General features: G+C 34.1%; 14 protein-coding genes across 31 annotated transcripts in view; 8 read left to right on the forward strand and 6 right to left on the reverse strand.

The window, feature by feature from the left end:
• The first annotated feature begins 1,427 nt into the window (after positions 1-1,427).
• Positions 1,428-3,553, forward strand: LOC140865355 (transcription factor PCF5-like). Of its 7 annotated transcripts, none has more exons than XM_073269968.1 (4): positions 1,430-1,581; positions 1,738-1,778; positions 1,935-2,947; positions 3,277-3,553. In XM_073269968.1, exon 3 carries the CDS (start codon positions 2,027-2,029, stop codon positions 2,915-2,917), a length of 891 nt encoding a protein of 296 aa, XP_073126069.1. In that variant the 5' UTR covers positions 1,430-1,581; positions 1,738-1,778; positions 1,935-2,026; the 3' UTR covers positions 2,918-2,947; positions 3,277-3,553. The 7 variants fall into 7 exon arrangements, with proteins under 7 accessions (XP_073126068.1, XP_073126065.1, XP_073126064.1 ...); XM_073269969.1 differs by having other exon boundaries at positions 1,434-1,581; positions 1,741-1,778; XM_073269967.1 differs by having other exon boundaries at positions 1,428-1,875.
• Positions 3,554-6,748: 3,195 nt separating this feature from the next.
• On the forward strand, positions 6,749-7,873 carry LOC140866234 (E3 ubiquitin-protein ligase ATL41-like). Its single transcript, XM_073271178.1, has one exon. It carries the CDS (start codon positions 6,898-6,900, stop codon positions 7,609-7,611), a length of 714 nt encoding a protein of 237 aa, XP_073127279.1. The 5' UTR covers positions 6,749-6,897; the 3' UTR covers positions 7,612-7,873.
• A 1,434-nt stretch (positions 7,874-9,307) lies between these two features.
• Positions 9,308-10,660, reverse strand: LOC140866665 (PLASMODESMATA CALLOSE-BINDING PROTEIN 5-like). The gene is made up of 3 exons (XM_073271697.1): positions 10,068-10,660; positions 9,924-9,951; positions 9,308-9,675 (listed from the first exon to the last, which is right to left on the reverse strand). The coding sequence occupies exons 1-3, from the start codon at positions 10,420-10,422 to the stop codon at positions 9,519-9,521; spliced, it is 540 nt and encodes a 179-aa protein (XP_073127798.1). The 5' UTR covers positions 10,423-10,660; the 3' UTR covers positions 9,308-9,518.
• Positions 10,661-12,030: 1,370 nt separating this feature from the next.
• On the forward strand, positions 12,031-13,725 carry LOC140862943 (KDEL-tailed cysteine endopeptidase CEP2). The gene is made up of 2 exons (XM_073265972.1): positions 12,031-12,526; positions 12,941-13,725. The coding sequence occupies exons 1-2, from the start codon at positions 12,079-12,081 to the stop codon at positions 13,525-13,527; spliced, it is 1,035 nt and encodes a 344-aa protein (XP_073122073.1). The 5' UTR covers positions 12,031-12,078; the 3' UTR covers positions 13,528-13,725.
• Positions 13,726-13,869: 144 nt separating this feature from the next.
• On the reverse strand, positions 13,870-15,630 carry LOC140866063 (pentatricopeptide repeat-containing protein At1g06270). Its single transcript, XM_073270932.1, has one exon. It carries the CDS (start codon positions 15,494-15,496, stop codon positions 14,465-14,467), a length of 1,032 nt encoding a protein of 343 aa, XP_073127033.1. The 5' UTR covers positions 15,497-15,630; the 3' UTR covers positions 13,870-14,464.
• An 853-nt stretch (positions 15,631-16,483) lies between these two features.
• LOC140894579 (ras-related protein RABA1f) lies at positions 16,484-18,995 on the forward strand. Its single transcript, XM_073303127.1, has 2 exons — positions 16,484-16,838; positions 18,181-18,995. The coding sequence occupies exons 1-2, from the start codon at positions 16,618-16,620 to the stop codon at positions 18,611-18,613; spliced, it is 654 nt and encodes a 217-aa protein (XP_073159228.1). The 5' UTR covers positions 16,484-16,617; the 3' UTR covers positions 18,614-18,995.
• Positions 18,996-19,785: 790 nt separating this feature from the next.
• Positions 19,786-23,598, reverse strand: LOC140863480 (proteasome subunit alpha type-6). The gene is made up of 9 exons (XM_073266939.1): positions 23,439-23,598; positions 23,226-23,320; positions 23,048-23,129; positions 22,572-22,668; positions 22,056-22,114; positions 21,876-21,958; positions 20,785-20,880; positions 20,284-20,343; positions 19,786-20,039 (listed from the first exon to the last, which is right to left on the reverse strand). The coding sequence occupies exons 1-9, from the start codon at positions 23,512-23,514 to the stop codon at positions 19,947-19,949; spliced, it is 741 nt and encodes a 246-aa protein (XP_073123040.1). The 5' UTR covers positions 23,515-23,598; the 3' UTR covers positions 19,786-19,946.
• A 6,418-nt stretch (positions 23,599-30,016) lies between these two features.
• LOC140864684 (ethylene-responsive transcription factor 4-like) lies at positions 30,017-31,046 on the forward strand. The gene has a single exon (XM_073268983.1). The coding sequence runs from the start codon at positions 30,103-30,105 to the stop codon at positions 30,760-30,762; it is 660 nt and encodes a 219-aa protein (XP_073125084.1). The 5' UTR covers positions 30,017-30,102; the 3' UTR covers positions 30,763-31,046.
• Positions 31,047-41,723: 10,677 nt separating this feature from the next.
• On the forward strand, positions 41,724-46,961 carry LOC140860080 (tyrosine aminotransferase-like). The gene is made up of 7 exons (XM_073262845.1): positions 41,724-42,124; positions 44,220-44,559; positions 44,654-44,872; positions 45,462-45,521; positions 46,011-46,166; positions 46,248-46,341; positions 46,559-46,961. The coding sequence occupies exons 1-7, from the start codon at positions 41,847-41,849 to the stop codon at positions 46,675-46,677; spliced, it is 1,266 nt and encodes a 421-aa protein (XP_073118946.1). The 5' UTR covers positions 41,724-41,846; the 3' UTR covers positions 46,678-46,961.
• A 630-nt stretch (positions 46,962-47,591) lies between these two features.
• On the forward strand, positions 47,592-49,768 carry LOC140866240 (nicotianamine aminotransferase 1-like). Of its 2 annotated transcripts, none has more exons than XM_073271185.1 (7): positions 47,592-47,848; positions 48,059-48,398; positions 48,575-48,793; positions 48,928-48,987; positions 49,127-49,282; positions 49,387-49,480; positions 49,563-49,768. In XM_073271185.1, the coding sequence occupies exons 1-7, from the start codon at positions 47,592-47,594 to the stop codon at positions 49,682-49,684; spliced, it is 1,248 nt and encodes a 415-aa protein (XP_073127286.1). In that variant the 3' UTR covers positions 49,685-49,768. The 2 variants fall into 2 exon arrangements, with proteins under 2 accessions (XP_073127286.1, XP_073127287.1); XM_073271186.1 differs by having other exon boundaries at positions 47,670-47,848; positions 49,387-49,464; positions 49,563-49,726.
• Positions 49,769-50,946: 1,178 nt separating this feature from the next.
• On the forward strand, positions 50,947-52,946 carry LOC140866922 (reticulon-like protein B17). Its single transcript, XM_073271986.1, has 8 exons — positions 50,947-51,466; positions 51,543-51,696; positions 51,787-51,861; positions 51,958-52,099; positions 52,182-52,251; positions 52,349-52,414; positions 52,497-52,619; positions 52,723-52,946. The coding sequence occupies exons 1-8, from the start codon at positions 50,947-50,949 to the stop codon at positions 52,878-52,880; spliced, it is 1,308 nt and encodes a 435-aa protein (XP_073128087.1). The 3' UTR covers positions 52,881-52,946.
• A 282-nt stretch (positions 52,947-53,228) lies between these two features.
• LOC140864065 (protein NUCLEAR FUSION DEFECTIVE 6, mitochondrial-like) lies at positions 53,229-56,305 on the reverse strand. Of its 10 annotated transcripts, XR_012144106.1 has the most exons (5): positions 56,085-56,305; positions 55,876-55,997; positions 55,054-55,113; positions 53,870-53,920; positions 53,229-53,445 (listed from the first exon to the last, which is right to left on the reverse strand). XR_012144106.1 is itself a non-coding variant. In XM_073267968.1 (4 exons), exons 1-3 carry the CDS (start codon positions 56,234-56,236, stop codon positions 53,901-53,903), a joined length of 294 nt encoding a protein of 97 aa, XP_073124069.1. In that variant the 5' UTR covers positions 56,237-56,305; the 3' UTR covers positions 53,230-53,445; positions 53,870-53,900. The 10 variants fall into 10 exon arrangements, 5 of the variants coding, with proteins under 5 accessions (XP_073124069.1, XP_073124072.1, XP_073124068.1 ...); XM_073267968.1 differs by lacking the exon at positions 55,054-55,113 and having other exon boundaries at positions 53,230-53,445; XR_012144103.1 differs by lacking the exon at positions 53,870-53,920 and having other exon boundaries at positions 53,231-53,445.
• Positions 56,306-58,202: 1,897 nt separating this feature from the next.
• Positions 58,203-64,499, reverse strand: LOC140864390 (uncharacterized). Its single transcript, XM_073268547.1, has 17 exons — positions 64,359-64,499; positions 64,159-64,248; positions 63,897-64,008; positions 63,065-63,092; positions 62,733-62,831; positions 62,550-62,619; positions 62,436-62,473; positions 62,216-62,290; positions 62,035-62,130; positions 61,769-61,832; positions 60,854-60,907; positions 60,247-60,332; positions 60,084-60,144; positions 59,843-59,907; positions 59,434-59,539; positions 58,947-59,035; positions 58,203-58,543 (listed from the first exon to the last, which is right to left on the reverse strand). The coding sequence occupies exons 1-17, from the start codon at positions 64,422-64,424 to the stop codon at positions 58,381-58,383; spliced, it is 1,362 nt and encodes a 453-aa protein (XP_073124648.1). The 5' UTR covers positions 64,425-64,499; the 3' UTR covers positions 58,203-58,380.
• A 704-nt stretch (positions 64,500-65,203) lies between these two features.
• LOC140894689 (probable transcription factor GLK1) overlaps positions 65,204-67,415 on the reverse strand; it is a 3,636-nt gene continuing 1,424 nt past the window's right edge. Inside the window, exons 4-8 of one of the 2 annotated variants that reach the window (XM_073303262.1) lie at positions 67,080-67,220; positions 66,399-66,722; positions 66,280-66,327; positions 66,048-66,173; positions 65,204-65,662 (exon numbers count right to left, since the gene is read on the reverse strand). In XM_073303262.1, the coding sequence (XP_073159363.1) occupies positions 65,513-65,662; positions 66,048-66,173; positions 66,280-66,327; positions 66,399-66,722; positions 67,080-67,220 (789 nt within the window). In that variant the 3' untranslated portion in view covers positions 65,204-65,512. The remainder of the gene's footprint in view (positions 65,663-66,047; positions 66,174-66,279; positions 66,328-66,398; positions 66,723-67,079; positions 67,221-67,415) is intronic. The other variant, XM_073303263.1, reaches the window with a different exon arrangement.

Consider the following 67,415-nt stretch of genomic DNA (forward strand, 5'->3'; position numbering starts at 1 on the left):
TATTATAAGGAAAAACTGTATTTTTCATCTTGTAATTTTGTCACTTTGCGATTATTATTTTCAATGTTATCAAATTTTTGCTTTAGTTCTGTATTTTTTTGTCAATTTAGTTTTTTTTTTCATTTGGGAGTGATAATGTGAAATTATCAGCATTATATCAATTCTACGTCAGTGGCAGCCGACAAGTTGGTCTTCACAACTAAAATTGCCAAAAAAAACAAATAAAGGAATTAAAACTATCAAAAACAAAGATAACGAAATAAAATAGAAATTTGCTCAAAATAAATTGTTAAAATTGTAAAAAGACAAATATACAGAACAAAAAAAAAGTTTTTCAGTATTATTATTATTATTATTATTATTATTATTATTATTATTATATTATTATTATTATTATTATTATTATTATTATTATTATTGTTATTAATTATCTCATATTTTCAATGTTTCAATTTAATTAAATTATTTTTGATCTTCTATGTTTGTTTCTTTATGTGTGTTTTTATTTTAAACATTCATCCCTTGAAGTGTTAAAGTGATGTTGTGCACATTAGCATCATATAAACGTCATATAAAAAATGACTAAAATTAAAATAAAAGAAATAAAATAGACTAAGACGAAAATTTGCAATTTTTTCTCTTATAAATAATCCCCTTAATTCTGATGACAAGTTGGGAAAATCCACTTGCAAAAATATCTGATTTGATAAAAGAGAGCACAACATTTGAGTTGACACTTAAAGAACGTCTAAAAAGTTAATAGTAATGCAAAAGGAGAAAAGAGATCGATATATCTAGAAATCTTTATCAAGTTTCAATGTGAGTGGGTGAGAAGTGCAGTTGAGGGCCCTCTAAGAAACACAAATTGACATATGAACCCCCCAAAAGCAAACTAATTGGAAATTAAATATAAAAATGAAAAACAAATAAAAGGGAATGAGCTAGCAGCTAGCTAGAGAAAATTCTGTCAGCAATTGAACTTATAAAATCAAGAACGAAAAAATTGAATAAATTACTATCGATATTCAATATTCTTCATTGTACACCGAGTAAATTAATCATCATGTTGACGCAATCGCCTCCAAATGAATAAACTATCGTCTTAGATATATGATGAATGGATACCTCATGAGATCCATGTTAATTATATAGGCCATAATTTGATTTATTTATTCTAAAAATATGTATATAAAATCTACCCATATATATCAAGAACAGTTTTTAGATGAAATTATATAATGTAAAACATAGAATATAGACCGAATTTAAATGGTTTTCTTTACAGAATGCCATAAATAGAGTTGGCCTCATAATTCTTGCAGAGGTATTTAATTATATGCCTTGATATATATATATATATATATACACACATAGATACATATACATATACATGTATATATATAAAGATAGTGTGTGTATGTAAAAGATCTACTGTTCCATTCATTTCTGTACCATTTAGTTCCAACCTTACCCTTTTTCTTATCTTGGCATAATCTCCTTCTCACAAAACTCAGATCTTTACATTTCTGTCTCCACCATATATATCTTGCCTCGATTTGAATCTGTCTGGAAGCTCCATAAGTACTTATTATTTTTTTATCATATAATTTGTTTCAGAAAAATTAAAAAAAAAATATATAAACTTTATGTTTTGTCTTTACTTTCACCAGCTTGTTTTTGGGATAGGGATTTCTCACTCAGTAGGGTTTTTTTTTTTCTGGGGATCAACATCACCAGCAGGGGAGCTAGCGGCACAGCAGAAAGGACCAGATTCACAGGTTAAGATCAGGGTTGCAGTTGCTGAGTACTCTATATACCCCTATAGCTACCTATAAACTGCAAACCAAAGCTTGAATTGCTAGGTCAAGAAAAAAGGTATAGCTTGTTGATTTTTGAGTTTGTGAAATTTTAAGGAGCTCTCTTTAATCAATCAGGTGGAATATATCATCGGTGCCCGTATAAAAGGAGCTAGAAAAATCAAGAAAAATTTAAAGATCCGATCTTTTATGGAATAATATTATTAATTATGAAAGGGAGCGAGATAGTTCAAGTTGAAGGTGGGCATATCATCCGAGCTACCGGCCGGAAAGATCGACACAGCAAGGTTTTCACGGCGAAAGGGCCCAGGGATCGAAGGGTGAGGCTTTCGGCCCACACCGCCATACAATTTTACGACGTTCAAGACAGGCTGGGCTACGACCGGCCCAGCAAAGCCTTGGATTGGCTGATCCAGAAGGCGAAAAACGCCATCAATCAGCTGAATCATGAGCTGCCTCCTTGGAACCCCGGCACGGATAATAATGCAGTACTACTCGCTCCAAGCTCAGATTCAAATCCCAGCTCCGGCGAGCAAGCAAATGACCAGCTTCCTGAAAATACAAGTAATAGTACAAATCCAAGCTCATTTATTATGCAGGCTGCAGATGTGAACTCGATGAAATCTTTGTTCCCCACGAATTCTGTCAACTTTCCAGCTGATAATTTTTCCAACCAAGGGATTAATATTCTTCCTAGAGCTAATTCGATGTTCCAGGCGGGAGATCTGGGCCTCTCTCTTCAATCTCTACAGGCTGCTGATCATGAAAACAGTACTGAGAATCATCATCCTGCTGGTTCGAATTTAATGGGATTTCATGATCAAAGCAGCAGCTGGAATATGGAGCAGCAGGGATATTTTCCTCAGGGATTTGCATTTTCTCAAAGGGATCTCCTTCAGTCCAACTTATTTGCTCACTCTTGGATTCATAATAATGAGAGGCCATTTACCGTCGCCGCCGAACACAATTATCAACAGCCGGCACGCTCGGCGGCGGCGGCGGCCCGCCAATCTTCGGATTCCGGTAACCATTTCGACTTGGGTTTCCATGTACTTCCAGCTCAATTTTACCCCGAAGATGGTGAAGGAATCAATCGGTGACATGGTGTTCATCTATATATATATCTGCGGGTACGTAGCTTGATTTATCTTTTTATATTTTTTATATTTTTGATGTGATATGGCATGTAATCCTTAATCTGCTGGCAAAAGAATTAGGGTAATGTTACATGTACACGGACAACTACACGTTGGGTTATACATTGCACTTGAAATTACATGATTATCTTACATGCATTTTTGAAAGATTTTTTTCAAATAAAGTGCAGGGATAATCATGTAATTTCAAGTGCAATGCGTAACCCAACGTGTAACCCTAAGTGTACATGTAGCATTACCCAAAGAATAATTATTCATTTGCATCTTTTTTTAATATTTTGATTGATTTGATGGTTTTGCAGTGTGTGTGTGTGTTGTAGCAGTGGCGCAGATATGTTTCACCAATTCCGGCAGCTAAAAGAGAAGATATGTCATTTATGTTCAATTATTGTATCCTCTTCTTATTCTAAATAATGTTCACTCAATTATTTCGCTTTATTTTTTGCTCTATTGGACTAGCAGTATTTATGTGTAATGTCGGGTATTTCCAGCCTTTTTTTCCTTCTTATATTGAACCATTGAATTTTTGTTTTTTTTTTAATACGTTTTTCTATGTGTAGAAAATGTGTTCCATTTTCATTTATGAAATAGCCAATGTCATATACTAATGTTTTAAAAATAGGAAACTATAGTAATTTTTTTCATTTAAGTTTAAAAGGAAGCATATTGCATTATATATGTGTTCCAAATGGTACCAAATGTTTGGAATGAGTTGATTGTTATTATTTGACAATCATTACGGAAAGAAAAAAAGGACAACGACGACAACTACATACTTTCGTTCAAAAGAAGAGAAATCGAAATAGCTTTGACTATGGTAGTGTTTGGGAGAGCTTTTAAAATTTTGTGAAAGAAAAATTGAAAGATGCCTTAATAAAAGCTCTCTCAAACACTACTTATACATGTTAGAACTTAGAACACACACACACATATATTCATTCAATCAGAAGAGCAAATATATATATTTATTTAAAGTTGAACTATAATTAGGTAGTTTAATTAGAAAAATCTCAAGTGCTTTTAATAATTTAGAGTGTTTGGTCCTTAGGGGCAACTGCAACCTCTCCGGCAGTAGATCCTCCCTAGAGATTAAGAAAAGTGCTTGGATAAATTTAAAAATATAACTCTCTAATTGACATAAAAACACACTCATCATTTTTCAGATTAAACAATATATATTAATTTTAAACACAATAATTCCTTTGAGACGGATTAATTTTATCATACTGATCTCACACTCGACTTTTGAAAATATATTATTTTTTATGTCAAAATTATTCGTTTTATATATATATATATATATATATATATATATATATATATATATCAGTTCGATATGTATTACAGAAAACCCAATTATATCTATAGAGTTTTTAATGTGGTCAAAATTAGATAGTAATAATAAATTCTAAATACTTAAATTCCAGAAATTCAAATGGGGATCCAAAATTATACATCCACCCATTACTTATTCGACCCGATCTTTAAAATTCGAAATCACAGGGAAAAAGGAAATTAAATGTGGTGACAACGAGACATCATCCAGTGTCAACATCTCCCAGTTTTCTTGTATTAAATGTTGATTCCCAATTTCCAATCAATTTTTAAATAATTATAAGATTTTTTTTAAGAATATACAAGCACGCTGACGTACATACATTATTATAATTTATATAAATTTATTATACAAAATAGGCAACAAAACATTAAACGAATTAGCACGTCCAAATATAATTTATAAATTTAACACCTTTAAAAAAAATAATGAAAAAAGACAATAGTTTTGGGCCTCGAGCAAACAAGAAAGAACCATAAATTATCTGGGCTTCTGGAATTCGAAGGCCCGCGTAACCCAATAGTTGAGAGCACCAAATTTTAATGGAACTTTAAGGCCTACATTTCAACCATCACACTATAATTGGGCCTGCGCCTCCATGCTGACAGTTTCCACATTAACCTATTCGACAAAATACAGACATCAGTTAAATGCATAATATTTTGGATAAGTGATTATAATGTTAGTTTTTTAATAAAATATCCAAAACATCTTTATTGAAGTATTTGCAATTTACAAAAGATAGGGTTTGATAGTGAATTGTAAATGATAATTTTGGATAAAAGTTTGCATACCAAAATATTGAATCATTTTTAAAGAATCATAATCTATCGGATCTGCTTCTAGATTTGAATTAAACCGAATAGAAAAACTGTACATAAAATATCATCATTTAATTCTATTGCATCAGGATAACTCAATTGGAAATTAAAGAACAAGTGAAGTGAAATTAACAATGATTTATGCTGGACTTTTTTTGACACTGAAGCTTATTAGGTGTTTTTTAAAATAAATAAATAAATAATAATCATGTTATTAGGTGTTTTTTTTTCTTGAAGATCAATTCAACAACTCTTGCGCTATTGCTAAATTAAATTGAGGATTCATATTGGTCAGAAACCCAAACAAAATTATCCAATTCGGGAAGTGTTTTATTTTCTCAATAAATTTTTCTAATTTTATTTTAAGATATTAATTTCATCTCCCAGTTATATACTAGATCGCTTCCCTTTGTTAGCATCGGGACTCTTTTTCTTCTACTTGGTATTAAGACCTCTTAATTGTAGTTGCGACCTTTCAGTCACATTTTTCCTTTGAACATATATAACATTTTCTTTAATATCATTATCATGAATTAGTTTCTTTGAGTGCATCATTGGCTAACAATATATAAATATATATATATATATATATATATATATGAGTTTTGATATGTTGTTCATCCATCATATGCATTTAATGTTTCTCTCATAACATGATTTGTTGCCCTTGGGATTGCGCGCACCTAGAGCTCGTCACGGCCACCGGTCGACCAAGTTTGACTTGATCGTAGTTTGACCAACCTCGAATCGAGCTCGAGTAACTCAAACACTAGTTTAATTATTAAAAAAAATTAGTTGAATTTCTATATATACTACCCTTTTTTATGTTAATTGGTCCTAACTAAATAATCTAGCCTCAAATGAAATAATATGAAATATATTCTGAGAATTTAAGCTTTTTTTGTAGAGCGTCTACGAATCAATTCTTAAATTTTTCTTAACAAAATTTCACAAATTTTTAAAATTTTGTTAAAAAAAGGCTGAAAAATACTTCCTATAATTTCTCCAAAATGCTACCTAAATATGTATATGAATGACTATTCTATAAAAAAAAATTTAATATTTCAAATGTTATTTTGAGTTATATTATTGTCTTTCATTCAAAAACATTTCTTAATTGTTTTTTAAAAACTATATTTTGAGAATTACTTTTGAAAAGTATTTTACAAAAATATTTCCAACTATATATTTTAAGTTTTTTCACTTATAAAATAAGAAATTGCATATCTAAGTAATATTTAATGTTATATCAGCATTATGGCAAGAAATGAAACGACTAGCTACCGTTCTTATTGAACTAAAATATTGTTGATTTTACTAGACATATCCTTTTTTTTCTTTTCTTTTTTTTTTTTCCTTTTTTTTTTCAATTTTATAGATAACTCACAAACGAATTATATTTTGTAATCGTTTTACCTTAAATTAACTAGGTGTGTATATATAAAAAATAATGACAACTAGGTGCATGTCACGCAAGAAAATCGTTCGGAATCCAAATGATAAGTCAATCTTTACACATTGCATAGCCATTACGCTTAGATTAAGGGGTGCGAGCGACTCCGAGGAAACTTCATCATATACAAAAATACAAGGTGTTTGTCAAAAAGTCAATGCTCCGATTTCTAGTCAACACCTTGTGATTTACGGTGTTCTTTCGACTCACTCACACGCAATCCATCCATAAAATATCATCAAAACCCTTCGACTCGCATTTCTCCTTAAGCATCCAAAAACATCATCCCCCTTTAATCCATCTCGGATTTCACATGGGAGACCACGACAACAACAGCAACAACAACAACAACGGATTTTCGTTTTTCGGCAGCAATGATAGAAACAATTACGACGCTAATAGTAGGATCATGATCACGGCCATTATATCATTATCATTCGTCGTCCTTCTCGTCACGCTACTTCACGTGTATGCAAGATGCGTGATCCGCCGCCAATCTCGCCGCCGGGAATCCCTTCGCCGCCTCGGCTTGTTGAGAACCTCCGCCATCGTCCACACCTCCGAGCCACCGAAAACGGGCCTCGACCCGTCTGTGATCGCGTCCTTACCCGTTTCAGTATTCAAGCAAACAAGGAACTCCATCGAGTGCTCCGTTTGCCTGTGTGCTTTGGAGGATGGCGAAAGGCTTAGGCTTCTGCCGAATTGTAAGCACAGTTTCCACGTAGACTGCATCGATAAATGGCTCGGTTCGAATTCCACCTGTCCCATTTGCCGCGCGGAGGCTGAACCAAGGCTGGTGCCGGAGCCGAGGGAGGGAATGGTGGTGCCACCGTCGGCTCCGCCGTCCGAGGGAACTTCGGATGGCCAATCTTTGGCGAAAGCAAACGGCGGCAGTAGTGGATCATCATCAAGCTCGAGATTAAATTCGTTCAGAAGGATGCTTAGTAGAGAAAGATCATCCCGGAGGATTCAGAATCATCAATCATGTGGACAAGATGAGGCTTTCCCGGATCTTGAGAGGCAATGATAATATTGTAAATTATATTCACTTCATTGTTACATAATATTTTTACAGATTACATACAGTCAGAGCCGCAAAATTTTTCGGGATGTTTTCTTTTGTTTGTAAATTTGTCTTTTTTGTAATTTCAAAAATAAGTGTTGAAACTAAGAAATTAAAATTTTGATTTATTGTAAAATTACATGTGAAAAGGGTTCCTGAATTTGGTAAACTTATGTAATAAATAGTTTGGTGATTAGCTTGGACGGCAAAATAAACAATGGCATAATTGTGTATCAAGTCAATGAATCTCTTTGGGTTGGGTGGCACGATGTGAAACTAGAGACTAGATGCATTTTTCTAATTGTGAAACCATTGACTAAAAAGGAACAAACACCTACTTTCATATAATTTATTAGTAAATAAATAATTTTTAGTTCCCTGTTTGCGACCACTCTTTGCAAAAAAATTGGGATTCATGCTCGTATAAAGGGTGAAGTAGCTTGTGTAAAATCCAAGTATCCAAAGTTGATATTATATCATATTAACCTTGAATATTGAGTCGTTTTGGTAAAGACTCGTGCAACTCTATCCCGAGATTTATAATTTAATAATGTTCCCCTTTGAAGACTCGACATAGGCTCCCAAAAGCTATGTAATTTAACGTATTGAGATACTTGCAATTTTAGTTTTATATTATTTGTTTTGTTTTGTTTTTTGTGATTTTGGTAATATATATTGTCTAATTTTATTTTTTATATATAATTTAATATATATCTTTCGTAACATGATAAGGTGACACAATTGAAACTAGTTAGACGTCACATAAATGTTACATCATCGCCACGTCTGAGAAAAAAAAAGAAACAAATCGAGACCAAAAATCATATAGAAACAAATATACCAGAATAACTTAGCATCCTCTACAGTAACCAAGATTGAACAAGATATTTTAGCTCCACGGTAACCAAGATTGAACAATTAATACTCGAGCTAGTTTGAATTGAAGCTTAAAAACCACCTCAACAGGGGATATGATGAGTTTGGGTTTAGAAAGTAACTTCGGTTTGGATACACATATATTTACAACGATTTATAAAAATTGATATCGATATTTTAATGGTATTCCATATATGGTATAAAAACAATAATCGGAAATAAAAAATAATAATTTGTTATCATCATGGAATGAAATATATAAATAAATAAAAGTATAAAACGCAGGTGGAATGAGAACACGCTAAGGTGCGTGCCGCTTGCGCACTTCAATCTAATCAAGACTCAATCTTTTCTTAGCAAGTCAACTTAATTTGAGTACGACACTTTGCAAATTGCAACTTAAATCCCCATCTTTCGCAGAGTTTAATTCAAATAATAGTATTTGGAACATCAATATTAAGTAGATGATAATCACAACAAGATGTACAAAGATTAGTTCGAATGCGAAATTTTTATATCACATCATTCATTACATAAAACCGTTGTTATTTAGCGTTTTTTTTAATCTGGAGACAGGTAGGTCCATTTGCCAAAATTTTGGGGAATTTTACTTGTGATTTCCTAAGACTAACACAAGTTTCAGCCCACAAAAATGGACTCAGATTTGGAGTCACTACTACTGCCAACATAGATCTAATGGAGATCTAGATTACAACACGCTCACACACAATACACAGAAAACACACTTATACCTGAAGATGGGCTAGTGTTCCATCCTGGTAATGCCCCCATGTATATGAAGAAAACAGGGAAATGGGCGAAAATGAATAAGGGGAAGCACCACAAAAGTGACAGAAAAGTTTGCGTAACAGAGAATCACTCACCGGGTGATTCTTTAAGCGTGGGATTGATTAGAAATATATATCCGATATCCGAACAAGAAAGGATTGTTACATACAATTAACTACTGTATCCATCCACCAATCTTGTTCTGGTCACAAAATTACTAGCCGGATCACAAATAAGAGACTAATGGAGATAGATATCCCCCAATCCCCTCGTCTTGAGATTGAATTGCTGGCACTCATATCCGCGGTGGCCGACCCTGCGCCTGTCACTGAACCATTGAAGTTTACACTGCCCCTGCTTAAACTGCACAAATATACACAACCATCAGTGTTAAAATGCGAACTCGATCGGAGTTCATCATCCAAGCTAGGCTTTGGAATTGGGGCTTTCTATCGAATTTATGTCCTAATATTTACTTGAAATGATAACAGATTAACGTTTTTGCTCTCTCTGGTGCTGCAAGCTCATTTTCTTCTAACAACTGACATTCAAAAACAAAGAACGAATTTTTAACGAGGTCTTCTGATACAAAATTTTGCACAGTAGCTTACCTGGATGGAAATTTGCAATTTTTATAGCCTGAAACGAAATGAAAAAACACACACTAAATTAAACAAACAAAAAAAAACTGGACACATGATTTAAAATCGAACAGAGGTGAAAGAAAAAGGTGCCAAGAAATTCAGAGAGCTTACTGGGGTTCAAAGAAGTGACAGCAGCAGTGTTGCTAAAGTTACAGCTGTCATCAGTGAGACCATTTCTTATGAAGTAATCATTGAAGGCAAACGAAGCCATACGAGGGAGGTTGGACGAATCGTAGCAGGGCCCGCCATTTTGAATCGGCGCGCAATTGGCTCCGCCGGGCCCGCATGCCCAATCGAGGCCCGACTGCAGGGCCTTGTCCTCCGCGTTGTTCTTGGCAACGCACCACAGCTCAACAGAAGGCATTCCTCCGCCCCCGCCTCCGCCTCCTTGCGCGGTAACGGCGGAGATGAGACAAAACAAGAAGAGATGTAGAAGTAGAACCCCCGCGAAAATTCCAGCACCCATAGCTCAGAGAGAAGGAGACGTGGAAGAGTGGGGGAATTGAATTGAACTCCAAGAAAAGCGAAGGACGAGGTTTTTAATCTGCAAGAAATGCGACCGTTGAGCTTCATTGAGAACTGAGCAGACGCACGACACAGGCAGAGTAACGTTGTATTTTTGTTTGTATTTATTACAACCTTTTGTATCGATTTGGACAAAGAGACCCCTCAGCTGCTTATCATTAATTATTTTTTCAGATCTCCCTTTTACTTAAATGGGATAATTTTCAAAATTTCGTGGCAAAATCTCGGTTCAGTCCTAAATGTTTGGACACATTCCCGATTAAGTCCTAAATGTTTGGACATTCTCGGTTTGATCCTAAATATTTCTCAAAAATTCCCGGTTCAGTACTAAATGTTTATACGTTCCCGATTTGGTCCTAAATGTTTTCCAAAAGTTCTCGGTTCAGTCCTAAATATTTTTACATTGCCTATTTCATGCCAAATATTTCTCAAAAGTTTCTGGTTTGATCATTTCATCTACTTGTGTGTTAAAACTAAAATCGGATATATCAGCATTTTTCAAAAGAACACGAGTTTGAATATACATGGTGGCAAGAGAAGTTTTTTGTTCAATACGCTGCAAGGAGTTTTTAAACAACAGCACCCCGATGTCGCCTCTTGTTTCAAGTTCAACTCCTCATCATTTCCAAAAGAAAATCACCAACAAATCACAACAAAATGAACTACACTAAAGAATCACTCCCAAGTCCCAACACCACCACAATATCATAAAGATGGAATCATAACAGCGTAACCATTCCAGGTGATGGTGCTTGCCATTGCTGAGGATCACGACGAACAGGGCCTCGGGGGCATAGTAGATCCTACGTGGGCAAAGTCGGGCTTTTGCAACACATAATTTTTATTTAAACCATATGATTTTGATTATAAGTTCGGTCTATTCTTATGTCTAAAATATTGAAGATCATAAAAATATTATATCCCGATTACTGAAAAAAAGACTAGAGTTCAGTAAATCCGAATCTAGGATCATCAATGATCAAACTAAAACCAGAACAATCTGGATTTGGATCATGGAGGGCATGGATAACTAGTTGTGCATCAGATTCCATGGTTACATTATACCAAGGGAAAAAAATGATGATTATTTATTGTCATTATAATAAATATACCATGTAATACATTTCATTTATCACGAAATCCAAAATTTTCGGGACCCTGTAGATAAGTAAAAAGGAGCCGAGCATTCATGGAACATTTTATTTTTATTGCTTTGTAGATATAATTTTTAGAAGATTATATTATTATTTAGAATATTAGTTCAGGTATTTCTCGGTTTATTTCATAAGCAACAGAGAAAAAAAAATGGAAAAAATGTGAAACCAATCAAGAGAACACCCGAATTCACCTCCATGGATTCATTATGTCCTCTGATTTTAAGCAGCCGTGAAGGAAACAGAAACCACAGACAAAACATACATACACAATAGACTTGCCGCAGCTAAACAAAAGTGGGAAACAAATATAAAAAACATGAATCCAACTGACTTACCAATTAGATTGGTTAACCACTCTTGTTAACTTTTGCAATAAAAACATCTCAGCTAATCAGTTTCAAACTTCACAAGTCATTTTTCAAAGAAAAGCTTCCCTTACCATGATGAGTAAAACTATACGGATGGAATATTTCGTGGCTATTTCACTTCTTTGTGTCCTCTGTAATCCTTCGCGTGCGTATTTTGGCAACGATGAAGGCGAGGACATCATGGATACCATGTTGAAGAGGTACCAGGCTTGGCTGATAAAATATGGACGAAGATATGAGAACAGAGATGAATGGAATTTGCGATTCGGGATTTACCAGTCAAATGCAGTATTAATTGATTTGATCAATTCTCAGAATCTTCCTTACAGAGTTGCAGATAATGGATTTGCAGACATGACTAACCTGGAATTCAAATCGAGATATCTGGGTTATAGGAGTCGTGGCAAGTGGCAGGCAGAGGACCCAAACAACTGCACGTTTGATGATTCTTCAGCGCCGGATAGCATAGACTGGAGGAAGTTTGGCGCTGTTACTCCAATCAAGAATCAAGGAACTTGTGGTAAAATAAACATCTAATATCATGTTTTAGCCTTGTTAATGTGCCGATAAATGAAAATAATCAAAATCTTATTTCACAATTTAGTAAATATTAGCGGTAACATCATATACTGGTTACACCAATCACACTCTCGAAAAAATTTATTCTACTTCTTCTATGTCAAGAAAATATATTTCCTTAAATGGTTCTCAGATGACACGCTAGTAAACGCCAAGGAAGGGTAATTGTAAGTCTCGCAACAACTTATTAAAGTTCAACTATCGTTGGCGTGACAACTGAGAATCGTATTAAAATGCAAATGTTTAACTAGACATTATTTTGCCAATGATATCACAAACAGAGATTTCTCTCAGGGAAGAATGGTTAAGAGAAACAACTGTATACTGATAGCCAAATAAACATGTTTCATCACAGGCAGTTGTTGGGCATTCTCCGCAATAGCGGCAGTGGAAGGCATCAACAAGATCAAAACTGGGAAATTGGTGTCTTTGTCAGAACAAGAGCTTGTAGACTGTGACTACAAGGGAGAAAATGAAGGTTGTAACGGTGGATTCATGGAAAAGGCATTTCAATTTATAAAAAATAATAATGGCATAACCACGGAAAAAAACTATCCTTATCAAGGGGTACGTGGAAGTTGTAAAATTAACAAAGAAAATGGAGTGACAATAAGTGGGTATGTATCAGTACCTCCTCAAAATGAGAAGGCCTTGCAAGTTGCAGCGGCTAAACAACCAGTATCAGTAGCCATTGACGCTGGAGGGTACGAATTTCAACTGTATTCTAGTGGGGTCTTGTCTGGCTATTGTGGAAAGGATTTAAATCATGGAGTTGCAGTTGTGGGCTATGGTGTAGAAAATGGTGAGAAATATTGGCTTGTGAAGAACTCGTGGGGGACTAGCTGGGGTGAAGAAGGATATGTCAAAATTAAGCGTGATTCTTCTGATAAGAATGGTGAATGTGGCATAGCAATGGAGGCCAGCTACCCCACTAAAGGTTGAAGAATGTTTTGATGGCAAAAGCTAGACACCAGGTCATGCCTTAGATAAATAATTTCCACAAACATAAGTTATACGATCAGGCAATAACTCTTGGGTAAAATAAAGTAGTTTTCGAAACTATTATACAAATAATACAAAAGTAATTGGAAGGCTATTTGTTATTAATATTATTGTTTAAATTATATAAGATCTTGCAGATGATTTTTTGGACGCATAGAATTCAGAGTTAATACTTGCAAACATGATTTTTTTTTTGGTCATGTGTAGGGCATCATAAATTTCCTTGCTAAGTGCATCACGCTTTTGGATGGAGTGATTTGGGCTTAAGAGAAGGATTTGATGGATTAATTACAAATGACTCCATTTCGTGACAATTTAAAATATATTAAATTAAATTAAAAAATCACAATAATACAGGTTCACTTGAACATCAACAAATTTGTGATGCATCATCCTCCGAAATTAGTTATCTTTCTACATACAAGTAGGTAAATAGGCGTGGAAGATGGAGATTAGATTATCAAAGCCATAAATTCAAACAAAACTCAATTGTGAATGTAAACATCTACTAAAACATTTCAATATCATATCCACAAATATGTAAATGAGAACTTTAACATTTTGCAATATCAAAGCCATGGATTGAGACAAAACTCAAAGATGGATGTGATGTCTACTAAAACATTTCGATCTCATCTTTACAAATACGTGATTGCAGTTATAGTAGGTAATCTAACTTTTTCAACGAAGTACTTACATATGTCTTGAAAAAGCTCGGAACAACAAAACCTGATAATTGATTCTGCTATCACTCCAAAATCCAAATGCTTTTATGACCGATCAAGCCAGCTTATTGCCAAGGGTAATGCCCAGCAAAACATGCAAAAAGAAACAGACTTTCAGCTTTGCCAAAAGCATTCGAAAAGAAATTAAGATGCTAAGATTTTAATTCTGCAAATCTCTTCCGCACAATATTGGCAAACTCCAATTCACCAACACTAACCAAACCCTCAAACACCCGGTGCCTCTCTTTGATGTATGGTATAAACCCTCTTCCAGTCATTCTAATGACAAACTTTCCGGCCAAGACGAAATGACGTCCCTCTAAGCAGCCCTCGAGAACCGATTCATAGGCCTCAAATCCAATATGCACACCCTCGCCTTCTAAAAACTCAAGCATATCTACTGATCTCCATATGTCCCTATTAGCACGCATTGCACCAATTGCTTTTACCATGGTATCTTGCCTTGGATTCAGTCCATGCTTGCTCACCATTTCCTTCACCATTCCAAGAACCTCATGTATCATTCTTAGCTCACTCATGTCACCAATCAAAACTCCATAACTATCCAAATCTGGAATGCAACCCGCCTTGCTCATGCCTTGCAAGACTTTAATCGCTTCTTCTAACCGATCAACTTTGCAGAGCGACGTAATAAGGTAATTGCAAGTCCCACAGTCAGGGGAGTACCCAATGGAATGCATTTCAGATAGGATACCAGAAACAGACTGCAATTTCTGCACGCGCGCAACCCATGCATTGGCAAGTAGTAGATGAGTTTGCGGAACAGGAAGACAACCGGAACGAAGCATTCGTTGTAGGACAGCAAACGCAAGTGGGAGAGGGTTCGAGCCTTCAAGAACGTAGGATAGGAGAAAGGAATAGACACCATACAGTCTGCCACGGGGTCGGACACAAATTAAGGACTGTAAAATTCCATCAACCACATGAACTCGATGGCTTTCGGTAAACTTGGAGAGAAACGCAAAGGGATTTGGGTGTCGACCAAACGCTTTCGAGGCATCGAGGAGCTCGGGTAATTGCCGGTAGCTATTCGCTTCAACTGCTGATCGTACGGATTCTTCCAGCGACGGTTGTGAAGATGAGGAATGAGCTAAGAAACGTCGAAGGAAAGCCAAAGTCCAGCGACGGGACAGCGAGCAAAATTTAACAGCTGCTAAAGCCATGCTTCATGAGGGAGAGAGGACTGAAGCATTGGAAGACCAGTCACGAAAAAGGAACAAGAGGCTGGTTGAGGAATATGGTCGAACACCTGCTGCACACTCCAACAAGTCATTCTTCCCACGTTACCCACCTAGGATTTTTTGACCACTCCATTTCGCATAATACAATCTCTTTAAATATATATATATATATATATATATATATATATATGGATAATAAATACCTCTATAATTTTACCGATCGACTTAGATGAATGTTCAAAATTAATGATTTCAACAAATTAATAAGATAACAATTTTTTAGAAGGATCTTGTATAAATTTATAGACTCATAAGTATAATAAATTAATGAGTCATTAAAATTACAAAATAACTAATACATTTTTGTAAAGTGTGTTTTATATAATTGTTTTTTTTTTCATGAAATCTACTTCTATATTGTTTTTGTTTATAAGTGAACTATTATTTATTTAATTATTAAAAATATTGAGTATCACTTGTGTGTGTATATATATAATCAATTATATATATATATATATAAATTTAAATAATGTGATGCAAGTATTTTTTTATTTTTTTTTTTTTTTTTTGAGAGAAATGAACTTCAATAAAACTAGAAACCACAATCAAGTTTTACAAGATTAGCAAGCCATTGAGGTATACATCTATTAGTATATTCGAAAGGAAGGACAGAACAGACTTTTTGTGTCAAGCCAGTGAAACATAAAATTGTGATAACATTTATGTTACGTTGAATAAAAAATACATTTTGAAACAAAAATTATTAATTTATCGATTAATTAATAAAATTTTAATAATTCAAACATTATTAATTTATAGAGATTTGACGTATTACTAAATTCATCGGGTGTAAAGTAGATTTTATTTATTTATTTTTATCTGAATAAAATCAAGGAAATTTATCGGTATACTATAAATAATGACTAATTAGGCAATCACAATCTGAATAATACAAAAAAAAGGAAGAGTGGGGGCAGTGAAATGAAATGAAGCTATATAAAGGTTTGAATTGAATAGATCGTGGGTTCCTCTGTCCCTCTTTCCGAAAACGGGGCACCCTTTTACATTTCTTCGCTCTCTCTCGCAGATATACCAACACATTCATGGGTGCGTATCGAGCGGACGATGACTACGACTACTTGTTCAAGGTTGTGTTGATCGGCGATTCCGGCGTCGGAAAATCCAATTTGCTCTCCAGATTTACTCGCAACGAGTTCAGCTTGGAGTCCAAGTCTACTATCGGCGTCGAATTCGCCACTCGAAGCATCCGCGTCGAGGAGAAAGTCGTCAAGGCTCAGATTTGGGATACCGCTGGTCAAGAACGGTATTATTACTCCGCGTTCTATATTTTTTTTTTATGTGGAAATGACTGTACTATAATCCGTGGAGGTTTGCGTTGGGGGGAGGAGCGCTTTGTTTGTTTGATTGAGATCTCTGCCTTGATTGCTGCAATGATGATTTTTCCTTTTGGATTTTTTGAGATCTAGGGTTTTTAAGACAGCATGATCTGTTTTGTAGCCGTTGATAGCCTAAACGGATTAGATCTGTCGCTTTTTTAGCTTAGATCTATCTGCATTTTGCAATGGACGGTTTTAGCTATTTCTGATATCTGCATTTTATATATTTTGTTAAAAGAATGTCAGATTTTATCAGACGAGATGGATTTCCCTCCATATATGTTGCATTTGGCATTAGATTTGTTAATGGATTAGAAAAGTAGCGACAATTAAGGTTGTGAAAAGCCGGATGAGCTGAAGCCCTCAACATTGACTTTCTGGAGAATGTTTTTTTATGGAACCAAGATAAATTATCCGTCAGTGTTCTGGTATACTTGGAAATTTTAAATCATTAGCACGCGATTATTTAAGTTTTGGTATTTCCAAATACGAAAACATACTGGAAATCATTGACACCGTGAAGTTTGTTTTAAGTAAACTTACACGTCTTGAAAATCAGTGGTGTAACTGTTGTAAGGTGACTTTTCTGTCAAGAGTAATGACATTTACTAAATCTATGCATATTGTTGGCCTTCATGCATGTTATTGTAATTTGTTATGACTAGTCTATATAATGAACCAAACTTTAGCTAATTGCATGTAGCTTAATGTCTATCATCATTTTTCATGGAAAGACCAATTGGTATTCCTTGTAACACCCAATAGTGGTGGCATTTGGGTTATTGTATGCAATTATCATTTTTTGTGGAAAGATCAATTGCTAATTGAGAACCAAGCTGCCAACAAAAAGTGGCATAATGGAAGTATGTGGACGTGTAAAATTCTGTGTACCTAGAAACACGAAGTGCATTAACTAACTAAATGCCATATAATTTCCTGTTTTTCTCTCTTTTTGACGGAGTGGCTAAAGAAGGTATTGCGCTCTTAACATTTAGCTATATGTAATTATCTATTGTGTGATGTCACTTTTCAGAAAGTTAAAGCTATGATATTCACATTAGAATGTGTATGAATCCATGTATATGACGGCAAAGGTTTTGTTAGTATCTCAAATATCTGCTGTTTGAGTTCTCAAAGTGTTTGTTTTGGCATAGCAAATGTGAATCAAACTTTTGTGGTCGCCATCGTGGTTTATTTTTTGGTGTTAAATTTTCATCTAAACTATGCAACCTATGACATCAAACCTAATACGTGTGCTATTTGCTGAAGATATCGTGCAATCACAAGTGCCTACTATCGAGGAGCTGTTGGTGCATTGCTTGTTTATGATGTTACGCGCCACGTTACATTTGAGAATGTTGAGAGATGGTTGAAGGAACTGAGGGATCATACAGATGCAAGCATTGTCATCATGCTTGTTGGAAACAAGGCTGATTTACGTCATTTGCGTGCTGTTTCCACTGAAGATGCAACAGCTTTTGCTGAGAAGGAGAACACATTTTTCATGGAAACTTCTGCCCTGGAATCATTGAACGTGGAAAACGCCTTCACAGAAGTGCTTACTCAGATACATCGTGTTGTCAGCAGAAAAGCACTTGACGCGAGTGAGGATCCCGCTACTCTACCCAAAGGGCAGACCATTAATGTTGGCTCAAAGGATGATGTTTCAGCAGTAAAGAAATCTGGGTGTTGCTCTACTTAAGAAAGCTAACTACTCAATGCAGCTACATTTTTTTAATGAGTTTTTTTATTCTGGTATCTGTTTGATGATTTCATTGTATACATCAATCACTTGGATTATTTGGCCCCAAAAGTCAAACTCGTCGGCATACACATATTTGTTCAGCTTAAAAAGATACCCCTCAGAGTAAGGCTCTCACTCACTCCTTCACATTTTTTAATCATCGTGATCTAATGTTTCCTGAAAGAGTATTATTTGTTGGTAAGTTTGAGACAAGATTATCGTAGGTTGTCGATTCGAATTTGAAATTAGATATGTAATTGGAATTGCAGTTGCTGTATGTACTCCGGTTTGATGGTTGATTATGAGATTTGTGTTTTTATGAAATTCAAATTTTCTACTACCCTTTTGTTACAACTTACAAGTGTCTGTTTAGAACGTTGCTTTTTGTGGGACAGGTACTTAGTCATTGTCGTATACATGTATGTTTTTCAGTGATTTTTAATGGGGCCGAAACTGATTTTATACGAATTACGTGGCCAGTTTTGGGCATCTCATTTGTCTCTTCATTTTGATGTCTTTTTCAATCAGCATGTTTTTATGGCAGGAGATTTGAGCAGTTTCAAAGACTGTTTTGAAGAAAGAAATGATTACTACAAAATACGAAAATTTACTTGCTGCTTTTGTTTTCTTAATAAAATAAAATTATATTAAATAAAATGTTTTTCTATACATATCACAGAGCATTTTCAAAATGCTTTTATGCTCATAATTTCTACCCTACACTATAAAAAATCACAAGTTGTCCCTTGGGTTTTATTTAATGTATCTTTTTATTACTTTATTGTGTACCCTCAAAATCATAATGCAGTCGCGTATTTGTGTTCACTTCCCATACATGCAAATGTTTGGCCTTGTTCAATGGTAAATACTAAATATAACTGAAATACATTGGGGAAAGACAAAGCTCTTTCTCGCACTCTTGCGGCTAATAAGATTGAACTCGATCATTCCGCAGGTGCACGTTAGTTATCACTTTCGTTATTAGTAAATGTATGGTAATTAATTCCCTCAAAAAAAAGTATGGTAATTAATTAAATAATGCAGCAATAAAGCGTAGAGAATGGATTATAGTCCAAAGCCTAGTTTTGGATAAATTCAACCATAACATAAAGAAACAATTGAGAGCGAGATTATCTAAATCCGAACATGGAACATATTCAGTAAAGAAAATGCCCGAGGTTCGATGATTTCACAATCCAGACAAATGTGGAAACACCCTCGGACTCTTCTCCCCACGGATCAAAACAATAGTATGTTTTCGAATTAGAACAAGTATACATCCGATAGGGGATCAGTCACGCTCACTAATGGCAGTCAAGTGCTCTTCAATCTCCTCAGTTGACAATACTCTGAACACTGGATCGTCTTTCCTCACAACACCTACCTGGTATAAACATCAAAAGATGTCAGCACGATTCAACTCTCACAAAAATATAACTAACATTTCTTCCAAAAAAAAAACTAAGTTTTGGAAAGCAAACCATATCCATATGACAAAAATGTAGAAAGTCAATGTTCTCTAGATGAGTTTACTCGGTGAGTAGTCATTAATAATATACAGAACTAAATAAACAACAAAAGGACCATGACTCCAGTTTCAGAAAATACAGATACAACGAAAAGGATACCTCAATCTCAGTAGCTTTGAAATCCTCCTGGAGAACAGACTGCAGTGCAGAAATTGTTGTCTGCAGTAGAAGGCATTGCAACATTAGAACACAAGCTCTTGAGATCAATAATGTTAATGTAGCTGAACTTCTAACCAGGAAGTTTGTTTAATAAGAAAACCTAAACAAAAGTTTTTTTTGTCTCCATGAATAAACTGAACAACAGAATGCATTAGATTTCAAGAATTTTGGAGGGAGGGTCCTCCCTTGGAGGATCAAAGAAACATTAAGCAACTTCAAAAAGCTTTCAAGACAGCTTCAAACTTCAATAATCAAGAGCAATTGTACTACTGTCAGCTGTTTTAATGAAACTTTTCTTTAAAACACTGATATCATCCAAAAAGGTCCTTGACCTAAATTTAACCAACACGTATGGCATTCAGCCTAGCAAATAATACACTCAGAATCCAAAATCAAGAATTATTACTGAGGACTGGATATGCAGTGAACCTAATTTATTACCCGTATGGTTTCTTCATACGAGAATGCCTGATCGTTTTTCATTTTCTTCTCTAGAAAATTAATGGCTTCTTGATCTTTTGCTCCAGCACTTGTCGCCTGCCAGAAATAAATGGAAGATAATACCGAATGCAAGATCAAACAGTCTTGAAGAAGAAGATTACTGCTACTCTATGAGTCTTATCACAAAAGTACATGTCCCTCTCATAAACTAAATGCTACAAGTTATATAATTGACTTCCATCTCAAACTCCATGACAATCAAATAGAGTCATTCGGTTGTGAAGGTGAGAGTGGTAGACAGTACTCTTACTTAAGGATCTGTAGGAAGCACCGTAAAACAGTACACATCACAATTCACAGCCAAAGGGAACATGGAAAGGAGAAAACAACGGATATGGAAAAGACATCAATCACCAAGGTGTCATGACTAAAATAAACACAATCACAACTCAGTCATGATATCATCGTTCATCCAATACCACAGATGCATTGCGATGCTGGTCGCAGCATTCAAGTTTCAAGGGAAGCTAGCGACTCGTGACAAGCCTAGAATTTTGTAAAGATATTCCTAAAACCTGGAAGAGAGTAAATTCACAATGCCAAAGAAACTAAGAAAATTAATCAGTTAGAGCCGTTGCATAGAATAATTGCACTAGAACTTGAAGAGCCATGTGCATCAGATTCAACATTCTCGAGTCTAGGCCAAGTCATAAGTTTGCACGGGCATTCAAAATGCCTCACGGGTATAGAATTAAAAATGACATATCTAACTAACCACCATAGACGTTAGTGTAAGACTTGAGAAAAAAAAATGACCATTTGAAATTCTATTTCCAGAAAGCCCCTGTTGAAGGTTTCATGGATTCTTTCATAAGAAGATACTGCACTAGATGTCCTCGAGATTTCAAAATTCGGTAATAATATTGCTTACAAACCAATAAAATTAAGGAAAGGACATACGAAGTTCTCCATTAAGCGAGCGAACGGCAAAGAAAATAATACATATTCACAAACATATAGAACAATTAAGATAAATGTAGAAATTAAACGATTTTTAAGTTTCATTCCAAAAGATGGCACGACCATGTTACCTTGTGACCGTAGAAATGACCGGCAGGATCACACTTGAAGAGCTGAGGGCCCTTCTCTTCATCAATACCCAAAATCATAGCAACTGCACACATTAAAAGACACGTGAATATAAAGTTTATTCTACTACAAGAAGTCCTATAAATATGTGTGTGTAATAGCAGAAATAATCTGCGACTAACCGATTCCAAGTGGTCTCATATAGGCATGTTGTGTGTAAACCTGAGACTTGTCAGCAATCCTGTAGAATTCAAAAAGTATGATTCGAGTGAAACTGAATAATTAACAGCATGAAGAAAAAATTCATCACAATATTTTTATCATAAAAGTGTAAATCTTTCAACCATTAAAGAATTCATTGCAACAAAATCCCAAACAACTACCTATAAGCACATGTTTTGAAGATCCGAGCATAGAATTGTCACACTAATTTCAGGAAAAATAAGAGACAACAGAATTGGGATAGTTTTGCATAATTGGCGGGCAATCCCTCACACAATCCTAGGATTACATTGTGCTAAATGCGTCCACATAATATATGAGCATTAAGCAATCAGGAACACATGATTTATCATCAAAACTGCTCCGCCTCAACAAACATCATAGAACACATGCACCATCAAATAGGAATTTCACAGCAAAAAAAGGGTAAAATGAACATACTATCCCTTTAAAACAAAAACAAAAAAACAACATACCATCGCGCCAATGCATCAACAGGCATTTCATAGCCATATCTAAAGCGAAACTCAGCAGCTTCGCTCCTTGCTTGTTGAACCAAAGTCCTCGCATCAGCTGGAAGGGGACCAACAAAAAAGATCAAACAAACCAACTTTTGACAATAAAAATGATATGGAAGAACATCCAGCTGCATAGCATGTATAAAATATGGGTTTTCAACCCAAATTGAAAGCAAGGCCAAAACAAACAATTTTCCAGGCTTGTTTCATATATTCAAACAATAAACTTTTGTCAACAAAATACTTCGTTGCACAGCATAAGCCCGTAAATCAATTATAAAAACTGTAAATAAGATTTAAATCAACAAATACTTAGCTGACATTGTACAGCTCGTTCACGATGGTTAAATAAATACATCAACGTGACCACCAGCATGGAACCATAGACTTTGCATACCATATTATAACAATTGCGAAATGCACCAGTTATGTACCTGTCATGCCTGTAGCCAACAACCCGAGGTACTTGGTGATTGAAAACAAATGGGTGACACTCGTCTGATCTAAAAGCTTGTCCTGCACACTCGTCCACAAGCATCAAGTTTAACAACTTAAAACTACTGAAATTAAATAAACACTGTTAAAGATAATGAATTTTTCCCAAAAACTAACAGGAACTTTCTTCTGAGTGACAACGCAGACGGAATCCGACCCGCGGACGCCAATCGAAGTAACTCCGGCGGATTTGACGGCCTTAAAAGCATACTCTACATAGTTTATTCGCAAAAAAAATAAATCAAAAACCCTAATCCCAAGAAAAACAAACATCGGCAGCTGAAAAAATGAGGAAATAACAAAATTTGATTAATTAAAGAAAAAGCGTACCAACTTGATAGAGACGACCTTCAGGAGAGAAGATCGTTATATGGCGATCATATCCACCTCCACTTCCACGGCTCATTCTCTTGGATTTTACTTCTCAGTTCCGATCGCTTGAATTTGAGATTTCGAAATACCAGAGAAAACCAAGGGTTAACACAAGTAATGAGAAATAAGAAGCTTTGTGCCCAAGCAGAGTGGAGCACAAGTACGAAAATACCCCCTCATTTTTTTATTAAAAAAATTTGGAAAATCATAACATTTTTGAGAAATGACGGTGGAAGAAAAACCATTTATGCAAAAGTAAACAAAGATGAAAAAAACTTGGCTTGGCAGTGGAAGATTGTAGGTTCTTAACCTCGTAACTAGTAACTACATTCCTCTTTTTTTATTTTTGTTTATAGATCAACGAAACAAACGACGTTTATTTTAGCTAAATCAGGTGGTTCTTCATCTAATAGTTAAAGACGGATTGTTGATCTGCCTTGGTTTATCATTTTGGTGTATTAACTTTTGTTGGTGATGATATTTTATTTCAAAAAAAAAAGTGAAAAAAAACATAGAAAAGAAATACGCAATCAGATGAATAAATAAACTATTAAAAAAAATTATAACGAAAAAATGTATAGTTGTTATCATTCGATGTTTATTAGATAAACTATGTACTAAAGCAGCAATACTCTACAAATCGGGTTAGTCACACAAGTCTTATCGGACAAATCTTATATGACATACTTGTTCGATAAGATGTTGTCACGAGAAACCAAATTTCTGAACACTACTAGTCAAAGCACTCATATTTCCCATCAATTACAACTTATATTTGTTTAAAGTAAAATGATAGAATAAAAACGATATAAAATTATATAGACAACAGAAATTGGGGGGAAAAAAGTGTAAAGTTTGAAAATTTGTTCGGAAAAAAAAAATTGTTAAATCCTTTAAATAAGCTAATGAACAACATAGTTTTTGCATTAAAGTGATGAAATATTTTGATCTGTCTATTTTCCATTGACGTAATGTTATGATTATTAGCAACTAATGAATAAATTTAACGTATACTACACATATACGGGTTTTTACACAATACACTCGAAAAAATAGTTATATTAAACGTATCTCGTTGATTCTGTGCTTTAACAAAGCCGAAGGGGAGTTAGCCCAGAAAAGAATTCATGCGAGCCCAAATTGAAGCAAAATGCAGCCCAAAACGTTTTGTATGACTGTAATATTGCAGGCCGAAATCCGACTACTTCAGACCAAAAAAAAAAAAAAAAGAGTATAATACCCACTGGGCTTTTGGGGAATTGGGGTGGATGAAATGGTAGTTCAATAAATAATAAATAAATTTTAGAAATAGATCGCTTGAATCTTAATTAAATTTTTATTACTCGAATCATAAATATAATATTATATAAATACAAAATTTAAAACTTAATTATTTTATTAATTAAAAAAATTAAAAATTTAATTCTTTTATCTCATAGAATCACCTAACCACATGATCGATTCTTCATCTCTCTTATAAAGAACATAAAAATTGGTACTGGTTGATTCGAGTGATGAGATAAATAATACATGGATAAGTAATATAATGTAATATAAAATAAATAAAAAATGATAGTTAATATGGTATTTGATTTGATTGATAGATTATAGTTTATTTGATTTGATTGATTAAATTTTATATAAAATGATAAATTATCATTTTGTCCTTTCAAAAATAAATAAAATATGCATAATATTATTTATAAGGGTAATATAGTGATTTAAATTCAATGATTTGATTGATGTAAGATAAATGATTAATTATTTGATTGATGTAAAATAAATAATAAATAGATGGATAAATAGTATGACCAGAAAAACGTCATATTGGATAGATAAATTATACATAGATTAATAATACTCATACCATAATTCATTTCACATAACTTTTAGGTATTGTTTGAGAGAGCTTCTAAGAAGCACTTCTCAACTTCTCGTTGACAAAATTTCACAAAATTTTAAAATTTTGTTAATGAAAAATTGAGAAATGCTTCCTAAAAATTCTCTCAAACACTACCTTAATATTTTACTAGGGTAGTTGTATAAAATAAATAAACTGTATAAGCACGCAATATATGTAAAAAAAAGTGGTAGTATAACTAATTTTATAAGAATAGGTCTCTTGTAAGACGATCTCATAGATATTTATTTGTGATACGAGTCAACGCTACTCATATTTTAAATTAGAACTAATATTTTTGACATATACAAGTAATATTTTTATTGATAACTTAAATAAGAGATTTGTTTCATTAAATTAATATGTGAGACCGTATTACATGAATTTTTGTCATATTACAAAACGTAATATAAAATTGTCTCACGTATCAGTTTTGTAGGGTGTGTTTCTGATCAGATTCGACTCATGAAAAACTATTATTTTATTATCAACATAATTTTTTATGTTTTAAATATAGATCGAAGATAATTAGATTTTAATGAAACCAAAAGTATGGAGCGTGTGGAAATGAAAATAAAGATTTGAAAAGATAAGGTGGGCGGCGCGGCACCTGGTTGGCTGGTTCTTAGGCAGACGCGTAGAAGGGAGCATGTGGACACGTGTCAAGTGTGGGAAATTTAAAAAAATATAAGTTGATTATAAATCTAATTTAACTTTATTTTTTTGTTGAAATTTTAACTTTATTTTGATGTAATGTTAATTAAGAATAAATTCTATATTCTATATTCTATATTAATTAAAATAATTGAGAAATTATTTAAGGCATCGTTTGGTTTGAGTTATGGTATAAGTAATATATAGATAAGTAATATAATGTAATAAAAATAAATAAAAAATGATAGTTAAAATAGTATTGAATTTGATTGATAAATTATGGTTTATTTGATTTGATTGATTAGATTTTATATAAAAATGTTAAATGACTATTTTATCATTCTAACAATAAATAAAATAAAAATTATATTATTTATAAGGGGTAATATAGTAATTTGAATTCAATGATTTGATTGATATGAGATAAATAATTAATGATTTGATTGATTTAAAATAAATAGTTAATATATGGATAAATAATATGATGAGAAGAACGTGAGATGTTATGGGATGAGTTATACATATATTAGTAATACAGTTAACAGAACGGTACCTAAATATTTTAAAAACAGTATTATGATTTCTGTGTGTGACTATATATACACACATATATATATGTAGATATATATATATATATATATATATAGTATGCATATTTTATTTTCTCGGTGAAATGTAACATTTTAAAAAACGAAATACATAAAATTGGTGAGCTTTTTAAATCCATTATTATTTTTTAATTATGCATGACTGGTATCAATTTAGAGCCGTCAATTTGGGTTAGGACCGTCGGGTTGGCCCGGTCCGCCACATAATTTAAGTGGGTGTTGGGTTGAAAAAATTTCAACCCAACAAAAAGTGGGCCTAGATGGGCCAACCGCCTAGGCCCGCGACCTGCGCGGGTTGGCCTGCAGCGTTTCTGAAGAATTAATAATTTATTTTTATTTTTATTGTGATATATGTATAAAAGTTGTGAATTTTTTTTGTATTAATTACTTTATATAAAATTTACATACATGAAATCAATAATTAAAATTTTTATTAATATGTTTCTATTAATATTTATTTATGAAACGATATTTATAATTAATTATAATATTATTTATTTATGTTTATTTGTCATGAGCCAACCCACGGGCCGACCCGCCTAACCCGCAATCCACCTTGGGTTGTGTTGGGTTGGGTTGAGGATTTCCAACCCGTCAGGATGGTAGGTCGGCCCGCCAACAACCCGCCAAAAGGCGGGTTTTTGGTGGGCCGGCCTGCCCCCGCCATAGATTGGCCCGTTTAACAACTCTAGGTATCATGAGCCGGGTTTTGTTCATGCCACCCGCAGGGTACTATCCTGTGGGCGACGTGTAACCCCATGATTGGTTAAAATCTGTGTGTTACATGTGAGATCCACTGATTTTAACCAATCAAAATCCGCCACGCCACCCATCAAAGCACTATCCTGTGTGTGACATCGACTTAACCCATGCGCGGGCTAATGATTTTATTGAATTTTTAATTTTTGTAACCGAGTGTGTCATTTATTTATATTCTATGGTAGTTGGTTGAGCCAACTATAGTTTTAATGTTTTATAATCAACACGAAGATCGATTTTAGTTTTTTTTTTTTTTTTTTCAAAATCACATAATTAAAAATTTAATATCATTGTGAAATTTTCATCATTACGTGATTTAAAAAATTCTCATCATATGCATGTATGTTTAACAATTGATTTGAAAAATAATAATGTTAACAAGGATATCAATTATTTATGTACATAATTTTGATGATAATGACTGGAATTGACCATGGTAACATTGTGATACAATGTAATTTATTCAATATCAATAATATTTCGTTGTAAATTAAATTTATCGATCACAAAAGACATGATCACTGATTGTATCCTTAAAGAATTGTCGAACATGTCTTGTCTATTTATCAGGAATTGTGTCGTTCACGATCTTTCACGAGCTTCCGGTTTCAAGTCTGGCGTCAAAGTGTGGGGTAATAACCCCTAATTTCATTTGCTCTTTGTTACAACATGATTTATTTTAATTGATAAAATTTACACTGCTCGAAAAAAAAAATTATCGATTTCAAAATGTCCTAATTGCTTATATATATACTAGTTGTTTACAAATTAAACAGTCGCATGTATGATATATATAGGGGTGCAAACGAACCGAATCGAGCCGAATAATGGTAAAATTTTAAGGCTCGAATTTGGCTAGATAAGAGTATATTCGAGTTCGAGCTCGATTCGAAGCTCAATATTTTCAAATATTTTGACTCGAGCTTGACTCGAAATAAAATTCGAGTTCGAGTTCGGCTCGAAACATTCGAACCTATTCGTGAACTATTTCTCGGATATTATGGTTCAAAAAACTCGAAATGTTAGAAAAAGTTCGAAATGTATATATATGTATTATATAATTATATTATATTATATTAATTAAATAATAAAGCTCGCGAACTATTTGCGAACTATCGAGCAAAATAATTTTGGCTCGAGCTCGGCTCGAAAAAAAATTCGAACATGTTCGAATTCGGCTCGAGTTCGATAAGTTCAAATACAAATCAAATATTTATCGAGCGAACTCGTAAAACTTACAAACGGCTCGGTTCGTTTGCACCCCTATATATGTGTGTGTGTGTGTGTGTGATGAATCAAGGGAGAAATAGCTAGCACGAGCAGGACTAAATTTTAAACGAGCTAGGATTGAAGAGGTACGGTTGGCGCCGCTATCTCTTTTACCGCGTGTAGGCGACATTGTCCCCATCACAAGGAAGGAGGCAGGAAGAATCCTCCTCAATATATATGTCCTTTTCATGTATCATTTGTGTGAACTCCAGTATTTAATTTAATGTTTTTTATTTCTTTAAAAAAAAAAAAAAATTCAGCATCTTGGATTCTTGGTTGAGATTTTTTTAGTTATGTTGCATGTATGAAAGTTAGTTAAGCACGATTATAAGTTATATTTAAAATTACAAAAATATTCACACTGATTTAAATTATAATTTCAAAAAAAAATATTTAATTATTTGGATTGAATATAGAGTCTCTACCAGTGGCCGAGCTACATGGTCCCGAAAATAGGCGACCGCCCCCCTGATATTTTAAAAAAATTTAGTACTATATATATAATATCTTTTTAAAATACAAATTTTAATGAGTGATAGTATAAGTACAACGAAATTTGTACACATCAAATCTTACGACATAAAAAATTCAATACAAAAATTTAATTTATCAAAATCTTATGATACATTATATACAAAATCTCACGATATTATTGTTGTAAATATCGCTGTACACAATATTTATTGTATCTTTAGCATTTTTCAATTTTAATTGTGCAACCTCCTCCTCAATAACAAAAGAGTCGCATCCATCTTGATTATCACTGAAAAAATCATCTTAACTAATTATGTTTTGAAAGATTTTATGAAGTGACAGATTTTCAGAGATTTAAATATATATCCTTGCTGGATGAATACAAATTTTTTGTCATGTATAGCATGTTTTGATCCATCAAATTCATTTTTTTTTTACGTATGATGAAAAATATTATTTCAATTTGATCAGCTTTATCATCTGATTTCTTTTTAATAAAGCTAGCGCATCTTGAGCACCAACATCAAACTTTTATTTGATATATAAAGTATCAATCAATTTTTTGATTTCGCAAAAATTAACGAAATTGTTAAAAAAATGAATACAATGTATAAAGTAAAGCATCGTAAAATTAAATTCCTATGACACGAACCAATAACTATTTCTATTTTCCGATAAAATTAGGACAAAAAAGATGCATGTAATAAAGTATTTTTTCCGCGGATTTTAAATTATTATTAGGTAAATCCCAGATCTCTGTGCTTGGGCGGCGCCACCTCTTCAGTCAAATCCCTTGTTGACCGTGCCCACCCCTACATTTAATCTCTCTCTCTCTCTCTTTATGCCCGCCTCTTTATATAACAACGCTGCTGCTTCTTTTCTCCTTAGCTCTTAATTCTCTTTTTCCCTTCACAGTTCACACCCACAATCATTTAATTTCTTTTATATTTTATCACTAATGGCGGCGATGAAGGAGAAGCCTAATGCCGGAAAGGCCGGAGGAAACGGCAACGCCAAGGCCCTCGCCGTCAAGGAGGTGCACTTCCGGGGCGTCAGGAAGAGGCCGTGGGGCCGTTACGCCGCCGAAATCCGTGACCCGGGCAAGAAGAGCCGAGTCTGGTTGGGCACCTTCGACACCGCCGAGGAGGCGGCGCGTGCGTACGACGCCGCGGCACGCGAGTTCCGGGGACCGAAGGCGAAGACCAATTTCCCCCACTCGTCCGAGGTTCGCAGCCCCAGCCACAGCAGCACGGTCGAATCGTCCAGCGGGGACCTTAACCAGCGTGCTCCGGTCGAGCTGGATCTCACGCGCCGCCTCGGCGCCGCGAAGGACGCCGGCGTCACCTTGGCCGACGCGGCTCCGATGGATGGATATCAGTTTTTCAGGAGGCAGCCATCGATGGCTTTGCTCCCGAACGGGCAACCGGTTTTGATATACGAGCCTCTTGGGATGCCGGCGGCGTACCGCCTGAACCCGGTGGCAGTTGGGTTTAAAAACGCCGCCGCTCATAGCGACTCCGATTCTTCCTCCGTCGTGGATGAGAATCATTTTGACGGATCTGTCGGAAAGAGGGGTCTGGATCTTGATCTGAACCTACCCGCTCCTTTGGATGCTTGACAGATTCCGATTTTCTACACAATTGAGATAACTTTGACAGCTGAATCAGAAAAAAAAAAAAAAAAAAATTCGCATCTGATTTGTAGATAAATGTTTTCCTTGGCCTTCTCCATTTTTTGCAGCTTTGTGAGATCACTGTAATTTCTCTAGCTGTTACATTTTCAATGGGCCATTAATTTTATGTTATTTTGAGAGAGAACTATAAAATTTGCTGTAATTTTTAGTTTTTTTTGTAATATCTTTATAGTTTATCCAATCTTAATATTGGTCGATTATTATTATCATTATTGTCTTATTTTTTGATTCATTGATTGATTAATTAATGATCGGCGGCACATATTTGCCGGAAAACAGGATTCTTATTCGATTTTTGGTTTGTTACCAATTCCTTCACATCCAAAATGTTGAAATACAATTAGGACCAAAATTATTTAACATTAGTAGTGTTTATTACATACTTCATTTTTAGATCAAGAATGTTTATTACATTCGGGTAGCAAGTATATTCGAAAAATAAATGAAGTAATTATATCATATATATAATGTGAAAATTAAAGAATGGGTCAATTAAAATGGCTGTGGCCTGTATGGGTGTCGAGCCCACAGCCGTTGGAATTACGTGTTGACGGGGTACATGTCCTGTCTTAGGTGGACGGCACGTGTTACTTTTAGTCCTTGCCCTATCTTCCTACTATTTATATCTTTCATTTTATTTTTTCAATATAAATTGATTGGTTTTCAGCTATTTAGTTTTTATAATAATAATAATAATAATAATAATAATAATAATAATAATAATAATATGTCTTGTATGTATTCAAAATGTACTAGTTTATGATTAAGAGTGGCTTAATTTCGAATCCAAAAAACTTCGTGACAGTAGAATTTGAGGACGTGATGTTTTATAGCATCTCTGATATGTATAACTTGACCTCCAATATTGTGTTAATATGTAATCATATTTCAATCAAGACAAAATTATATGTTACAAATTGGTGTAACATTATTTTATATCAATTACTTTTTGAGGTGTGTGTCTTACCTTCACTGTATCAAATGATTTTTTCCTATTTCAATCGACCTTCCAACTGGAACTTCCCCGTTTCTCGTCGCTTCAAATAGAAATCGATTACGTGATTGAATATTGTATATAATTTTTTATTCCATCAACAATTTATGACTGATAATTAATGTATAACTTAATTTTAAAAAAAAACACGAGAAATTCAAATACTTTGTTTACAAAATTACAAGGGTAATTGCTCTCCGACAATTATTATTTGAGTAGATATTTAGTGAGATGGTTTTGCGATTTTTTATCCGTCAACCGGTTAACATTGTTCATATTTACATTAAAAAGTAATATTTTTAACATAAAAAATAATGATTTTTAATAATTGACTCAAATAAAAATTTGGCTCACAAATTAATATGTGAATTCGTTTCACGAGAATTTTTGTTTTATTTGTTTGAAGGTGAACATTACATCAAGTATACGTACAAACATAAAGGCATCGACAAATTTTAAATTTTTTTTTAAAAATAATGGTGAACTTGCTACAATTAATTACGTCAATCAAACAAAGTATATTGAACAAATCATGTGTGATAGACTAATAAAAATGACATGATAACAAATTCACATTATCAAATGGTCTCAAATGCACATATATATTTCATCAGCCTGGACAAACTGTAATTGACATCACGTGTGAAATGTCTCAGAAGAAGGACTTGGAGCTGGGGGCACTTTGTTACTGAAATCACGTGTGAGATGTATCAGAAGATGATGAATATATAAAATATATAATTATTCTGGGGTGATAAATTAAAATTAAAATTTATATATAATGAAATGATTCGGACATTGGCTCCATAAAAACGAGGAAAATAAAATATTGGGGGATAAATTCCTGACAACACGAAGCGCGTGGGAAGAGGGAGGAGACAAGGGCGGCGGGTCCACGGTGGAGAAATTGAGGTGTCGCGATTCCGCCGCCGCTTTCGGTGGGCCTCAGCCACTATGCGTCGGCGGAAATTGTGGAGTACACTTTGTTTCCTGCTTTCCATGCATACCCCCCCAATACCATAGGACTTAGGCGTAGACCTCTTATTCTTTTTCCTTCTTTTTTCGGTTTTTGAAAAGCATTTCCTCTGTAGATTATTTTAAAAACAACTTAAAAACAATTCTTGTTCCGTTTGAGCAATTACGCGTGAATTTTTTTGAAAAATTATATGTTACAAATTTTTCGTAAAGTATTTTAAAATACGTTTTAAAAATTAATAAATATATATTTTCGACAACTAAAAGATGTTTGGACAACTATTTACAAAAAATGATTTTATGATTAAAAATTATTTGTACCATTTTTGGAAAATAATTCTATGAAAGCCTCTTTATTTTTGTTTGCTAGTTATTTTTTTAATTTAAAAATATCAAAAAATAATCGTCGATTGTTCTTTAAAAATTACAATTTGGATTAAATATTTTTTAAAAATATTTTACTGAAATATTATTCAGACATGTTTTAAAAATTATTTCACTGATAAAACACTAAAAAAAATTTTATAATACATCGCGTTTGTTTCAAATATATATGATAAAACCCTATCTTGACCTCCGGTGAGAGATGATACCCGTAGAATAAAATAAGTCGATAGTATAAAAAAATCCGAATCGAAGCGCGTGCTGAAAAATAGAAAAATACAAAGCTATACGGAAGAAACAAAGTGGGAGACATCAAAGCACGTGGGGGAGGCGAATGGTATACGAAATATACTACGGCGTTTTACTTGAGTTGGGTTCAGTTACAAAGATAAAATATTCTTAGTTTGTTCGTTTTTTAAAAAATAATAATAAAAAAAAATACTATGGCATTTCTAACGTCCTTGTGATTTTTTTCTTATATGCAATCACTTGAGGGAATGTATATCCTGCAATTTTTTAAAATATTATGTTCGATGAAAATATTAAAGTTAGTGTATTTCATGTAGTCTCTTAGGTTGATGCATTCGATATAACCCCTAGGGGTTATGATTCTTTATAGTCTCTAGGACTTGGTGAATTTTTTATGGTCATCGTGACTTGATTAATTTTTTTTATAGTCACTACGACTTGATAATTTTTTTATTTTCGATATGACTTCTTCTGAAAAAAAATTTATAGTCGCTATGAATTTTTTTGAAATTTTTTTTATAGTCGATAATAATTTTTATGAATTTTTTTTAATAGTTGCTATGACTTTTTCTGAAAAACTTCTGAATTACTAAGAATTCGAGAGAGAGAGGTAGTGAATTGACAAGAATTCTGATTTAATTTAGGGGTTTTCCAGCCTTCTTTGGCAAGGGGCGGGTCTTGGCGAGACATTCAGAAGTCGTAGCGGAGTTGTGCCCAAGTTTTGGAGCAATCGACAACAAAGGGCTGACGACGGACGAATGTATAACTCTGATTCCCTATAAATATTTAGGAAGTATGTTATAACTTAGTTAAGGCTTTTAAAACAAGTTTATAATGCAAGAGTATTTTGCATTGTAGTACTGACTATAGGCTTGGACAGTAGAGCTGGTTTAGCTTACCTAGTATCTGAATTACAAAAGTACTGTTCGAGATATCCAAACTGAGTATGCATGTATTATGTGTTTGTATGGTTTATTTGATTATATGACATGGTTTTATCTGCATATATATGTCATGATATTATGTTGCATCCATTAGCATATTGATCTTGTATTCTTGAGATATCCTGTAGTAGGGCGCTCACTCTACGAGTACTAGATGGTTGGATACGTTAGTCTTGTGTCAGGTCACCATTATGGTTGGACACTAGTACTAGTATCAGGTCATCATTATCCACTGGGTATAAGAGCCACCTCCTGATGCGACGGTGCAGCATGCTATATACCCCGGGTCCGGCTTGTGAGCTTGTTTCTTGACCCTCGTGTCTTGGTATCCAGATCACTTGCATTTATGTGCATATAATATTGTATACTCATACTCTCGTGCTGAGCGCTTTATGCTCACGTCCTTGTATTGTTGTTTCTGGACACTCTATTTCATGGGGCAGGTTTGCGGTTGGATGAGACGGGTGTTTTCAGGAGAGCTTAGGCTGTAGAGTGACAACAGTTGGAGATGTTTGTGCCTGTCTAAGCTTTCAGAATTGATGTATTTGGGTTGATACATTTTCTTTCGATATGGTTGTATAAGTGAGTATTTACATATTCTTTTTTCTTGGGATTGTAACTTGTTTTATGGTTTTCGCTGTTAATTTCTGATTATTGTTTATTAAGTTAAATGCATGCATAAGATTTTGATTATTAGGTGATCACGGCGCGGGTCACTACACGCTCCGACAAGGTTGTTTGGAATTTTTACAGTATGCAGCGTTTGTTATGTTATACAAATCTGCTTTCGCATAGAACTTGTCAATATGATCTTGAGGATCATTGGTTCCATTGAACTCGGGTAGGTTGTGGATTTTGACTCCCGTAGGTAATGTTTAAGATATAACAGCGTTGGTGAAGGGCTCCGACGTGCAAGGAGAATTGCTGACGAATTTTCTCTGTCGATATTTGTGTGAGACCCATATCCTAGGGTTGGAATGGTGGTTCTGTCTTTCTCGGAGTGGTCGCGAATTGTGTGGCTACTTGGTTTACCTTATTTGCGAGTCATATATTTCTTAGTTCTCTCGAGATCTTTGTCATTTGTTTTTGGCACGGTTTTCTTCGGGTCTTTGTTACCGAGGTCATGAGAAGACGAGCCTCCACTTTGAGCTCTCTTGTCGGTGCTTCGACGTTAACGGGATGCCACGAATTAAGCGACCGCTTCAATCGCTGCGCGTGCGGTTGTTTCTTCCATTAATGTTGTTAATGTTTCCTGGGTGAAACTAAATTCAGGCGGTGGTTTGGAGATGAGAGGTGGGTCTCCATGACGATTATTTTCTTGATATATTTGTGATGGAGTATGCATTCTTAATGATGCAGCGAATAATTTCCCACAGACGGCGCCAAGCTGATGTAGCAAAAATTATATTACCCGATTGAAGAGAATCTGGGTAATTTGTGGAGATCCGGATGACCGGATTAATACTCGAACTGTTCCGGAGAAAGAACTTCGTGGGTTGTTACCTGCATCACAAAGTAAAGTGAGTGACGTCGGGGGTTGCCCGGTGAAAACACTCCGACGCTCAAATCAGTATTTGCCCAATAAAAGTTTTAGAGAACTAGATCATGTGATTATAGAGAGCGTACCTTAATAATGAGATGATTTGAGCTATTTATTGATAGTCAGAGAGTTTCATGAACTTGAGCCTCTTATGAGATTTTAAAAATTTATGGGTCTTGATAAAGTGTCCAAATAAATAACTAAATAATATGAGACCCAAATGGATTGAGTCACTGGGCTTGGGACCGGAAAAAAATCAAATTGAGTAATAACCCATCAATTAACAATTAACATCCAAACACACGTTTTGCGTGTGATATTATATGTAAATCTTATGTATTTACATATTTTTATATATATTTATTTTATTTTGACTCACATTTGAGATCTCATGACTAGAGTCCAACTTGATGAGACTCCCCCCACCCCTGGGGAGCCAACATACACCTTCCCCTACACTTCTCTCATGGGCCAACCCTACCTTTTAGAATGATACTCAGATCTTAGTATTTGGTTATGGGTCTTCATTAGGCTCAAGCATGTGATGGACCCACTCATAAGATATCATCTATTATACAAGGGAATTTTTTTTCTTATTTTAATTTAAACATTAAAATGCTTACAACGTGTATTTGAGGATAATAATATCATATATTAAACATAACTGAATATATACAAATATCAAGTTAATGAGATTAAAAGATATTGAATATAAAATTAAAGATGGGAATATTTATTAATTATTTTTAGCGATTTAAATGTGGAGCATATTAAGTGTAAATGTTATTAATCACTCGAATTTTATGGTGAAAGCAACGTGACACGCATATATCATTGTCCGCCGCTTGAGAAATAGATGTCTATATTCCTCATCAAACGATTTCATACATTTGTCAATTTAGAGTATGTGTTCTGTCCGGTCTATAATGTGAATCCGAACATGGGGTGAACCCTTATTCAAGTTGCTCCTTCATTTGTATCATGCTATTAGTCACACACACTACGGATACGGATGCATAAGGTATATATCGTGTAATGGAATCTGAATGTCTTTACAATGATATGAATCATATGATATTGTTTATTTTTTGGTATAAATTATCATGGTTTGGTTTTTGGATTTCATCCAAAATGCTTAACAATTATCTCATCAAACGAAGGACCATCGTTGTTCTTATGGTTCGGAACTCCCCTCAAGCCCATGCTCCCCTCCTCTCAACTTTGAGAATCTTGAACTCCAATTGAGGTCACTCCTCACTGTGTTGATATCACATGCCTTGCGTGTAAGACTTGAAGCACCACCTTTTCGAGAATTCATCACTGATTTACTGGGAGCTCTCACCTCCTTCGTTTAAGTTATTCGAGAATTTCACCCGCATTACTTGATCTGGATCATGACTCTGATACCACCTGTCGTGTAATAGAACTCGAATATCTCCACAATGATATAATATGATCCACTTTTAGCATAAACTCTCATGTTTTTGTTTTTAAACTTTACCCAAAAAACCTCGTACAAATGAAATTAAATATCGAGGATCGATCATATTGATTTTCCAATATAGGTTTTGTCAACCGAATATTTTCTGTTATTTTTTATATCCTTAAAAATTAAAGTATAAAAAACCTAATCAAGATAATTCGATTTTCCTAAAGTTAATTTATAAAACTACACCGCAGTATATATTTTTTAAAAAAAACAACCAAGTGAAATTTGTCTCTTAATCGATATTTTATTTGAAGTTAATGTGTGTGCCTGCTTATATTATTAGACGCATGATATTTAATTAGTATGAAAAAAAATGTCAAAACATGAATACATATATGGCAAAAATTCGAAATGCTTAATGTAGTTAGAAATTAAATAACGTACCAATTAAATAGGTATATTATTATATATAGCCGTACGTATGACTTAAATAAATATAGGAGCGCCGCCGAGGGACGGCACCGCCGGAGGAACTTGTGACGTGGGGTCCGCCGCTGTTTCTTGGTGGGTGTGCGATGCGCCACGTGTGACGTGGCGTCATTTAATTACCATTTATTAATTATTTATTTATAGTCACACCAAACGCGCTAACAGGGGCGGCTCCATGTATTATTCATGTCCCTTGTTCCCAGTCAACACTGTGTTGTATATGTATGGCGGCTTTTCTTTTGATTTTATGAATATTTATATTACGCACACTCTGTCTCTTTATATCCAAGTTGACTCCGTCGTCTTCGTCTTTAATACTTTTTTTGTAGAAATATGTGAAATTATATACTTTCTCTTTTAGATAGTTGTAATTATTTGATTTCATTTTTTTATTATAAATTATAAACTTCAGAATATGTATCCGAGATTATGCAATTCATGACTTTAATTAGAGTCAATAAATTCTTAATTTATTAGGTGATATTTGTGCTATATTTGATATTTGATCAATGTAACTATTTTTAGAGTTTTTTATTCCCTTCGGATCCTACAGTAATTTTTTTTTTCCCTTAAAAAAAGTCTATAGTTATTTTTAACAGTTTGTCTAACGATGAATTATTTTGAAAAATTACTATATGCTTTGTGCAGGGAGTGTTATATAGACTAATCATCTTCATCCACGAAAGCAATCTAACAAATGAATATTTTTTTAAAAATATTTGCTCACGTTGGATCATTATTCTTTTTTCCGCCCACCTAATTGGATTATATATTATTCTCATGACACTACAAAACATATCATTCCAAAGCTCATAAGCCATCAAATCCTCCTCGCCAACTCATTATGATATGAATATTGCACTTTCTATCTTTAAATATTTCAAAACAAACCTTTGTAGAATTGTCATTTACACCAGTTTTTCATCTCATAAGACACTGTTTGGTTTGAGATATGATATAAGTAATATATAGATGAATAATATAATGTAATAAAATATAAATAATAAATAATAGTTAAAATAGTATTGGATTTGATTGATTGATTATAGTTTATTTGATTTGATTGATTAAATTTTATATAAAAATGTTAAATGACTATTTTGTCTTTTTAACAATAAATAAAAAAAAATTATATTATTTATAAGAGATAATATAGTAATTTAAATTCAATGATTTGATTGATGTAAAATAAATAGTTAAATAATATGATTAGAAAAACGTGGTATGAAATGAGATGAGTTATACATATATTAGTAATATGGTGAACAGAACGGTGCCTAAGTAAAATCAATCACATTATAGCTTATATATAATACCGAGCCGTTGAATAATAAAAAAACAATTGCCAATATTTGTTTTTTTTTTTTTGAAAATAAACATTGTGTATCACTGAATAAAATGAAGAATATTGTTTACAATTTTACAAAGCAGAATAGCGCGCGATTGCATTCTCCCAACTAAAAGCATGACAAAATTTCATAACATATTTGATTCCTGGTAGTTTTTGTGGCAAGTTTTCGGGATTTGGATATTTAAGCAAATTAATAGAATCACATAAGATTGAAAGTCTCACCGCGCAATCAACGGCCCTTTATGGGCTTTCAATTCTGTTGTCACAATTCATAAAACCAGCCCAATTATGACAACTTAAGCCCAAAACATTTCAAATTGATCAACATCAATGTCCAATGAATCTTTAAAGTTCCACACAGACTAGTGAGTGGTCTTGGCTCTTGAAGCTCAACAGCATATCCTATATAATATTATTTGAAAAAAAAATGCTATATATATATATATTTTTATGCTATATCTATAGTGAAGGTTACACTTTTACACATTATATTTGAAATTACAAATTATTTCAAATGCAATTTTGGAAAAAAAAATTCATATAAAATAAAGAGATAATTTTGTAATTTTAAAACTAACATGTAAACCAATATGTAATCCCCAATGTACATATAATATTATTCATACTATATTTATATCGTAAAACGTCGTCTAGTACTGTTCATGGGTATTTCGTATTTGTTTCCGTAACATCTCTCCACATGCAAATTAAAATATGAATTTTTGACTTATTTAAGGGGATGTATTCATTGCAAATATTTGATTACTTTTTTAAAATAATAGACTTATGTGAAATCGAAAGATTTTATTGATTTCTGTAGAAAATTTTCATAGACTCTTGTGAATTTACTTTGATAGATTTTTGTTGACATTTGTAAATTTTTCAGTATTTAAATATTAAAAATAAACATGCAAAAAAAATAATTACTTTTTAATATATTTAATTAATACACTAACGTTGTAATTAAACTGTTGATAAATAAATATATAATTCATGTTTAATAAGTGAATAAAAAATTAAATTTAATTGTTAAAAATAAAATATTGTTACGTTCGATTCTATGAAAATAAAGTTTTATGAAATTATATATAATGTGATAATTTTATTAATCATAATTATAATTTTAGACTTGAATTTCAATATTATAAATTATAAAAAAAGAAATAACATTTAATTTAATATGTTAAAAAACATATTTTTATCAATCAAATATTAAAAAATTAGTTTTTTTTCTTGTTTTTTAAAAATTGTAGCAATATTTGTTTGTTTTTGTTTTTAACACTTTTGTTGCACGGATTTTTAAATGTTTAAAAATTAATTAAAACATATAATTTTTGCAGCTATCTTTTGTTATATAATTTAATAATTAATATTATAATTATTTGTAAAAAATATGTATTAAAAATAACAAAATCATTTTATTTTTTTAGTAAAAAAAATATTTTCAAAATTCCAACTGACAAATTTTAAAAATTTTTAAATAGCGTTTTGATTTTGATTCAAAATTTAATTAGTATTTAGAAAATATTATAACTGAATCGATTAAAAAAGGGAAAAAATTTGAAGAGAAGCAGAGTTTTTTATTTATTTATAGAAACATGATTTGAAAGAGGGAAAAGAGACGTGTAGATATAATATTTTAAAAAATATTTATTTTTATTTATTTTTATATAAGTTATAGTCAAATTACTTGGGAAACAAGCATTGAAATCCGTTTCCAATTTTTTCTTTGAAACTCCCACCCCACCCCACACACATAAACAGACACATATTCTATCCGTTGACACACGCATGAATACATAATTTTTTTTAAATAAAAATAATTAAATAAAAATTATGTAGATTATTTTAATATGAATTGGTATAATGATAGCGATATGCCAATCAATTTATGAGAATGGATGTTTTATTTTAATAACAAATGTTGAATCAAATAAGAGTAAATTTTTTATATTGGATAAATAAACAGACATAACATCTAAAAGTTTTTAGTATATCAATCATGAGTTAAACAATGATATAAAACCGAATCAAATTTGTTTTAATTATATTTAACAAGTAATAGGTATTAAATTAGTTAAGCTTAGTTTTCTGTCGCCTCGACACACACCGAACTTATTTAATTTAAAAATGACGATGCTTTAAGCCATTTCCTCTAGTCGTATACGATCCGACTTATATGTTTTCAAGTTCATACGTTCATATTCATATTTTATTATTATATGATACACATTATTAAGTATACCGTGGTGAGAATATGCCACAATAGACATAAAATTTTGTTTTATATAAGATGTTCCTGCGAACCACTTATTTCAAAATAAAAAAATATAATATCCATAAATATTTTTTAAAAATTTTGCAATTAAATTTTAGCGAAAACAGACTCATAGATACTTATGATCATATTGTGATGTCATGCCTTACGTTCCATTAGTTGATTTTATGCGTCATCAACCCAACAAACACAGCATATATAAATTGTAAATTCCCTTTGAAAGTAATCTTACGAATTTGAATATTCATGATTTTTTACAAAAAAAAAAAAACAAAAATTTCACATTAATAAGTATATATAAACATATTCGATTATATATATATTTTAGTTGGTTTGGTATTCAGTGTTCACTGCTCTGAGACGCTTGACATTGGAGATGGAGAACGGTGGGTTATCGAGAAATCAATGGCGTTTCCGAGGAAATGAGGGCCTTACGAAAGCTTCGGCACTCACCGTAAGAGGTGTGCTCAATATGCTTATGGATAATCTCAATGCAAACGATACGAGACCCGTCATCCCCCTCGGCCATGGCGATCCTTCCGCCTTTCCTTCATTCCGCACCGCCATTTCCGCCGAGGATGCCCTCTGCTCCGCCATCCGAACCGCCAGGTTCAACGGCTATTCCTCCACCGTCGGTATTCCCGCCGCTCGCAGGTGTGCATCTACTCACCTTCGTGCACTCAATTGACCGACTTCTTTATTTTCAGGTTCTGATAATTGTTTACTTTTGTCACAATTTCATCGCAAAACTTTATTTCAGTGGTTTTAATTTTTCCTCCAGTAATTTCAAATTCCAGTTCATTGGCCATATGCCTGAAACGTATGCCTACCAGTCTATGTTTTTGGGTTTTAATTGGTTAAATCCCAAAAGCTTTCTCTACCGAATATGGGTTGAGTTCAATTGTTTTGTGTATCCTATGATCTATGGTTATATATGAACCTACCATCCTTCTGGTTAACGAGATCCTACACTATGGACGTTATGCAATCATGTCCGATAATTAATATCTCTACACATGAGCATGAGATATTGTTGATTTGGCAAATCATGACACATTGAATTTGTGGTTAGGGTAAAACCCACAAGGTAGGTTGAACTCTACTCATCCTTCATCCACCTTTTTCACCATATCAATCAATTATTGCCAAATAGACTTTTGACATGTGCTAGAATAAGGCTAGGGTTCAACTTATTTTATGGATATTAATTCAAACCCTCAATGATAGATCTAATGTCCCATGATTTGTCACGTCAACAATATTTCATTAATTACGTCTATGTGTAAAGATTCGAACCATTAGATGCACTAGAATAAGTAATTCCAGTTTACACCTACCCATATTAACTTCATTCCATTTTTTCTTATAGAATTTTCACTCAATTTCAGTTATTCAAGCATTAACAATCTATTTGAAGAAAGGGGAAATACATGTGATTGATTTTGCTGAATAAGATATTTATACTATGAGTAAAAAACAACTTTACGAATTTTATAAAATCGAAATGCTTGGAAAATTTTTCAAATACTCTACGTTTATGTAATATATTATTTCGTGGTTCCGAAATATTTTCTTTCCACGAAATTCCAGTAGCGCCAATCATTCGAAATTCTATAATAAATAATGATCCTATGAATTAAGCAATTCAAAATAAAATTTATTTTTCATAATGATTTGATGTAACTAATTTGTATCATACACAGTGTTCTAAAAAGCTCGCTTAAGCGACGCTTAATCTCGTTTAAGCTTTAATACGCTTGAACTCGATTAAGCGACCGTTTTTTAGAACGGAAGATTTTATTTGTTTTTTAAAATGAAAACATTTTTATAAGTATATATATTTATAGTTTAGAACTTGAATTATCTATTAAATCATATATTGATGGTTAATCTAACATTTTCTTTAATGTTTGTCTTAAAATAATTAAAATTATATTAAAAATTGAAAACGCTTTTTCAAGCTTAAGCTCGAAGCTTGACCTTCACGCTTCGACGCGCTTCACGTTTTTTAGAACCTTGATCATACATCATTATTATTATTATTCTCTATTTTCTTAGGATAAGAAGACTTCTCGCTTATCTCTTACTAATTAGTCATCAATATTTTTAATAGAAAATTCCACGATTATTTTGTTTTCAAAATCCTTATCTAGTTTATATTGATGATAATACTTTCATAAAGTCAATATTTTCATTATGAAAAGCGTAAAATTATAGTAGTTCATAAGAGGCCTTTTTGGAGAATCCGACCGAGACCTTGTCTTAAACTTGAGCATTTGGTGTTAAATGAGCTATAAGCTATCAGCATATCCCAATATTTTTTTATGAGACTTTTTTGTAGTCTGCGAAATGCAATACTTCCCGGAGTAGAATATGATAACCTCATAACAGAAAAATTCCTTCTAATTTGACAATTATAGGTGGAGCCCTCTAGTTTTTTGAGCCTCCATTGTTTCATGTTTTAGCTTCAATTACTTTTCCCCGAGTTCAAAATTTGGCTAAGACGTAGTCTTTGATTTGGTTATGGATTATCGTCCTATTCTATGCATATTTTTTTTTATAAAAAATATCACAGAGATTGGTCCTCCAGATTTTTGTCTTGATTATTTGGTCGTTGCGACAAATGATAATAATCTTTGTGCAAGGCTTCCAAGTACGAGCAATACATGCAGTCTAAGTGAATATATAAGTTTTTTCTACATTCCTGGTGCAAACATTGTATTGAAAACATTTTTTTTTCCCTTTACAGTGCAGTAGCAGATTACCTTTCTAAAGATCTTCCATGCAAGTTGTCCCCTGATGATGTTTTCCTGACAATTGGATGCACACAAGCATTAGAAACCATTGTTACTGTCCTTGCAAATCCCAAATCTAACATTTTACTCCCAAGACCAGGCTTTCCTTATTATGAAGCTAGGGCAGGTTTTTCACATCTTGAGGTCCGACACTACGATCTTGTTCCAGAAAAAGGCTGGGAAGTTGATTTGGATGCTGTTGAGGCTCTGTCAGATGAAAATACGGTTGCCATGGTAATTATTAACCCTGGCAATCCCTGCGGTAATGTTTTCAATTATGAACAATTGAAGAAGGTGCGTAATTTCTTCATGGTTATGGCATTGAAAATTATTATAACGAATACATAGCTGATGGTATTGCTGTATGAATTGTCCATGTGATTCCCAGATTGCAGAGACTGCTAAAAAGCTTGGAATTTTAGTAATTTCTGATGAAGTATATGACCATCTTACATTTGGAAGTAACCCATTTGTACCCATGGGGGTCTTTGCATCCATTGTTCCAGTTGTTACTGTTGGGTCAATATCAAAGAGATGGATTGTTCCTGGCTGGAGACTTGGTTGGCTTGTTACTAATGATCCAGATGGCATTCTTATGAAACAAGGGGTACTTTCTTCATCTCTCAAATTCTATTTTTCCTTCGGTTTCAATTGTTTTCTGCAAATTTTGCATTTTGCGCATGTAAAAATTTTAAAATTAATATTGGATTGCAACCTTTAAATTTTGTTGGAATGGATTAGTTTTGTGTGATAAATCTGTAGCTGGCTTACTGACGTAAACTGTTTTGAAATAAAATTTACGTTCAGCAGGCTCTTTTGTGGTTTGTAACCATTTCATTTCTCATTATCGTGTCAGAGTAACATAATTGGCTTCTTTTTGAGTTGGGCTACTTTGACTTACTGCCCATCCAGAAAAAAATCTCATGCATGTACTGGAACTGCTTTAATGCCATCCAGAAAAAAAATCTCAAGCTCGTAGTATTTGAAGGATGAAGGAACTTTATGCTTCGAGTATTGAAACAAAGAGTTAGATCTCGAGCTTCTTACTGTGATTGGTGTTGAACTTGATAGAAGTGCTCCTGCTATTTTTTACTTTTAAGCTAAAAATAATTTAAATACTTCGATGAACCATCTTATCTGAGTTATGAAACCTTTTGATATGTCATGAGAAATCATGAAGTTCTTTTTGTCTGCAGATTGTTGATAGCATCAAAGGTTTCTTGAATATTTCCTCTGATCCAGCAACATTTAGTCAGGTTCTTTCTTCGACAGTTGATATTATTTCTCTTTTCTCATTACTTCTTCCTCCATCTATATTGTTTCTCGTTATCCTTTTTACTTTAGCCCTCAAGAAATAAAGATGGATGCACTGATTGGCATAAAATGCTACAAACAAGTGGCATAACCAGGATTTCAATTTTCAGATTCAGGAGGGCAACAATTTAAAAATTATTTCTTGGTAGACATGATATAATGTTTTCGTTATTTTAATTTTTTAAATTTTATTACAGAATAAAAAAAATAATGGGTAAATCATACCAGTTTAAAAATTTTCTGCTGCGCAACAGCTTGGCTTTACCTCTAAGAAGATCCACCCCTGGTTACAAAAATAAGGCCAAGGTTGTTTATCAGTGATCATAGGGCTAGGGAGTAGGACTAGGAGTATCAACTGTTAGCCGTAACTGTAAATCGAGGGTTGTCTTAGTTAAACGTCAATTAATAGCACTTCATTTTTGCTTGAACAGGGGGCTCTTCCACAAATTCTTGAAAATACCCCAGCTGATTTCTTTGAGAAAATCATTGTTGTACTCGGAGAATGTGCCAACATATTGTATGATCGCATCAAGGAAATTCCTTGCTTAACATGCCCAAGCAAGCCTGAAGGATCCATGTTCGTGATGGTAAACCAGAACAGCTTTCTTCTTTTTTCTAAATAATGAAGAACCAGTCAATATTATTTGTAACGAGTTTTTGCACGCCAGGTAAAACTTAATCTGCACCTTCTGGAGGACATTAAGGATGATTTGGAATTCTGCCACATGCTGGCTAAAGAAGAATCAGTTATAGTTCTGCCAGGTAAATGCTTCGAGCGCCCATTGCTGCTGTGTGTATCGCAAATTTACCGATCCATATAATATCTTTCTTGGTAATGATCTCTGCAAAATGCTACATGAGTTTCGGTTACATACCTCTCATCTCATTTCTGTAATTTTTCGAAGTACCCAACACTTATCGAGCAAAAGTTTGATTAGTTTAGTTACTAGTTTGGTAAAGAGACAAATTTCATTTGCAGGGTTAGCAGTAGGACTCGAGAATTGGCTCCGAGTAACATTTGCTGTCGAGCCATCATCTCTCGATGATGGCCTTCGAAGAATAAAGGCTTTCTACCAGAAGCATCAAAAGAAACAATGAAAATTGTTTCTTAGGATATTATGTAATTTGTGGAAGCAACTACGCGTTGGATCCGCAGATTCAACAAGTATGAAAGAATTACTTTTGCTTGTTTTAGCAGGAAATTGTCGAAGAAAAATCAAGGTTTTTCTTCGTTTCCTGCATCCATTGAACTCTAGTAAATAATGTTTGGGAAGGCTCTCTGTTTGCTCCCATAACTGTTGTGTTGTGTCTGTACAAAAGCCACGATGTCTTCGTGCCAAGAACGATGCTATGATTGTTAAATATTTGTTGCTATTATCCAATTTCTTCCTGTGAATTTTCTTAGCACACAATATTAATAACCACAATGAGTTTTATCATATGGTGACGGATATTTCTGTAATTTTCAAAGTCAGCATCAGTAAACTTGACATTGTATCAGAACTTCGATGAAAAACTTACGTTGCATCAGAACCTCGAGAAAAAAGCTGTGTAAAAAAGGGGAGAGTCTATGCTAGCACATGGGCCAACAATAATTTTTTTTTTTTTTTTTTTTTTTTGCATTTCTGATGTTCACTTGTGACTATTTAAGGAATAAGATCAAAATTTGACTAATGAAAAATCATGACCTAAAATAGTTCAACTGGCAGAAATATAATTTTTCCAGTGGTGGGAATCGAGAAAATCTTGTGTTGAAACGAGGATTGATATTAAATATAAACGGCCTTAAGAAGCTAACAAATCTCGGATATCTTCGGAATTTATTCAAACTCGTCAGCATTTTGATTCTGGCAAGAAATTTCAATCCTATATATTGGCTCCGGGAATTTGTTTCCTGTTAAGTGAGACCTCATTAGCTGGTAATCACTCGTTTTACGATATAAATACAAGCAAAATCACCCCCCTCTGGTATACTTGGAACAAAGAGATCTACAATAAAAGCAGTGAGAAATATGGAGAATAAATTTGCAAAATGGGGTCTCAAGAACCAGAAAGAGGCTAAGGTTACCATTAGAGAAATTCTCGAAAAGATGAAGAAAGAACTGAAGAATGATGATGAAAGGCCGATGATCCATCTTGGCCATGGAGATCCCTCTGCATATTCTTCTTTCAGAACTACGCCTGTAGCCGAAGAAGCCGTCAACGGAGCCCTTCGATCTGCTAAATTTAACGGCTACGCGCCGGCTGCTGGCTTGCCTGAATCAAGGAGGTTCTTAAGTTCACACAGATTGATAGTTTTATTCTCTTGCATGGACTGAAAATGGTTGAACAATATCATTTTAAAAAAGAAAGATTAAAATGTTCTTGAAAATTTTCTGAAATACACTTGAATCATTGAAGAATGATGTAATGCCAAACTATTTTGAAAATGATAATCTCAACTTGTTTATTATATATGTGCTGCATGTTCATGCAACAGGGCAGTTGCAGAATTTTTATCAAAGGATCTTCCATATAATTTATCAGAAGAAGACATTTTCATCACTGCTGGTGCCGCTCATGCAATAGAACTCATCTTAACTGTCTTGGCTCAGCCCGGCGCCAACATCCTACTTCCCAGGCCTGGATATCCATCCTATGAAGCTCACTCCTCGTTTGTGGATCTTGAAGTCCGACATTTCGATCTCTTTCCGGAGAAAGACTGGGAGATCGATCTTGATGGTGTAGAAGCTCTGGCAGATGTTAACACTGTTGCCATGGTTGTCATCAACCCTGGGAATCCAAGTGGAAGTGTTTTCACATGGGAACATCTTCGAAAGGTAAAAGGTTTTTTGTACTTGTAATATTGGTGTTCGTTCTCATAGGCTCAATGGAGTGGAATTGCCATTAAGTTTAGTTTGATCAGCGCTCTCATCTGATATATCAGATTTTAGCAGTTCAATTTTGTATTTTTTGGTTGGCTGACTCTTGGAAATGTTGAATCCTTATATGAAAGATTGCGGAGACCGCAAAAAGGCTTGGGATCGTGCTGATCTCTGATGAAGTTTACTACGATCTTGTTTTCGGAGGCAACAAATTTGTGCCAATGGGAGTTTTTGGATCAGTCACCCCTGTTGTCAGTCTTGGAACAATGTCGAAAAGATGGCTGGTTCCGGGGTGGCGGCTTGGTTGGATAGCTCTCTCTGATCCGAATGGAATTCTTGAGAAATCTGGGGTAATTCATAGCTTTCCCCAACATTTCCCCCCCGCCATTTTTTTAAAATTTTAATGATTTCTAAGGGACACAGAAAACTACTTTCTAAAGATGTGATGAACACACAGAAACTTGATTATCTTTTGTGTAATCAGATAACAGAATGCATTAAGAACTACCGCAACATCTCGGCCGATTCTACAACTCTCATTCAGGTATGTGTATCATCTTTGGTGCTCTTTTATTTAGCATACCGATAGATTGACTGAAGTTATAATGTTAACATCAGATAGCAACAAGCTCTTGGTATAATTTCTTTTAAGGGCATTAATCTCATGAATTATGTATATTTAGGGAGCAATTCCTGAAATCCTGGAGAAAACACCAAAGGATTTCATATCAAACATCGTGGTTCTACTTAGAGAAGCCGCGGATGCATGCTGTTCACAGATTATGGAGATCCCTTTCCTTTATTTACCTCAAAAACCACAAGGAGCCATGTCTACAATGGTGAGAGACTGAGAGCTAGTATACTATACATACTGATTCTTCGTCGGATTTCATAAATATGTATGCATTGTTGTTTTGAATGAAGCTTGAACATGTTTTCGCAGGTGAAGTTAAATCTTGATATGCTGGAAGGCATAGAAGATGACATGGATTTCTGCTTTAAACTCGCTAAAGAGGAATCGGTTCTTATTCTTCCAGGTTATACACATACACATGCACACACTTTGAGTAGATGATGGATGATGTTTATATATAGGTGTTCCGTGTTTGGTGCATGCAGGGTCTGTTTTGGGACTCAAGAATTGGTTGAGAATAAGTTTTGCAGCAGATTTGGCTTCTTTGGAAGAGGGACTTCACAGAATCAAAGCTTTCTGTTGCAGGCATTCCAACATGATCATGTAGTTGTCCTAACATATTTGTTTGGTTGGAAACATTTTGAACTTGTTCACTTTTACTGCAAACTCTAAATTTATAGCTTCATTTAGAATCAAGACTTCAAACCATGTGTCCATACCAAAATTCTCAATCCAAATACAATCGTGTAGTGAATCTTGGATCTGATAAAAGATAAGTTTCATTTGTCTCCGACAATCATTTCTACAGTTTTACGAATTAAAAAAAAAATTCGCCGTTGATTTGTTTAGCATATATATCAACTTCAGCATGTTAGGTTATAAACCAAAAAGTGTTCCATAAAAACAAAATTGCCTAACCTAATGAGTTTATAAATCACTCTTTATTAGTTTTAATGTTGATGAGACATATTTGTAACGAAAATCTAAAGTAAATTAAAGATAGAGAATTTTCTGTCAAGATAGTACAACGCAGGACGAAGGAGGAGATGTGTTGAGCTCATGCTAGTATAATTGTACTACCTATGCTGAATCTAATGTCCAAAATTGATTTGAATGATGGGGTTCATAAAAAATATATAGACCCAAATATTACATTTATGTCAGCATCTCATCAACCGATGGGAGAGAGATTACATTGAAATAATCGGGGCGGACCCACCATGTACTATGCATAAAAAAATACATAGAATAATTTATCCTATTTTTGCAAATTAAATGAATCACCTCAAACCTAAATGAATCAACCGATGGGAAAGAGATTTGTGCACGGTTTAGGTTTAGGTTTAGGTTTAACGTGATTCATTTAATTTGCAAAAAAATAGGAGAAAATGATTCTATGTAATTTTTTTTTATGCATACTACATGGTGGTCCGCCCCGATTACTTCTATATGTAAATTGTAATAAACAAGGCACTAACCTCACTTTTTTTTTTTTTTTTTTACAGTAGTAATAACCTCACATTAATATAATGATTCACATGGAATCAAATCAACTTTTACAAATATTTCCGTAAATGGCGTTTAATCCATCAACACATTGTTAAAATATTATTACTTTTTTATACAAAAATTATTACTTTTCCATAATAATTGAAGAGAAATTTGCTAAAAGTCAATAAGAATTAACGGACTTGCCTCCCCGTTTCGTTACCGTTAAAGTGGTGTTACCCGCCGTTAATATTTCAAAATCTTCAACGGCTATTGTACCCTTTACGCCTTTCAATATAAAAAAAAAACTGTTGTCCCATCTCATCTCATCTCAAGAAAATCCACGAAACTTCGAAAACCCACAAAAATTTGCATCAAGCTATGGATTCCCCACCACCTTCTCAGCGATCGGAGCCCCGAAGTCGAACCAAATCCGCTTCAAGACTGTCAAAGCTCCGCCATTACAGCCACGAAGGAGCAGACATCCCACAGCTATCTTTAGAAATAGCCCCTTATTCACCAAAACCATCTAGTCCATCGCCTGCTTCCACCCTTTCTCCCAGGCCACCTTACACTCTACCGCTCCGCGAGCTCCTGATGATTTCTCCTTCGCCTACAAAAAGATCGAAAAAACGCCTTTCAGACAGGCTTGAAACGGCAGAAGATGCTTTTGTCGAGGCCAGCGGAGTTAGAAAAAGGTGCAAGAGTAAAAATGCTTTGTTGGGCTGTGCTGCATCTCCAAGGAGTACTCGGAAGTCGCGGAGACGATTGGAGCAAGAAATGAGAGAAGAGAGGGAGTTTGGCGTGGGTGAAGAAATTATGGCAAAGCCAAGAAAGAAGAGGCAGGGTGGCAGGGCTAGGAAGGAAAAATCAATATTAGTCCCTTCTGATTCTTCACCGAGTATGAAATATCATCTTTTTTTTTTTAACTGAGTAATTTTAAGTGTGGCTTAATCGATTGTCGATTGGTGAATCAGGAACAACTGACGGTGATGGGTGCAATCTTGATCGAATCGAGAAGCTTATAAGTGATTTGGTTATGTGGAAAGATGTCTCTAAATCAAGCCTTTGGTTCGGTTTTGGCTTCCTCTGTTTCCTGTCTTCTAGTTTTACAAAAGGTGTCAGCTTTAGGTATGTTATGTTCTTGTGTTCCCTATTTCTTATTCCAAAAAAAAAAAAAACCTACTCCACAAACATCGCTTAACGGCCGAATTCTTGTAGCATCTTCTCGTTCTTATCTCAAGTGGGACTTCTAATTTTGGGATTGTCATTCTTCTCAAATTCAATGCGCAAAAGGTATGGTTAAAGGAGCGATTTCGGAATCAAAATTATGCTTTTGTAGCATCTTTTTCTGTGTTGTTAATTGCTCTGCCTTTGCCGAGGATCTCGAAGGGATGCCAATGATACGAGGCGTGATTTCAAGTTGGAAGAAGAGGATATAGTGAAACTTGGCAGACTAATACTTCCAGCTGCAAATTATTCAATCTCAAAAACAAGAGAAGTGTTCTCAGGAGAACCAGCAATGACCCTCAAAGTGAGTTATCTCATGTTTTCAACTCTGTAAAATCAAATATTACGAGAATGTGTTAAATCACTTCATTTTTCTGCTAATTCAGGTTGTTCCTTTCTTGCTTGTGGGAGCTGAATATGGCCATCTCATTACCTTATGGAGATTATGTGCACTTAGTAAGCTCATTTAAAATTCGTTAACAAACCCGCAAATCACCTGAAATTCTTGATGAAAGGATAAATACCTCGACTGTGGTTCTTCTGATTCTTTCAGGTTTTTTCATTGGCTTCACTTGCCCAAAAATGTATTCCACTTACTCAACTGAATTATCCAAGAAAGGTTGGTAGTAAATCCTTTCTGGTGCATCTAATTAAGCTTGGGATGTTTTGTGCCAGAAAAGTGAGTAATTTTGAATGAACAGTTGAATATGTGAAATCTTGGGGGCTGGAAACATGGGGAGCTTGCACACACAAAAAGATCGTGGCAGCATCATTTGTGACTGCCTTTTGGAATCTCACAGCCATCAGAACTCGGATTTTCGCTGGTATTCCTTAGTGATTACTGAGGAAGTTAACTCAATTTTATAAACTTAGAGATTGCTGTAGTGTGTACATAACAATTGATTTTGTTTGGTTGGTTTTATGCAGCATTTCTGTGTCTCGTAATAATTAGATATCGGAGACAGAACATAGAAGTAAAGAATGAGGAAGATATAGGAGGAAAAAAACAGAAAAAGGATCACGAGCAGCAGCAGCAAAAGCAAACTCAGGCATTAGTTGCCATAGAAATCGATTCCAAGAAATGATTCATTTCTTGTGTTTCCAGTATGTGTTTCCCATGCTCATCGCGACACGATTGTAACTTCTAACATCACCAAATCACCCCCTTCAGGCAATAAATTCAATTTCTATTCAATTTTTTGTGTTGGCTCCAGTTTGCGATTCTGTACTCACTATAGTTTATACTTGTATTAGTTATATCGGTTTGCGGCATTATTCAGTTCTCTCGCACTGCAAATCCCTTCGCCGTACCATTGTTGTTCTTTCTTTAAAATATAAAGTTGCGGTTTGACTTAACCAGATTTTACTTGCATAACATATTGTTTTGTTCAAAAGAAGTGTTTTTTTTATCACATTTGGCGGACAAAAAATTATTACAAATCGACACGATATACTCTCATAACCACAAATAGTCAAGTACGCTCCAATTGACATGAATAATTGCTACATAAAAAAAAAGAGGTGGCGTCGATGACAATTTTTGACAAGGTTATCGAAACATGTTCCAAAAAAATAACGAAGCAAACATTACAGAGCTCTGTGAGAGGAATGAATGCTTGAGAAAACATCCAAATTATGCATCATCACTACCTGGCAAAATTAAAAGGATAAATTTCAGTGCTCGACCATTTAAGATCAAATTGCTTTTCGGCCAAAAGTGATGTACAGTACCAACCCATGACGAACAGGAGGCACACAAATTGTTTAAGTACAATGTTAACAGCATCTAAACTCAACTCGAATATTAGCAAGGCATAAAAAGTGAGGCTTCCACTCTGAATTATTAGAATTAGCAACCGAGAAAGGATGGAGGCACACAAATATGATATCTCCTATTCATTTGATACTTTAAACCGAACAATATGCACGATCAGTAAGGCTTATTATGCATTTCGCCTCGTATTTTTCACGAGGTCGGATTTCACAACAGAGGAATCAGCAACAGTTTAAATTGGTCGAGTGTGTTCTCCGGGACATAAATATTTGTTCAGATAAGACAATTTCAGGAAGAGACCTTGCTCGAGCCTTTGAAGGATGGGTACCGATCATAGATCATCATTGCAAGCTGATTAACACACGGAATATCAGTAAAATACTTCAAAATGGTAAATTTTGACAGCAATCACATCTCAAACAAAGATTCAAACAACTAACAGCAATTAAATCTCAAAGAAGGACGACTTAATAAAGCAATCATGCATGTGAATCTCGTCTTTCATGAGGGAATTTATTTAACATCCAAAAAGAAAAGAAAACGATGATACTCAAACTTTATCATGGGCAACGAGAATTCTATTAGTTTTCTAGGCTTGGACACAATATATTGTCCCTTCTTGGAGCCAATCAAACTTCTTCACTTTCCACAATTGGTGTTTGAAAGAAGATTGTAGTTTAAATATTTCCTTGCCTTCCAAAGTTCATCACACATCATCATTGCAAGCTGATTGAATAAAAATAAAATGTAAGTTTCAACCTTGATTGACTTCCCTTAAAAAGTTTTATCTGATGGCAATGATCCTACAGAAACATGTAGTCCTAATGCTATATACACAAACAAAAGTACTCCCAGCTCATAAGCAATCAAACATCTAACCCGAACTTAATTTGGAAATTCTGCATTGTTTAGAAGAGTGTAGAGACACAATTAGAAGAATTTGACAGCTGGAAAATCACCAAATGAAACAGATTATTACATTGGTAAAGAAATTCAACAATAGATTCATTCCATCTGAAGTAAGAAAGTTTAATTCATATCTGAATTCTGAAACAAGGAGAACAAGAGTTTTTTAAATTTAAAACATTGTCTAAAAAAGTTATGACAGAACGAAAACAAAAGCAATGATCTTTGCTTCTCCGTCTTCATCTAGTCTTGTCAAGGCCTACACATCAGGAAGATGAAGAAGGCATTTTTTTTATTCAAATGAAGAAATAGGCATTGGTAAACAGATATGTTAATGATCTTCACGCAAAATAAGAAAAAGAAAGAATAAGAAGCTGGATGTCATATATAATCATCATCATTTTTAGGTGCTCATCTCATCACCAGCGTGACGAAAGCATTAAAAGAGGAGGGAGGAGCAGGAGAATATAGAAGGGAATGCAGCCAACAACTTAACTAGCTTGAATTCTACAAATATGCATGGGCTTTATGATGTTTTGGGCAGTAGATGGACACAACTGAAAAATAAACTAACTTACCAGATACATGAAAGAAGGACAAGGGCAGCAAAAGGTAGCTCTACAGATCTTGCTAGATACCTAAATAAGGAACGAGAAGATGTTGGTCAGGCAACCTATTGGCATTTCATGATACTTAAGGAGCTGTGCATAGCGAAGCTGAAACCAAAATAAAGTAATATTTTGAAGAAACCCACCCATCAAAGTGGATGAACGAACTGAAAAATAAACCAACCAAGAGTTCAGGGTAAAGTTAAATGGTATGTAGTAACCCCAAAAAAACGGCTCGGGAGTTAAAGGGACTGTACAAGAAAAGCTGTCGCGGAACGGCACTAGGACATAATATTATTCCGTGCTTCCTTTGTTTAGGGTGAAAAAGCAAACCGAAGGACCAGGTACACAAGAACCGGAGACAAACTGACACCAACTTTAATACATTGCCCCCACACCGCCCTGCCCTGCCCCGCCCCATCCCAACCGCTACCTTCTACATTTCTCATATTAAATGTGAAAACGAATTAGATAGAAATGATCACTCTATTGTATCATATCGATTCGCAAATAATAGAAAAAAACCAGCTTGAGCATTTGTAAATCCATAAATGTGTACAGATTACAGAATGAAACAGCGAATGTTCATCACAAACACCACCAATTTTACGCACAGGACCAATAACAGCTTCAACAATGCACCACAGATTGAACAAAATACTTAAAAAAAAACTTTATGGCTAAGCATAGGCATGGACGGTGAGTTCAGATTAATTTTGCACTGAAATAAGAATAATTTAAGCATCAAACTATTAGAACGTTAACAAAAGCATAAAATTTAGTGAGAAGTACCTTCTGGAAGCCAACTGTATCCAACGCGAGAGGCGGTAAGCATCGAGGTCATAAGGGCCGAGGCCGTGGCAGTGTGGTATGGTTGCATCGATTCCAGGCACGCACTCATTTCAGAAGGGCACCTTTCGGAAATATTCATCCGAAATAATAAAATTAGAAATGTACTCAGTTATCGAGAATAATTTGCTTGTGTAGATATAGATGATTACCTAAAGATGCGGTGAGCAAGCGGGGCCCTGGACGGGAGAGCGAAAGGCGAGCGAGCAGATTTCGCTTGGGAGGCGAGTCTAGAGGTGGCGTTACGGAGGGATGAGGACCGGAATATGGATCTAGCGGCAGTTGATGCGGCGGCGATGGCCATTTCCTTTGAGCAAATCGTAAATTTGGCTCAAAAAATGGGCAACTGTAGCTGGGCTAAAACCCTCGACACAGGGTTTTGTCTTTCGATGCATACGGGAAAATTACATTTTGGTACTTGTATTTTCATATCAAAATATTTTTTATCCCTAAATATTTCAAAACAATATTTTTTGTCTTTAAATTTTGAAAATTGCAATATAATTAGTCTTTATCATATATTTTATGGTTAAATATATTTTTGTGAACATTATAAGACAAAAAATGGATAGAACTAATAATAAAATATTATGAAAAGACAAAACATAAAAATATTAAATGAAACTCTCATTTTTTTAATATTTTATGTTTTATTTTATATTAAAATTGAAAAAAATTAATTTTAAAACTAAAATAAAAAATAGAATTTCAAGATTAATTTTTGTACTCTATCAAATTTTTTATTATTTGTAATTTATTATTAATGTTTAATATTTAAAAACGTAATTATATATATGATATATTTATATTTGATATCTTAAAAAATTTAAATTTTATTTAGTTCGTATCTTATTTTTAAATAAAACTAAATAATTAATTATATTTGATATCAAATCTAGCTTTTTAGTATCAAAGATATTGAATAAATTTTATTTTAAGAAATTATTAAAAAAACACATTAAGATATGTACATATTAGAATATTTATATGATTTTTTTATTTTGAAAATATATTCGACTGGTGTTTATGTACAAACTCAATATACTTAAGTAATTTTTTTTGTTTAAATAAAAAACTGCAATAAATTTTATTGACATAATAACATTATAAAAAAAAATACTAATAAGCATGTTTGTGTCGTATGTATGTGATTATTTATGCTCTTTATTTTTTCATATTTTTTAATTCAATTTTTGTCAATACAGTTTAAAAAATATCATAAATTACTCTCAAAAAATATATTTAACTACAAAATATATGATAAGGACTAATTGTGTTGCAATTTTCAAACTTTAATGATAAAAAATGATGTTTTAAAATGTTTAGGGTCCAAAATATTTTGATATAAAACTATAAGGACTAAAATGTATTTTTCTTACAATATATAGGGTACTACTTTTTAATGTTTTATATATAAAAAAAATTGAGCTCCATCTTAATTCTTAACGCTAATAATAAATTTAATTTGATTCATACTTTACTTTTTATGAAATTTATTTATTTATATTTACATCATTCATTTAATGTGGGGTGTATCATGCTTCGTCAATTTTTCTAAAGAGGGCGAAAAACCTATTTAAAAAAAATGCTGAAGCCAATGTTATTTTAAAAACTACCAAAAAAACCCTGAAATGGTTGGAAAATAGTATTATTATTTGAAGAGCGCAAAAAATCTCAGTTTTTTTTAAAAATAAACCACCAAATTTATTTGTAAATACATATCGAGGGAGGTATTTTTTTTAAAGGAATGTTTTAATCAAAAATTATTTTGCTACCAACCGTTCATTTGTCACTTTTTGAATAACATAAAAGCGAAAAAATCAACGAAGAAAAAAAAAGAAGTTAGTTTCGTGAATTTAGTTCACCGGACTTGATACAAATGTGGACAATTACACCTTAGGAAGAAGAAAGCATCTTATAATAATTATTTTGGTATGAGCAATTCAAAATTACATTTAAGGGCTTTATATTCTTAATCCTATTTTTTATAATTAATACAAATTGATTCAATTTTTTTTTTTTATAAAAACAATTGAATCCAATTTAAATTTAAAAAATATTATATTAACAACAAAAAATATGATGATCGAATCGTTAGTATATGTAAAAGAAGAGCTCATATCGAAAATTTAATCCCCAAATTATTGGTTGTTTCAGTTAGCACCTTAAACAGATGATAAATTTAAAAGTGACCGTGCTGTCTTACACAAATGATGGTCGCATATTTTCTTTGAGAGTCAAATATGCAAAAAAAAACATCACTGCAGTAATAAACATTACCGTGGTAATTGGGCCTTGGTATTTGCTGCAAAATGGTGTCTTTCAATCACTTGTCTTTAGACAAGTGTGTTAATATTTTTAACATCTCTGTGTACACAGATATCAATGGAAGCAGTACATGAGTGAACAAGGATCAAGAGCATCAGATCAAATATAATTGAACACAATTTATTCAACTTGTTGAATGATTCTTCTTTTGCGCAATGGCACTTGGACTATACTTCCTGGGGCACTATGAGCTCTTCTCCTCTCTGCCTTCCTTCTTTCAGCATCAGCCACGAAACGTCTCAGAGAAGATGCTTTATAGATTGCCTTTGGCAAATGCCTGTGCCTGTAAGTTCACATTACAGAAGGAACCAATGTTCAGGAAAACGTTTCGCCACATGAGAAGAATGTAACATGCAACTTTGTGTAGGGAGCCAACTTCATTCGAAGGTGGTTAATTCCAAATATTAATAGGAACCTGATTATGAATCAGAGATTTAGGGTAATAGATAATTCCTCAAAATGGGAAAGAAAAAATGTTCTTAAATGCAGTACAACTTGACCGAACACACTTGCTGCATGCTTGTTGTACAGTCAGAGTTTAGGACCAGAAGATTGCACTTGAGCAGTCTCAGAAGATGGGCAAAATATAGCAACCATCCTCCGATTTAAAATAAGAGAATTTTCATCCAGATGTACACAAAAAGTAAAAACACAGCCTTCCAGATAATCCAAACCAATTGGTTTACCTGACAATGCGCTTAACCTCTGGAAGATGCTTGTATCGATTCTTGACAGCTTCCAAATATTCATGTTTTTTACGTTCTCTTGGTAAAAGCTGAAAAAATAGCAATGTCTACGTCATGCTGATGACGATGGAATGAAATATTTGGTAAGATGTATCGACTTAAAAACTTCAATAAATCACACCCATGACCCAACTATAACACACTGAAAGAACCAGCTTGCTCTCTTGAACTGGACATTTGAATGTCATATACCCGTTCACGAACAAACATAACTACTTCATATAGAAACATAAAGGACATAAGATACACACCACTAAACTTTAGAGTCAAGAAGGCCAACCAGGCATCCACCAAACACAAGAGAAGGAAAGAAGAGGAAAGGTAAAAGAAACTCTCACGCCCAGAAACTCTTATCCCACAATCACTTGACCACGGATATTTAGATGAAAAATACACAAATTAAGATAAAAAAGGGCAAGATTCATACAACTCCTAATTGCTCAGATGCTTTAGCTTTCCACAGACGGAGGTTTGTATCATCACTTCCAGATATCACATAACTTGCATCACAACTGAACTTGACACAGAAGACCCTGCAAAGGTTCAACCAATTAAAAAAAATACGTACAATTTAATTCTTGTGACCGACATTACTGATATCAAAGTCACCATTCACCAACATTGCTACATTTAATGATATAAGGTTTAAATAATGAAACTTCAATGGCATAAGTTACAATAATATATGCGCAATTTTTGTATATAAAGTCACCAACATTGCTACATTAAATGTTATAGGGTTTAAGTTAAATATAAAACTTCAATGGTGTAAGTTACAATGATATATACACGTTGATAGGAACACAAATATCTGAAAGCTCAAGAAATGAAAAAACCTTTGCATTCTCTTGGTATGATAAATTTCACGACTGTGGCCACCATTATACTGGAATATCCTAACCTGCGAAAGATAAAATATAGCCAGAACTTAGATCTTTATTGGCAACTGATAGCTTCTGAAAGTTGCAACACCTCTGATCCTTCCCCATCCTACTTGCACATGGAAGCATCAATTTTTCCCCAAGACAACAAAACATCAAAAGAACAAAAAAAAAAAACAGATTAAAGAGAACTCACAGTTCTATCGTAAGATCCAGTAACAAATTCACGACCAGTTGGCGAGTAATCAATATCCATTCTGCAAAGGTTTGATCTTGGTAAATCATAAGATGTCTACTAAATAACATAGAAAGAATAAGCATGCACTTAGATTATTTAAAAGCAGTAACTTCAGTCTTACACGGCAGAGACATGATCTTTGTGTACACATCTAGCTTCATCCAATTTTCGAGCATCATAGCTGTAACAATTGCAATCTTCATTTGCCTGCATTACTATGAGATGTTAATTAACTAACATGATGATCGAGCGTCTGAATTACAATGGAAAACCTAGTTCGTATGATTTCTATCTCGAGTGCACACCACGTATTTAAATAAATCTCCAAAAACCACAGCAAGAAAAAATTCAGTAAAACATATACTTTTCAGCACTTCAAAAAGTTTTAAAGCTGCCTTAAAATTCAATCGAAAGGCTAAAACATGGGACGAGAGACGAAAACTACAGATGAAAGTCACTAGTATACTACGGGCAACAAAAAACACTGAATAAGAGACCAACGCCAGAAAATGTACTATCCAAATGCATATAGCAACATCAGATGACTAAAAGAGTAGTTGATGGATATGGCGAGACAATTTTAAATGAGTACTATTAGTATCATCCATTCAGAAATTCGGGCAGAAGAATTTGCTACATCTGGGAAGAACATTTTTTTTCCAAATATTTGATTAATCATTCAAGATACATAATTAAAACGAGAAATCAGAGTTCCAATGATGGCTTACAGCTGTAAAATTCATTGGTTCCATCGGATTCCATGCTATTGAATTAGTTTTTGTCTGTGGAAAAGAAAAAGAAAGAATGTTAACCCCAGAAGAAATGAATTAAACAATGTAAACAAAAATAAAATTTCAACACAAGGCATGCATGCATCAAAGTAAATACCCAACAGCTTCCATGACAAGTAAAGGTAAGTGTGAAAATTAATCAATAAAAGAAAATTTTTGAAATTAGAAAAAATAGCCTTCTTCTCTTGGCTTCTATAACACTCGAGTATTCTTCCATTACCATTTGAAACTCCACTGAAGAAGCAACTTTTAAAACACAATCAATTATTTGAGTGCACATGGCAAGGCCCAGTTATTAAGTTATGACTAAAATTTCGAAGCCACTGGATATTTCATCTTGGTTTTCAATTATAAGACAATATGTATTGAATGTAGCACAATTTTGTTCTCCTAGCTCAATTCAGTTTGGAATGTCCAAAACAGCACTCACTCTCATTCCTCCCATAGTTTTTACTTTCCAAAAAGGCTCTAATTAGAGCACATAAGTTGCATAAAATACCCAATTCTTCAACCTGACATAGTTCTGCAGGTCAATTCGAACGCACCACAGATCACGAATTTCACCCATCTATCATCTTAAACCTGAGAAGCAACTCTCACCAACGTACAACTTGTTTTGTTCATGTACCTTAACTGATAGCATTCTTTGTAGACTAACTTCCAAATACAAACACAGCCAAGTCAAAGACATCGATATCAATAATTCCTAATCAAAACTCCTAAAACCTAGAACCTGATGACACATCAATGACCGAGCTCAAAAGTAATATAAACTTCAGAAAATATTCGACCAGAAAATGTCTTTCATAAAATAGAAGGTTTCTTAATAAGTAAGAAAATGGGATGACTCACCCTCATGATTATCTTTCTCGCTGGAGATGACAATCGTAAATCAAATATTGTAATGCTTCGGTCACTGCAAACATGAGAGTCAGGACAAGAAAGGTGTAAGAAAAAAGATATAGCAATCACCTAACACATGCTGATAAAATAGCAGCACTTGTAAACATGTTAAAAAAAAACTCAAATTCATCAATCCACCAATGCAACTACATTCTCAAATCTCAATGCATGAAACAATAACAGGAAATATTAAGTCAATTTCTGTAACAACAGACCTGCCCGATGTCGCCAATATATTCGGTTCTCCGGGATTAAATCGCACAGATATAGATGTATGTTTGCCCCATTCAAAACTGTTGACAGGCTGAGACCTGAATGTAGAGGGAGCATAAAACTTTAGATACCTTAACATCTCCACAGTCTACTGACAAAGTAGAAATACAATCTTAATCAAACCTGTTGTGGTCCCATATGTCCACTTGAGCTCCAGCAGTAGCAAACAGATCACCATTCGATTGGTGATCAACAGCCCTGAGTAAAAAGTATGAGGGAAAAAATTCACAACGGAATTGAACCAAGCATCACAGAAAAATACAGAAATCCATGTCATCGATAATGATTAGGGGAAGTATGTAGGACAATGTTTAAGAGAAAAAAAAGCTCTAAAGAATCTTACCAGAAAGCATTTTTCCAAACATAGACCGCCAGTGGCTCCTGGAGAACCCAAATTTTATTCAGACAAATAGAATACTATGCAATAATTAATTAGGTGAAATGAAGAATCGCTAACCTTGGCTTCACTATTGAATATGTTACCAAAGTCCATAAGCGAAGGAATGGGAACATTCCAGAGCCTGATACTGAAACGTAAATATAGAGTGAAGAGCATATAAAATAATGCCGACCACACAATGCAAATATGGCACAGAATACAAATTCAGCTCCAAAATCAAAAGGAAAATTTTGGCCTTACGTGGAATCTGTTCCACACGATACAAGAACACGACCATCTGTAGACACCGTCAAACCCTTTACTGCACCTTGATGCCCAGGAAACTGACAAACTGTCCGCCTAATTGTCAAAGGAGTATAACATAATCAGAACAAGCACTGTTGGAAATGGAATGTAACAAGTCTGCAACTGAATTTAGAAATAAATTTTATTTTTTACTTTTCTCCTCAAATTTTCTAGTATATTGAAAGTTGCCAGCTTTTTCATTAGAAAAAGGGATACATCTCACAGGCAAAAACTTATTACAGTCAACGCAAAATCTTAGAACACAAATTTAAAACCGCTTGCATTACCTGGTGGCCAAATCCCAAAGACGAATATCTGCAAATGTGACAAATGGAATCAGCTTTAAGCTTCAATAAACAGCATGCATAAAATAGAACGAGCTCTTAGCTTTCAGACGTCTAAAAGTTGGCATATCATATGGCCCTGTGGGTCTAGTGAACAATTGTTTTCAAACCCAAAAAATGTGCAACCAGTGAGGCTCATCTCAAGGAGTAGCTCTTTAGTGAAGATGCCTTTGACCATGAAGCACTGCCACTGGCAAGCATTATAGACTAGGGACATTATTAGGACTTGTGAATCCAATAATGTAGATAAATGTTTTTGCTCGTAAATCGAAATTTGCTTTATTATTGCTCAAAACATTGTAAATTACAAATTTACATATTGGATCTGTTAGGAACAAAGAAAGTGCAGTCCATTTAAAGAAGCATAGAGGAAGAAAGGCAGTAGAAGCAGAAGTCAAGCAGATAAAAACAAGAACATCACTTCGGCACTTCCTAAACTGAACATGAGGAAAAAGGTAAAGAGACAGAATCACTTGGCCATAATAATAAATTAATTAAATAAATATAATTTCAGTTTCAGTTTCAGTTTCAGTTTCAGTTTGTGCCTGTGTTAGGAATGAATCAGATGATTGTTCAAGTATTTTTTCTATTTAACAAATTCCATTGCTTTCTATATAGCATTATAATTGCTTCTTCGTCTAGTCAACGTTTTGATCCATCATGTAAGAGCAGTTACAACCCAAGTACCTATTGCATATCAACATTAGGTTCTTACAACTTCCCACAATCCGGACCAAGATAAAGAAGCTGAAGAAGCCAAATCAAACAATTATACCTCCATCCATAGAACCGGAAAATATCCCCTTTAAATGATTGGGATTCTTGGCCATAGATGAAACCGCATCAATGTGCCCATCCATTGCCCCAATAAACGGACGAGCAAATATCTACCACAACAAAAACACGAAGCAAATCTTTAACAACCACTTGAAATCAACTAAGAATGACAAAATAGACCTCATACAATTAGCCAAGGATGACAAAATAACATAACACATATCAAAATGATAACATCAGTCGTCATAAGAAAATGGAACCTTATCTAATTTAGCAGCATTAAGAGCTCGAACATACTCGACTGATTTCTCTTGGGATCTGAGATTGGGATCGTAATTTCGAAACACCCTCTACAAATAAAAGAAAATCCAAAAATTAACTTTCCAAACTAAGAAGCTGACAATCCAGCTGGTTTTCAGCAAAACACCACCGCATTAAGAAGATGAATAGTTCGTAATACCTGCAGGTCTTGGCTTCGTTCGCGGGTGAATTCTTCCGTAGAACGGGAAATCACTTTCACCTTCATCGCACGTGAATGCGCACCGTTCACTTCGATGAAGATGAATTAAAACCCTAGAGAGAGACTAAAACCCCCGAGACCGTAGAAAAAGCGTGTTAAATAATAATAATAATAATAAAGGAACAAAAATCGGGTTCCCAGTTCTACTGAAACGAGTTTATGGGACATTACAAACCAGTCCCTGGAGTATTCCAACTCTTTGAAATATACCCCATACATTTCAAAAGTTGATATTCACCTCCCTCTAAAGTCTAAAGTCTAAAGTCTAAACTGTATACCCTCAAAATTTTTATTTTACGTGAAAATAAAACAAAAAAAATTTATCGTACGAACTACGATAATTTCAATAATTATTTTTTTTTTCAATGGATAATTGCCGCTTACAAAATTACAAAACACTAATGATAATAATCGTGATAGTAATAAAATATAGACTTTTTTGTGAGACGATCTCCCGAATATCCGTTTTACAAAATTATATATGAGATAATCTGATAAAAAAATTTTTGTACGTATAATAATTCGATGCGTAAATCGACTGAGAAGGTATATCATTTGTTGGTAAGCATATAAGAAGATAAAATAAAAAGGCCTCGAGTATCACCGCATATTTTCTGTAACAAAATAAAAAAAAAAACAATACAGTATGATTTAAAAAAGAAAAAACTTAAGAATAGGAAAAACGAGCTTTTCAATGGCATACAATTTGTCTTCTCATCGAAAATGTATATGAATTTAATAAACTTGATTGTTATACTAAATTTATCATTCTTATGTGTGGGACGAAAAAAAATTTATCGGCAACGGAGATGTATTTTCAAAATTAACCATAGAATGTCCCGGCCCACTGTTCGACTAACCATAAGCTTTTTAAGTATTTATTCCAGAACAACTTTCATTCCCACAAAGGAATGAGCTAATGTCACTCTTTTGGAGCCAATCATTTCAACACCTCACCGAGTAAATTAACAGGGAATCGGCACGAGAAAACGATGTGCAGAAAGATTTCCATTCTACCACAGTAGAAAATTTTCATAAAAAAAATCGTTTGTTGTTGTTAATGGCGTGACAAAATCAAAGAACGAAACAGCCAGTTAAGCACAAGATGGTGGAATCTTTGATATCCCTTCACGTTGCAACTCGATCAGTACGCCATCAATTGAGGGGGGCTTCAGTCCAAGTGGTAGAGGAAGCCACGGCTTTGATAAAACATCACCAATGATTGCATCTATATTCTCCTTTGGCTGATCAAACATTGAATGATGAGTGAAGTTAGGGGGAGAAAAGAGAGTAATGTTTTTAAGCCAGATTTTTAGTTATCATAATTAAAGAGTTCGACGAAAATCGGTTGCTTTTTGTATGGTGCAAGCTCCACAGGAATGGGGTCTCTCAAAACTGTATATCCAAGAATAGAATTATCTTACGACAAGCATTTTTCACGCATGGTTTCATGCATTTATGTCCTCTTCTTTTGGTATGTAGCATCATTTGAAATTTAGGTTTTATTTCGCAATCTACAGTGCACATCCCACCATAGAAACCAAAGTGCAACAGTGAACTGCATTTCTAAAAGAGACTCTATAACCTTATTCATTGTATACGTAGATAAACACGAAAAGGAAATCTTACCGGATGAAAGTCACATGGTGGTTCAGGCAGTGTTCGTCCAGGGGGTATAGTAGGCACACCAACAACAGGGTCCACTCTGTACATGCCCGTAGGTGGTATGCCTTGTACAGCATGAGAGGGAAATGTCTGCATGATTGTTATGTGTTTGTAGATTTGAGTCCGTGAATTCTTTGTAAGAAAACAAAAGAATATGAACTAAACAGCAATCTGAATGGTGAGATATTGCAAATACCGTAGGTGTAAAAGGCGTTGTAAAGCAAGGCATTCCGGGTGCCGGAACCTACGTAAATGACACATGCCATTAAAGGTGAGAAAGTTACGAAGTCAAATTTGTGTATTGAGTACACTTACATTGTGGTGGTGCAAATACCAAAAATTAGGGTCGCCAGATACTGATGGTGGCGAAGGATGACCTGAGGCCCAAACAGGTGAGGGAGATGGTGAAGGGGCTTGGTGGTAAGGCCACAAGTGCATAAATGATTGGTCGGCAGATGGATGACCCCATACATGTAAGGGTTTATAATGAGGAAATGTTGTCACCGGGGGGAAGCCAATGGTAGGTACAGCCCAAGATTTTGCATCTGGCCTGCCTGCCCCACCATGCCTCCTCCGGCTCCAGCTTGCAGCCTCTGCTTCTCGAGCAATCACATGTTTCTGGTGTGATCGATATTTCTGCTAACAGGAAAAACACATACAAGCCTGTTGAAGCTTATTAGCTGTGAAAAAAGAACAGCATGCATCAATAAGAATATCAAGGACTGTCCATGTCACTAAATTCTTTTTCAAACATTATTTTCTGATGTCAAGACAATTTTAACACATTTTGGGACAACATTTGGCGATGTTAAAATCCGACAATAGCAGAAAACTTTAAAGTTATGGATTGAAGTACTTATTTCGCAACAAAAAAAAAACACTATGGGGGTCAAGAAGTTTGTCATTTCAGAGAGAAGAGACAAGTGATAGCTGGAAGATAATGAAATAAATGATAAATTAAGAAACACATTAGAATATCCTAAGAAATGTGCGTACTTGTAGATGGCTAGCAACATTATGGCGAGTAAGACAATCAATTCCCATGAGCTCCAAAATCCTTGAAGGCACAGCCTTGTCCAAACCCAGCTGTTCCACTGCCTGCACAAACTTTTTGTGCAGCTCAGGCGTCCAATCAACCTGCATACCCAATTATGCAATCACTAATATTTTCTTCAAATCTTCAATGTAAATAAGCTCATTTAAATTCATAGAACTCTAAGAAGCACTAAACTTCAAAATCAAAATTTACTTAAAGTTCATAAACAAATTTTTAAGCAATGACTACGGAACATAACTGCACAATTCAAGCTGGTTTTACAAATTGCATTTTAC

The sequence above is a fragment of the Henckelia pumila genome, chromosome 4 (genome assembly GCF_033568475.1).
Source record: "Henckelia pumila isolate YLH828 chromosome 4, ASM3356847v2, whole genome shotgun sequence".
Lineage (NCBI taxonomy): Eukaryota > Viridiplantae > Streptophyta > Magnoliopsida > Lamiales > Gesneriaceae > Henckelia > Henckelia pumila.

What these genes read in the sequence shown, in the direction of transcription:
- LOC140865355 (XM_073269964.1), top strand. Translation starts at nt 2,027, where the DNA reads ATGAAAGGGAGCGAGATAGTTCAAGTTGAAGGTGGGCATATCATCCGA.
- LOC140866234 (XM_073271178.1), top strand. Translation starts at nt 6,898, where the DNA reads ATGGGAGACCACGACAACAACAGCAACAACAACAACAACGGATTTTCG.
- LOC140866665 (XM_073271697.1), bottom strand. Translation starts at nt 10,422, where the DNA reads ATGGGTGCTGGAATTTTCGCGGGGGTTCTACTTCTACATCTCTTCTTG. An exon ending in TGTCACTTCTTTGAACCCCA is followed by an intron (nt 9,952 to 10,067) that starts GTAAGCTCTCTG and finishes ATTTCGTTTCAG; the next exon opens with GCTATAAAAATTGCAAATTT. An exon ending in AATTGCAAATTTCCATCCAG is followed by an intron (nt 9,676 to 9,923) that starts GTAAGCTACTGT and finishes ATATTTGTGCAG; the next exon opens with TTTAAGCAGGGGCAGTGTAA.
- LOC140862943 (XM_073265972.1), top strand. Translation starts at nt 12,079, where the DNA reads ATGATGAGTAAAACTATACGGATGGAATATTTCGTGGCTATTTCACTT. An exon ending in CAAGAATCAAGGAACTTGTG is followed by an intron (nt 12,527 to 12,940) that starts GTAAAATAAACA and finishes GTTTCATCACAG; the next exon opens with GCAGTTGTTGGGCATTCTCC.
- LOC140866063 (XM_073270932.1), bottom strand. Translation starts at nt 15,496, where the DNA reads ATGGCTTTAGCAGCTGTTAAATTTTGCTCGCTGTCCCGTCGCTGGACT.
- LOC140894579 (XM_073303127.1), top strand. Translation starts at nt 16,618, where the DNA reads ATGGGTGCGTATCGAGCGGACGATGACTACGACTACTTGTTCAAGGTT. An exon ending in GATACCGCTGGTCAAGAACG is followed by an intron (nt 16,839 to 18,180) that starts GTATTATTACTC and finishes TATTTGCTGAAG; the next exon opens with ATATCGTGCAATCACAAGTG.
- LOC140863480 (XM_073266939.1), bottom strand. Translation starts at nt 23,514, where the DNA reads ATGAGCCGTGGAAGTGGAGGTGGATATGATCGCCATATAACGATCTTC. An exon ending in TCACTCAGAAGAAAGTTCCT is followed by an intron (nt 23,130 to 23,225) that starts GTTAGTTTTTGG and finishes ACGAGTGTGCAG; the next exon opens with GACAAGCTTTTAGATCAGAC. An exon ending in CGTATGAAGAAACCATACGG is followed by an intron (nt 20,344 to 20,784) that starts GTAATAAATTAG and finishes CTTCTACTGCAG; the next exon opens with ACAACAATTTCTGCACTGCA.
- LOC140864684 (XM_073268983.1), top strand. Translation starts at nt 30,103, where the DNA reads ATGGCGGCGATGAAGGAGAAGCCTAATGCCGGAAAGGCCGGAGGAAAC.
- LOC140860080 (XM_073262845.1), top strand. Translation starts at nt 41,847, where the DNA reads ATGGAGAACGGTGGGTTATCGAGAAATCAATGGCGTTTCCGAGGAAAT. An exon ending in GGTATTCCCGCCGCTCGCAG is followed by an intron (nt 42,125 to 44,219) that starts GTGTGCATCTAC and finishes TTCCCTTTACAG; the next exon opens with TGCAGTAGCAGATTACCTTT. An exon ending in ATTATGAACAATTGAAGAAG is followed by an intron (nt 44,560 to 44,653) that starts GTGCGTAATTTC and finishes TGTGATTCCCAG; the next exon opens with ATTGCAGAGACTGCTAAAAA.
- LOC140866240 (XM_073271185.1), top strand. Translation starts at nt 47,592, where the DNA reads ATGGAGAATAAATTTGCAAAATGGGGTCTCAAGAACCAGAAAGAGGCT. An exon ending in GGCTTGCCTGAATCAAGGAG is followed by an intron (nt 47,849 to 48,058) that starts GTTCTTAAGTTC and finishes TTCATGCAACAG; the next exon opens with GGCAGTTGCAGAATTTTTAT. An exon ending in ATCGGTTCTTATTCTTCCAG is followed by an intron (nt 49,481 to 49,562) that starts GTTATACACATA and finishes TGGTGCATGCAG; the next exon opens with GGTCTGTTTTGGGACTCAAG.
- LOC140866922 (XM_073271986.1), top strand. Translation starts at nt 50,947, where the DNA reads ATGGATTCCCCACCACCTTCTCAGCGATCGGAGCCCCGAAGTCGAACC. An exon ending in ACAAAAGGTGTCAGCTTTAG is followed by an intron (nt 51,697 to 51,786) that starts GTATGTTATGTT and finishes GAATTCTTGTAG; the next exon opens with CATCTTCTCGTTCTTATCTC. An exon ending in CAGAACTCGGATTTTCGCTG is followed by an intron (nt 52,620 to 52,722) that starts GTATTCCTTAGT and finishes GGTTTTATGCAG; the next exon opens with CATTTCTGTGTCTCGTAATA.
- LOC140864065 (XM_073267968.1), bottom strand. Translation starts at nt 56,236, where the DNA reads ATGGCCATCGCCGCCGCATCAACTGCCGCTAGATCCATATTCCGGTCC. An exon ending in CTTGCTCACCGCATCTTTAG is followed by an intron (nt 55,998 to 56,084) that starts GTAATCATCTAT and finishes TATTTCCGAAAG; the next exon opens with GTGCCCTTCTGAAATGAGTG. An exon ending in ATACAGTTGGCTTCCAGAAG is followed by an intron (nt 53,921 to 55,875) that starts GTACTTCTCACT and finishes TGTGTTAATCAG; the next exon opens with CTTGCAATGATGATCTATGA.
- LOC140864390 (XM_073268547.1), bottom strand. Translation starts at nt 64,424, where the DNA reads ATGAAGGTGAAAGTGATTTCCCGTTCTACGGAAGAATTCACCCGCGAA. An exon ending in TCGTGTGGAACAGATTCCAC is followed by an intron (nt 62,620 to 62,732) that starts GTAAGGCCAAAA and finishes TTTACGTTTCAG; the next exon opens with TATCAGGCTCTGGAATGTTC. An exon ending in CATACCAAGAGAATGCAAAG is followed by an intron (nt 59,540 to 59,842) that starts GTTTTTTCATTT and finishes GAACCTTTGCAG; the next exon opens with GGTCTTCTGTGTCAAGTTCA.